We start from the raw sequence: 71,889 nt of genomic DNA on the forward strand, positions 1-71,889 counted from the left end.
ATGTACAGATAGCACTACAGCACTTTTCAATAAATAGCACTTACACAACAAATCTGTCTCTGGGTAATGTGACATATCAACTGTGCAGTAGATAACTGAAATGTGCCTACTGTCAAATTACGTAGCTTCTCAATACAACCGTCCTGATAATATGTAGTCAGAGAATTCTGCACAGTGCCCATGATTGCATCATACTCTGCCCATCCTGAGGGACAAATCTGATGAAGTGAGAAACCATACACCATCATGCTGTGTTGGACAGAAGCATGCTTCCTCAGGGGATAACTAAGTCATAAAATAGTGCCCGGAAAATGTTGTCAACATGGAAAAATAACACAAATAACATGCCACACAAATCTAAGTAAACACTACAAAAACTGCATAAATGAAGGTGTCCGAGTTAACATACAAATAGGTAATCATGCCGAACTGTGTCACAAATGATGTATGAGGGTCATGAAGACAAGAATACAAGATTGCCAATGAGAACTCATCTTATAAGGGTGTGCATGATCATCACACTGCAGTCAGACCTAAAACTGTTTCCCCAATACCAAGTCTGGAATCACTGTTTGTGACTTTGAAAACACACTTATCAACAGAAACACATTGTCATCCATATTAACTGTGATTGGTGTTTGCAACAAAGGGTTGAAACTTTGCAAGGTAGCTCTGGGCTAGCTGCCAATCGTACAGCTCAGTTGGGATTTGTTTGTAGCATAGGACACAGATGTTATAGTACAAAATTGATGTACACTGAATCCAAACCCACGATCAAGTACCATTCAACACATACTATTAAGGGTTAACCAAATATTTATTAAATGCTAATCACAAAGGAGGAAACTGAGGGAAAAATCTTACCTACCCTAATCTACCCTGACTACTCATTACCCACAACTGTCCCTAACTAACCTAAGCTACACTTACTTATCACATGTAACAAAACGTTCTAAACATCTACCCCCCACCCCCCTTATGAGACGGGACATATGGAGGACAACACATACTAACCTAAACACATACTATACTATCCTATACAAATATATGTTTTTTAGTTTTTTTTTTGTGTAATTTTGTTTTTGTTTTTTGGAATTTGTTTTTTAAACAAACAAGAACACCAACATAGCCCGTCACCCACCCACCCACACATGTAATAAGTAAAAATAGAAACAATCAGGACCCCCCCACCCACTAACACTAACTAAACTAACAGCCTATACTAACCTAACACTAAGCCCCCTAAGCACACTAACTATAAGAACAAGGAAAGAGGAGGGAGAGGAGGGAATCATGTCCATATCAAAAAGTTTAGAGGTTGGCCTTCCGGAGGGTCCTCTTAATGGACTTAACACGCCAGTTAATGTGGCGCACATCCTGGCTCAGGTGGCTCAACTTGCGCAGCACTTTGTCCATCTTACGGTCCATTTGGTTGAAGGCTGCAGGGTCAACAGATGGAGCAGTGGCAGTCTGGGTACCGGTGGAGGAGGTCTGTGTGGGTGTGGTGCCAGGCATAGTGGGCTGTCCTGCACCGGTGGCAATGCTGGGGCCTGGAAGTCCAGCAGATGTCGGACCAACAGTGGCAGCTGTGGGTGGGGCCACCTGGCTCGGATTGGTGGTTGTGCTGGCGGTGGCTGTGGTGGGCAAAGTAGGCCCACCCTGTGGGAAGGCTCTCCATGCGCTGGAGGCCCCTTCATGGCGACATCGCCGGGCCATCCTTCGGAACCCTGACTCCACCAGCAGGGTGTGCTGGTATCGCATGGCCCGGCGCTGAAATTCACGGACCTGGTCTGGAGTCATGTTAGCAGCTGTGAAGACAAATGCAGATATTCTACATTAGTAACTGCATTGTGTGAAATGGCACCGGAAGTTAATCAGACAATACATCTACTGTACTTGTAACAGCTCATATCACAATACAGATCATTGAATGTCCCTGAGGAAGTACATGGCAAGCCAGACTACAAAGGTCACATCACACATAGCACATCCATAACCTACAAGATGGGTAACAACTGGCTTTGACTTGCAATCTGAGTTCTGGCAGTTATCAGCTAAGAATCATGCTGCATATCCTCCGCCAAGACCTGGGCTACAAATGTCAGTGTAACGGAAAGCAAAACTAAAGCCACATGGTCTGCAAGTTGTAAAAGGACATGTATGGGTAACATACTGGTAGCATCAGTACTAGGTACCCCATTCACAAACCCATGCCCGTGTTTGAGGGGGGGTGGATAAACAACTGTAATTTGCCAACAACATGTACACTGAGGAGTGTATAGAAAACTCCACACATTTTTGTCTCTACAGACACACCACAGGTAAGGTCTATTAACAATTAGGAGTCAGCAAACCCTAGAGCACTCATAGGGCCACACATGTCAGGAAATGCAGAACTTGGTACACAACATATACCTCCAGGGAGGCCTGACTTACATCAGACACAGAGTTGCTAGAACACCCATGATCATGAATTGCATGCACACCTAGGCCATTGCACTCAAGTTCAACATACTTGCAGCACTCCATGTGGAAGTACATGCTGCTAGGAGGTTCTACCTACTGTTTCATAATTACGTAGGTAAATAGGGAAGCAGATGTCTATTGGAAAGCAATTTGCTATACCAATCTTAGAGAATGAGGGTCTGACAGGCTGACTTAATCGGAGCTGACTTCCAGTGCGACTCTTGGTGATACAAGTGTCATCCACATGACTAACCCCTGTACTCACAGTGGGGCCTACAGGAATGGCCTACAATCCCTACATGATACCACTGGAGACGCATTGGCCAACTCAAAACATGTGAGAAACTGAATTCCCACTCATGGAACAAGAGAAAAGCTTGCCCAACGCATCACACCTTGCTATGAGTCCAACTCACACAAGTCCATAACCAGCAAACACAACACATAACAGAACTATCAACACTTACTGGAGTGGTCGGGGTCCTCAAATGTTGCCACCTCTCCCACAGTGTAGGGTGCCGGTCCACCTGTAATGTATGGAAGGAAGAAATGTGCTCAAAATCTGTGCACAGTGCAACAATTTCATAAACATACACAATGTGTAGGCTGAATAAGGAACTGGCAGCCATTCAGACATGACGGTACTGCATCTGATATATCACGGCCAACATGTACACAGCATGGGTCTCCTGTGACAGTTACACACATATCTGCACACATACATTGGCCCTAACTATCATGTGGTTGAAAACATGCCCCGTAATTGGTGAGCAGAAAAAAATATGGAGTGTAATCGTCTCTTCATGTGCATCCAAGAGAGACATCCAAAGTCTGATTACTTGAGGACTGCATTACCAGTCAAACATGCCTTGTGGCCATGACACACTAATGACACATAGGTCCAATGTACAGAGGGAGGGGCAGGGACTTTTGTAAGCCATCCTGTTACAGTTTATTCAATTGATGTGGCCCAGCTATGGTGATTTGCACCAACCATGGAGATGTGAAGCCATGTGCATACACTTGGACTGCCATCCATATTTGGAATGTGGCACAACTAACTCCAGCAAACATTCTAAGATGTTAGCTGAGGGCACCTTACACCTTTTCACAATGTTTTCAAATCCGGATCTGACATGTATCCAAAAAGATCAAGGAACACAATAATCCCACACATTCATAGTACTTCCATGAACGCTTTCCTTCCACACTCACCAGACTCACATGAGACATACGTCTGAGCCACTTTGCTATTATCAATTGACGTGAAGGCAGCACTCATTTTCTGCATCATGTAGTGATTCTAAAGTCAGTCTAGCAATTGCGTCAACAAAGTTGGCCTAAATGTTGGTACATCTGTACTTCTCTGTCAATAGTACCCTATATAGACATCATTGGCTCCTATTTTGTTTGCTTTTCTGACAAAAAGGCTGCACCAATTTCCTTCATGGAAAAGTAACCCGTAAGTTTGCTGAGCACGTGCTACCTGACAGCTAGCAATTGTGATCCTTGCCATAGTGCATCAATTTTCCCTTTATATTTCCCCAGCATTACACACAGTCAGCAAGTTAGCTGGCAGACATTGTACTAATCCCCTTATGTCACTACAGAGCATTTAATCGTGCACATTAACATGATCGTACTCACCAACAGTGCCACCAATCATGATTCCCAGGTGGTCCAAGAGATCCTGCTCCCTGGTGATGAGGTCAGCCCACCGGTGCTTCAGCTGGTGGTCACTCCTCTGGCTGGCACACACACGCTGCAGGTAATGCAGCACCTTTCCCCATCGGATTCTGCGCGCCTCTGTTGGATACCCCTGTATCACCCTGCCTGGATCATGAGCGGCAAGAAATGCAACACAAGCCAGATAAACCCCCCCCCCCAACCCCTCTCCCCCCATCCTGCCAAGCCGTGGCCTAGCAGACATACTTGGAAGTGAAAGGGAATAGGGGTAAAAGAAATAGAAAGGGGAAAAGGGGGAAAGTAGGGGTACAAAGACAGATGGAAAGTAAACTTAACCACTAAAAGAGCCCAACTATCCCCAAACTAACACCACCCACAACAGACTCCCACAAACAACAAAAACACAAGATAAATGGACAAATGTAGACAAAACACAGTAGTACGGTATACAGCAACAATATGTATTTCACAAATTGACAATACAGATAGCACACAGGACAAAAAAGCACAAAATCTCAGGACAACACTCTCTACATAGTCACACAGTCTAGAAGAATCACAGCCTGCAAAGTGAAAGTGAAAGTACACCCACTGTACATGATCTGTAAACAGGATATCCTATTACATCACTTCCTGAATAAAATGTCCACCCTTTTTCGCGTTAAGCGTCAGATTTTTTTCATGTATACAGTTTGTGCGTCATTTTTTTTAATGCACAGGAGTGAAAATTAGCCCGCATCCACATATTAGTATATGGCCTGTACAAATATCTGGATGCGGGCTAAGTTTCACTCCTGTGCGTAAAAAAAAATGACGTAAATACAGTTTTGGTAGACAAAAAATGACGCATAACGCTACAAACGTCAAAATTACAGTGCATTAACTGGTTTTGGGCAATTTTTCTTGTTTTTGGGTTATGTTACATTTGGGACACATCAGAGATAGGCTGATTGAAGACAGTATGGTGTTGATGGTGTATGTTCACATGTGTGACATCATACTGCAGCGGACCATGATCCGCTACTCCCTTCACAGTATTTTTACGGTTGGCTGACGCAATAGTTGGTCATAAGTGTGGCCTACATATATGTGTTGCAGAAATTGTGCATGTTTGGCATAAAGAGAGGATAGCAATGTGACACACATATGTACAATACCTAAATGCCTTTGGCTCAAAGTGTGTGCTTTGGCAACTAATGTATTTGTTGACCAAGTGTGTGTGTATCACATGAAGCATATTTGTACATATGCTTGTATGAATGTGACATCCATGTGTCCAATCCTTAGATGCAAGTCATTGTGGAAATGAGCGAGGGCATGTGTTAGTCATACATGTAACAACACCCGTAAAGTGGACTTCCAAGATTTAGGGTCAAGTAGACACTACATGTGACATAGCATGCACCAGATGGCTGGCAGAAGCTTGTTCATGTGAATGGTCCACATTTTCTACATCCTATGTCCTAGAGTATTAGTAAGAGCTTCCTAGGCACTAGTTGGTGAATCCCACAGTGAGTCATACACATGCATTGAGGAAGTGGGTACCATGTTGTTTGCACAAACAGACAAGGGTGAATCTCAAATGTATGATGACACCACAGTTGAGGCCATAGAAGTGAGCCCCAACTATCATGTGGCTGTGGTGGACCAGCATACAAGACAGCACGTGTCCATATATTTCCAGTGATCAATTGCACATAGGTGTCTTGTTCATGTGTGTGGTCCAATGATGATCCTGTATATTGTTTGGGGTGTAATTTGTTACAGTTCGGTCCAGGACTCATCATGAGTCAGTGGCAGCTATTCCTGTATCTACTGAGTATCCTTGGTTGATCAATGTGAGTAAAGTGGATGTGGACATATGAACCAACATTTGGATGGTCCCACCCTGTCACTAAAGACGTGTAATGAGACAGTCAACAGGGCAACCTTGGTGTGCTGAGTGAGATAATTTCTCAGGTGTCATGTTCCGGCAGGTGTCATTACAACATTTGTACACAGGTTGGCTTCTGCACTTCCCACTGCATCTGGGAACATCATAGCCTGTGCTGATTATTCTCTCAGCTATTCACCACACACGGCCCATAACTATGTTGTGAGCACTGTGATTTTGTGTGTGAACTATCATGGTCCTGATATTTGTGTATTTTTCATGGACATTATCAGAGGTTGCTGGTTGTGCTGAAAGCCCTGTACCCAATCCCTGCCTACGGCCCTAGGACACTGTCACACTTTGTCATTCATGCATAAATGCAACCCAGACAAGGGCTGGGCCATGAATTTTGCTTTCCCAGAGGATTTAACTCAAATGGTACAGTTAAAAGGCAGATGATGCTATACAATGTATGTGCGTATGCATTGAAAAAGCCCATGCTCAATACCCCCTGATGAATGAGAGGTTTGCTAACGCAAGTGTGGTACATATGTAGACACAGGGATACTTTAGTGTGACGCACAGACAGTTGCTAGTCAGGCTGACAGAATGCAAGGTAATTCAGGATCCAGCTACTTGACAAGTTACATAATCATTGGTCTGACTAAGACTGTTTGGAGGACAAACTAGAGATCTGACATGTCAAACTGTGTATGTCCTGTGTTTTTGAAGGTGACAAATGAACCCAATGGCTGTGTTACACGGCTTAATTAGTATCAATGCTTAACGGTGTATTTGACATAATGGCAACTCCTATGCTGTTCCAGGCATCTGCAGGGGCAGTGCTTTTTGAAATGGGTGGTGTGCATGGAGGTGATCACAGGTGTGGGCTGCATCTGTTTCTCATCCAGTCCTGTAGGTGAGACTTGCATTCTAAGGGCCAAAAGACATTTTCACAAGGGGAAGCAATCTACAAGTGCTAACAGGGCTTTGAAACTAGAAGACAGTGTATAAATTAACCTGATGTCCATGCAGTCAGATATTCTATGACAATGGCATACCATAGGAAAGGGGGTAGCACACTGGTTTGCTAATGTTGGTCTGTGTGTGTAGAGGAGGGAATATCAGGGTACACATTTTAGTATTCCAGGGACCTCTTCCGACAGGTGGGTTGTGACCAGGTGCATGGGTGTGTCAGGAGTTAGGAAATGGGCTGACATGTACATGGAATGTCATGTGTGCAATGCTGCTCACATGTGTGGCACTTGTGTTGTCTATGTTCTGCTTCTATGGGACTCTGGTCACAGATATTCCTTGCAAATATTGGATGCAGTTGGACTTACTGCTGTCAAGGGTCTGGTCAGGCATTCCTGTTACTGATGCCAAAGCACATTGACTGCCTCATGTATGAGGCTTGTTTTCCCCTTATTGAGTGATGGTGTCTTAGTTGTGTGCCATATGCTGCGTTGGATCTTGATTTCAACATGTATGTGTGAAATAGTTGTGGTCCTCTGCTATTGGCCTTCAAAGGAGAAATGTACATGATATATGCCATTAACCCCTTCGCTGCCAGGCCTTTTCCCCCTCCTGTGCCAAGCCTTTTTTTGGCTATCTGGGGCAGTTCGCGCTTAGGCCCTCATAACTTTGTTCACATAAGCTACCCACACCAAATTTGCGTCCTTTTCTTCCAACATCCTAGGGATTCTAGAGGTACCCAGACTTTGTGGGTTGCCCAGAAGGAGGCCAAGATGTTAGCCAAAATACAGTGAAAATTTTCTTTTTTCAAACAAATGGGAAAAAGGGGCTGCAGAAGAAGGCTTGTGGTTTTTTCCCTGAAAAGGGCATCAACCAAAGGTTTGCGGTGCTAAAATCACCAGCTTCCCAGCTTTCAGGAACAGGCAGACTTGAATCAGAAAACCCAATTTTTCAACACAATATTGGCATTTTACTGGGACATACCCCATTTTTACAATTTTTTGTGCTTTCAGCCACCTTCCAGTCAGTGACAGAAATGGGCATGAAACCAATGCTGGATCCCAGAACCGCAACATTTCTGAAAAGTAGACAACATTTTGAATTCAGCAAGGGGTAATTTGTGTAGAAACAGAAAATAACAACTGAAAAAGAAAAATATTGAAATTGAGGTGAAAAAAACATCAATTTTTCTCTACGTTTTACTCTAACTTTTTCCTGCAATGTCAGATTTTCAAAAGCAATATACCGTTACGTCTGCTGGACTCTTCTGGTTGCGGGGATATATAGTGCTTCTAGGTTCATCAAGAACCCTAGGTACCCAGAGCCAATAAATGAGCTGCACCCTGCAGTGCGTTTTCATTCTATACCGGGTATACAGCAATTAATTTGCTGAAATATAAAGAGTGAAAAATAGCTATCAAGAAAACCTTTGTATTTCCAAAAAGGGCACAAGATAAGGTGTTGAGGAGCAGTGGTTATTTGCACATCTCTGAATTCCGGGGTGACCATACTAGCATGTGAATTACAGGGCATTTCTCAAATAGATGTCTTTTTTACACACTCTCTTATATTTGGAAGAAAAAAATGTAGAGAAAGACAAGGGGCAATAACACTTGTTTTGCTAATCTATGTTCCCCCAAGTCTCTTGATAAAAATGATACCTCACTTGTGTGGGTAGGCCTGGCGCCCACGACAGGAAATGCCACAAAATGCAACGTGGACACATCACTTTTTTTTTATTTTTTTAAAAGGTGTTTTTTGCAAAGTGCCTACCTGTAGATTTTGGCCTCTAGCTCAGCCGGCAACTAGGGAAACCTACCAAACCTGTGCATTTCTGAAAACTAGACACCTAGGGGAATCCAAGATGGGGTGACTTGTGGGGCTCTGACCAGGTTATGTTACCTAGAATCCTTTGCAAACCTTAAAATTTGGCTAAAAAAAAAAACACATTTTCCTCACATTTCAGTGACAGAAAGTTCTGGAATCTGAGAGGAGCCACACATTTCCTTCCACCCAGCGTTCCCCCAAGTCTGCCGATAAAAAAGATACCTCACTTGTGTGGGTAGTCCTAGTGCCGGCGACAGGAAATGTCCCAAAACTTGTAGAGATAGAGGGGATAGCACAGCGAGTTTATAAGGACATATTCTTCTTTTATACATCTTTAGACTGACTCTGCTTTGGGGACCCACATAAGTGAGGTGTCATTTTACTTGGGAGACTGAGGGGAACACGGAGGAGTAAGAATTTTGTGCTGGAGCGGTGATCCTACTAAGAAAAGTCAGGAAAATATGCTTTTTTAAGCAAATTTTGAGGTTTACAGAGGAGTCTGGGTAAGAAAATGTTGGGGGATCCACGCAAGCCACACCTCCCTGGACTCCTTGGGGTGTCTAGTTTTAAAAAATGTCTGGGTTTGGTAGGTTTCCCTAGATGAAGGCCGCACCCAGGACCAAAAACATACGTGCCCCCTCCCCCCCAAACACAGGTAGTTTTGTAATATATCATTTTGATGTGTCCACATACGTCTGTGATGTGCCAAACACTAAAATTGTGAAAAGAAACACACTTAGGTTATGTGAAAAAGACCCCTCACCAACCAACCAAGTTGGTGGCATGCTTCATCATCGGGGTCCCACCCGAGGCACCTAGCGTGTCACAGGTGTGCTGCGACGCCTGATTACAGCGGAGCAGGTTTTGTCATTTTTACCACACATACTGGTTGGATTTGGCACGAGGGTGAGTGATGGTTCAGTGGATCAAATTTTATTAACAAGAGATTTCACAAAAATTAAATGCACTGTTAACTGAAAGGCAAAAAACGGAACCAAAGACTCACAGCTCGTGAGCTGTAAAGCCGCGACAAGGCACCAACCGCTTTACAGTCCATTCACACACCTTTCATACATGACACACACAAGACCATTCACACCGCCAGCCACGGGCCCAGCACATTACAACACTCACATCGACAGACAGCGCCAGTCAAGGGCCCATCACTTACATACGCCCACATGCCTGATACAACAATCACACCAGCTGATGGGAGTGTGTGGACTGGTGTTTGGCTGGCAGTGTGTTGCAGTAGACAACAGCAAGTCAATATGTACACTCTCAGCCAAGACCCACTCCACACACAATGGCATTTTGTTTTGTTTTTTAAACAGAGGAGCCCCTAACTAAGTAGAAAGAATTACAAAACTACAAACACAAAAGCTCTAACTAAGTACATGACAGAAATGCTAACCATGAAACTGAACACATGAAAATACAAAATAGACATGAGTTTACACTCATGGTTGTTCCCAGAAATTCTTCTGGGTGTGGTAATTCTTAAAACAACCACCCACACACAGCCCAGGCTTTGAAGGACAATCTGGGCAGTACATTCGAGTCTCCCTCCGGATACCTCACTCTACATTTCTTAGCTGGAAAGTCTTTTTTGGGTGTGGGAGGAATGTGCTCAGCAAAGAGGCGATCTTTCAATCTAGCCACATCCTCCACCACTGCTTCTCTAGGAACTCTGGCCTGTTCCACCACAATAAGGCTCCCTATCACTGACTCCTGAAATTTCACAAATGTCATCTTTGACTCTGGAGACCTATCCCTAAACACAATAAAAGCATTAAAGGTTGCTAAGTGGAAGAGGTGAATTGCTAACTTCTTATACCAAACGTAAGACTTACAAATAGCAGTATAAGGTTCCAACCTCTGATCAACTCTATCTACACCTCCCATGTGCTTATTATAATCTAAAATGCACACAGGTTTGCGCACTTCAGCAACCTGGCCCCAAACAGTCACGGGGGAAGTACTCTCATCATGGATGGTACTTAGCATGTAGACATCTCTCTTGTCTGAAAATTTCAAAGCTAACAGCTCATCATTCCGCAAGGCACAGCACTGTCCCCTCTCAAGTTTTTTTTTTACAAACAAGCTCCCTTGGATAGCCTTTCCGGTTACAACGAATTGTGCCACAAGCAACAGTGTCCACTTTAAACAATTCCTTGAACAACTGCACTCCAGTGTAGAAGTTATCTACATACAAATGGTGACCTTTGTTGAACAGTCGTCTACCAAGATCCCACACAATTTTCTCAGTAACTCCAAAAGTGCGAGGACAACCAGGGGGGTCAATATTGGAATCCCTAACAGTGTAGACACGGAAACTATACACATATCCTGTACTACTTTCAGACAGCATATACAATTTAATTCCATATCGTGCCCTTTTGCTAGGAATGTACTGCCTAAAAACCAAACGACCCTTGAAGAGGACCAAAGACTCGTCCACACTTATCTCTTTGCCTGGAACATAGACCTCCGAAAACCGATCTACAAAATGATCAAGGACAGGCCTAATCTTAAAAAGATGGTCAGAATCTGGGTGAACTCGTGGCAAGGCTAATGCATTGTCAACAAAATGCAGCATCCTAAGAAGAAGCAAATACCGATTATGACTCATGGTCGCAGGAAATATAGCTGTTGCCATCAAGGGACTAGTAGACCAATAAAAAGCCAGTGACGGCTTCCTTATCAACCCCATCAAAAAAGTCAAACCCAAAAACTTTTTAATCTCCTCCAAATTTGTGGGAATCCACTGGGCAGCTCTAGAGTGTGGCCTAAGTCTAGCAGCGTTGTCCCTCAAATGCTGCTCCGCATACAAATTAGTCTGCTCAACAATCTCTTCCAAAAACACATCATCCATGAATAACTCAAAGAAATTGACAGGCAAAAAGTTCTCTATATTGGCGCTACACCCCGGGAGACCAGTAAAGGCAGGCAACTCTGGCTGCTCCATGTTTGGGGCAACCCAGAGATCAGGTCTTATAGCGGGAAACCTTTCAGCCCCAGGTTGCTGCACTAATGGCACATCAGTGTCCTCTAAAACAGGCCCTTCATCTGCACTGAGTGTGGCTTCCTCATCAAAAGATTCCCCTCCAACAGAAACATCACTGCCAGAATCTCTCACTTCCTCCTCTGCCTCAGATGCAGAGGCCGTCTCATAATCATGATCAGACAATGACTCAAAAAGCATACCAACCACCTTCTGACCGGTCATCCTGCGGCTAGCCATGATCTTTTCTACTAAAATTAACTGGACAAATTCACCACCAACAACCAGCACTGTGTAAGATAAGTAACAAAATGTAGCTTTGTTAATAAGAGTTATAAACTCAAAAACTAAACCGCTCACTTGCCTTAAAAAGCTTGATTCACCAGCAACTACTCTGCACAGACACAGCAATCACCAATGATATCCCACTAAAAAGAAAGAAAGAAAGGCAAATTAGAAATAAGACAAAGTAAATATAATTGTGCACAAATCTACGGACAATTTCACACACAATCCTGCATTTAGTACACCCCCTACAAACATGTCATTCATGCATGGCAATAAAACTCCTTTGGAGTGATTTGTTTTTACTTACCTAAAACATGCAACTGTGCAAACCGCAGGTCAACCACCGCCAAAACCGCAAGGAGCCAAAGCAAATAAGCAAAAGCTTTGCACTAGAACAAAAAGGAGGAAAACATTTTTTATCACAAATGCAAATACTTCATCAGTTGACAAACACCCCACCATCAAACATTTAGAAATTGGTGCCAAAGTGGATTCTGTCATAGGGGCCGATGGGCCTACAAACAAAATAGGCCTATCTGCCCCAAGGAGGGCAGAAAATACCTTTAGTAGTGTGTCTCCATGGAGAGCGACCCTTGCCCAAGGGGACAGCCCCCAAACAAAAAAAACAAAACACACACAACACTATCCCTGGTGCCTAAGTGGCTTCTGCTCCCCTTGGGGGCAGATGGACCTATAAAAAAATAGGCCGATCTTCCCCCAAGGGGGGGCAGAAAAGGCCAACAGTTCTATGCCCCCTTGGGGGGGGCGCCCCTTGCCCAAGGGGGCACCCCCCATATAAATACACAAAAATAAAAACATCCCTGGCATTCCAGTGGTTTTTACCCCCCTTGGGGGCAGATCAGCCTAAAACCCTTTCCATTCCCCTGGTGCCTCTTTTTGCAAACCCCCCCACCCATCGGGAAGAGAAACTCACCTCTTCCTCCCTCGCCGCACAGGAAGCAAATGACTTCCTGTGCGACGGGCACCCTGTAATGAAGTCAGCGCGTGACTGCGCGCTGACGTCATTATGGGGTGTGGGGGGGTTGGGGGTGGAAGGGGAAGGGCTTCCCCTTCCATCCCTGCCTTTGGGGGCGTGGGGGGAAGCACACAGAGGGAGCGAGAGGGCTCCCTCTGGGCTGTGTGCCGAGGACGTAATGGTTACGTCCTCTGCACAGCAACACTGTGCCACAGGATGTAACCATTACGTCCGCGGCACAGAACCGGTTAAGAGTGTGTGTGTATGTGACCATTGTATGTTAGGCATCACATTAGCTCTGTGATGTTCTGTGTCCCTCTCAGTATATCAGCAATGCTCCATGAGGCAACACTCTTATTCTGATAAGTAGAGATGAAGGTGTGCAAAAAGGAATAGCCAGACCATTATATGGTGATTAGAATAGGTATTTATTTAAATTTGTTAACTAAAGTGGTGAAGGTGATCATAATCAAAAGAAATTGTTGACGATCTGTTGCCACCTGCGTATACCAGCGGCCGTGTTCTGTAGTTCCCCCCTCATGTTGCAGGCCAGCATCCTCTTCTTCCTCCTCTTCAGGCATGTGTGGCTCTGGTTCCAGGAGGGGAATGTTCCTTTTGATGCAAATGTTATGCAATATTGCACATGTTAGGATGATCTTACAGACCATCTCCGGGGAATATAGGAGGCTACCACCAGTGATGTCGAGGCACCGGAACCTTGACTTGAGGATGCCAAAGGTCCTCTCGACAATGCTGCGTGTCCTATGTGCATCGTTGTAGGCACGCTCTGCAGCAGTACTTGGGTTGCCAAATGGTGTCATAATCCATGGCTGGATGCCATACCCCTGATCAGCTGCAAGATATAATGATTGGGATCATGTTGCTGTAGCTGGCACTATTGAAATGACCTTTCATGGCAGTAGTTGTCTTGTGTTGTCTGTGACTCTTTTGTGTAATAATGTAGCATCCTATGCCTGTAGGATGTACCATCTGCATTGTATTGTTTCCTTGGCTGAACGAGTGTGTCTGCTAACCGTTTGTCAGCAGTATGTTTTGGGATTTGCAGTACAGTGTGCCCTCCCTAGCATTGTGACTTGTGATACAGGTGTCCGTGTGTCTTCACTGGGAGTGAGATGATAGTTCCATACACAGTTATAATTGACAGTGTTGTTAACACGTTCATATCAATGTACCCTGGACATCCCATACCTTTACACTTAGGCAATGGATTAATGTAAAGGTCATTGGGACACTTACATTTTGCAAGGTGACATTTGGGCAACCCACTCCACACGTTGTGATCTTTGACGTCTTAACATTAGGCTGTACAGTAATTTCCGATGTGTGACAGGTTCAATGGTGACCTAAGAAACATGGCTAGCGATGTCACGACCTCAGTATGTTCCTGTTCACATGTTGCTGTTGTGGTGTATGTCCTAGAGGGTTGCTGTGCAGTGTGTATATAAATAGGTTCTTGTACTTACCAACAAGTAGTCCATTGCCATACGATCCATCCTGGAAGTGTTCATTGATGGTGCAGTGACGGAAGATGAATGAGTCATGTACACTCCCAGGATATTTAGCCACGATGTTGGTGATAAATCCCTGGTGATCGACTATGGCCTGCACGTTGATGGAATGTGTGTGCTTCCTTTTGCGGTAGAGGTGTTCAGTTGCAGCAGGTGGCACAAGGCGTACATGTGTGCAGTCGATTGCACCAAGGACGTGTGAGAAGCCCCTGATGAGGTAGAACCCCTGTTTTGTTTCCTGCTGCTTCTGCAGTGTGGTAGGGAAGCAGATGTGGCAGGGTGTCAGTCCAATGATGGCATCCAGTACTTTGGGCAAAAAGGCGGAGAATGATGGTTGTGATATTCCGGCAACCAGGGCAACAGTTGTTTGGAAAGAGCCACTTGCCAGCATATGAAGTACGGAAAGCAGATTGGTTTCTGTTGGAATGGTGCGGGTTGTCACCAAAGTGGGGGCCAGCAGCGGTTCAATGTAGCGCAGCAGCTGCTGAATGGCCTGCCAGTTCAACCGGTACCTCTGGATGATGTCGTGTTCCCTGAGGCCCTAAAGGGTGGTTCTCGGGCGGAATATCCTCTCCTGCCTTCTGTGCTACCTTTGGGGTCCCTGCTGGTGTTGTTGTAGCTGCTGTTGTTGCTGCTGAGCTCTGCGTCTGCGTGCACGCTGGATTAGAATCACCTCCATGGCTCCCTGTTGCTGCTCTGCTGCTTGTTCTGTGTGTTCTGATTAAATACAGGTGTGTTTGCCCCATTTTAATGCCTGCCCTGACCCAGGCTATCATTTTGACGCAAATCGGGCTGTGCGTCATTTTCTAGCTCCGCCTCCCGGCCGTGCGTCATTTTTGCCCGAAAGCATAAATACGACGCACAGCCGTTTAAGCCATTTTTTGGACGGGAACGCCTACCTGGCATATAATTAAGGCAAGGCGGGTTGCCGCATCCAAAAAATAATGCACACGGCGGGATTTTGTCGTCCGCGGGCTCGGGCAAAGTTTAAATACAGGGCAACGTTTGCACGTAAAAAATGTTGATGCACAATCGGCGCAGACGGAGTATAAATATGCCCCATAGGGTCTATTGGGAAGATGGACTCGTCTACACTGAGGCAAGAGATTCCAAACCTGGTGGCACTAGGAGAGTGGTAGTGCCTCAGGAGTTTAGGAAGTTCATTCTGACCTTAGCCCATGACATTCCACTTGCTGGGCATTTGGGACAAACCAAGACTTGGGAGAGGTTAGTCAACCATTTCTATTGGCCTAACATGTCCCAGAAAGTAAAGGGGTTTTGTGTCTCCTGTGCCACCTGTCAAGCCAGTGGTAAGACAGGTGGACACCCAAAGGCCCCACTCATTCCACTTCCAGTGGTGGGGGGGGTCCCCTTTGAAAGAGTGGGTGTGGACATAGTGGGTCCACTTAAACCTCCCACAGCCTTAGGGAACCATTATATCCTAGTGGTAGTGGATCATGCCACTAGGTACCCTGAAGCAATTCCCCTTAGGTCCACTACTGCCCCTGCAGTAGCTAGAGCACTCATAGGTATTTTTACCTGAGTGGGATTTCCTAAGGAGGTGGTGTCTGACAGGGGCACCGACTTCATGTCAGCATACCTGAAAAACATATGTGGAATGAGTGTGGGGTGACTTACAAAATCACCACACCATACCATCCACAAACCAATGGTCTTGTAGAAAAATTTAACAAGACATTGAAAGGCATGATCATGGGGCTCCCTGAAAAGCTCAAAAGGAGATGGGATGTCGTCTTGCCATATCTGCTTTTCGCCTACAGAGAGGTGCCGCAGAAGGGAGTAGGGTTTTCCCCCTTCGAACCTCTGTTTGGCCATCCTGTCAGGGGACCACTAGTTCTTGTAAAGTAAGGCTGGGAGAGACCTCTTCATGAGCCTAAGCAAGATATTGTGGAGTATGTACTAGGCCTACGTTCCAGGATGGCAGAGTACACGGAAAAGGCAAATAAAAACCTTGAGGCCAGCCAACAACTCAAGAAGATGTGGTATGACCAAAAGGCTGCTATGGTTGAATTTCAGCCATGGCAGAAAGTCTGGGTTCTGGAGCCTGTGGCTCCCAGGGCACTTCAGGACGGATGGAGTGGCCCTTACCCAGTGCTAGAGAGAAAGAGTCAGGTCACCTACCTGGTAGACCTAGGCACTAGCAGGACCACCAAAAGGGTGATCCATGTGAACCGCCTCAAACTCTTTCATGACAGGGCAGATGTGAATCTGTTGATGGTGACAGATGAGGACCAGGAAGCTGAGAGTGAATCTCTCCCTGATCTCCTCTCCACTGACCCTAAAGATGGCTCAGTAGATGGAGTGATCTATTCAGACACCCTCTCTGGCCAACAGCAAGCTGACTGTAGGAAAGTCCTACAACAGTTTGCTGAGCTCTTTTCCCTAACCCCTGGTCAGACACACCTGTGTACCCATGATGTAGACACAGGAGACAGCATGCCTGTCAAAAACAAAATTTTCAGACAGTCTGACCAAGTTAAGGAAAGCATCAAAGTGGAAGTCCACAAATGCTATCAGGGACTAACACAAGGCCCTAGCAGGACTTTTAAAAATTTAGAAAAATAGCTCAAATTTCATAAATCAGTTTCTAATGACAACTTTTAGAATTTTAGTCGTGTGATCAGGTATTGGCTGAGTAGTCCAGCAAATGCAAAGTCTTGTACCCCATCGCTGATCCACAAATGTAGGAAGTTGGCTCTGTATGTACTATTTCAAAGTAAGAAATAGCATGCACAGAGTCCAAGGGTTCCCCTTAGACGTAAGATAGTGGCAAAAAGAGATAATTCTAATGCTCTATTTTGTTGTAGTGTGGTCAAGCAGTAGGCTTATCAGAGGTTAGTGTTAAGCATTTGTTGTACACACACAGGCAATAAATGAGGAACACACACTCAAAGACAATTCCAGGCCAATAGGTTTTTATATAGAAAAATATATTTTATTAGTTTATTTTAAGAACCACAGGTTCAAGATTTACAAACAATACTTTAAATGAAAGGTATTTCCCTCAGGTATCTTATGGACTTTGAATTATCACAATAGCATGTACGGTTTTGGAAACAATGGCAATAAGCTATATTAAAAATGGACACTGCAAAAATTAGCAGTTCCTGGGGGAGGTAAGTATTTGTTAGTTTCACAGGTAAGTAAAGCACTTACAGGGTTCAAAGTTGGGTCCAAGGTAGCCCACCGTTGGGGGTTCAAGGCAACCCCAAAGTTACCACACCAGCAGCTCAAGGCTGGTGAGGTGCAGAGGTCAAAGTGGTGCCCAAAACACATAGGCTTCAATGGAAATAGGGGTGCCCCGGTTCCAGTCTGCCAGCAGGTAAGAACCTGCGACTTCGGAGGGCAGACCAGGGGGGTTTTGTAGGGCACCAGGGGGGACACAAGCAGGCACAGAAAGTACACCCTCAGCGGCACAGGGGCGGCCGGGTGCAGAGTGCAAACAGGCATTGGGTTTCCAATAGGATTCAATGGGGAGACCCGGGGGTCTCTTCAGCGATGCAGGAAGGCAAGGGGGGGGGCTCCTCAGATAGCCATCACATGGGCTACGAAGAGGGCTACCTTGGGGTCGCTCCTGCACTGGAGTTCGGTTCCTTCAGGTCCTAGGGGCTGCGGGTGCAGTGTGTTTTCCAGGCGTCAGGTTCCTTGAAGCAGGCAGTCACGGTCAGGGGGAGCCTACGGATTCCCTCTGCAGGCGTCGCTGTGGGGCTCAGGGGGGTCAACTCTGGCTACTCACGGGCTCGCAGTCGCCGGGGAGTCCTCCCTGTAGAGTTACTTTTCCGCAGGTCGAGCCGGGGTGTCGGGTGCAGAGTGGAAAGTCTCACGCTTCCGGCGGGAAACATGTGGTCTTTAAAGGTTGCTTCTTTGTTGCAAAGTTGCGGTTTCTGGTGAACAAAGCCGCTGTCCTCGGGATCTTCTTGGTCCTTTTAGACGCAGGGTAGTCCTTAGGTTTCAGAGGTTGCTGGACCCTGGGGGACGCGTCGCTGTTGCAGTTTTTCTTGAAGTGGGGAGACAGGCCGGTAGGGCTGGGGCCAAAGCAGTGGGGGTCTCGGTCGTCTCTGCAGGGCTTCAGGTCAGCAGTACTTCATCATCTGTAGGTTGCAGGAATCTATCTTCCTAGGTTCTGGGGCCCCCTAAATACTCAATTTAGGGGTGTGTTTAGATCCGGGGAGATATTAGCAAATGGCTACCAGCCCTGAGGGTGGCTACACCCTCTTTGTGCCTCCTCCCAGTGGGGAGGGGGTCACATCCCTAATCCTATTGGGGGAATCCTCCATCTTCAAGATGGAGGATTTCTATAAGCCAGAGTCACCTCAGCTCAGAACACCTTAGGGGCTGTCCTGACTGGGGAGTGACTCCTCCTTGTTTTTCTCATTATCTCCTAAAGCCTTGCTGCCAAAAGTGGGGGCAGTGGCCGGAGGGGCGGGCATCTCCACCAGCTGGGATGCCCTGTGGCGCTGTAACAAAGGGGGTGAGCCTTTGAGGCTCACCACCAGGTGTTACAGTTCCTTCAGGGGGAGGTGAGAAGCACCTCCACCCAGTACAGGTTTTGTTCCTGGCCACAGAGTGACAAAGGCACTCTCCCCATGTGGCCAGCAACATGTCTGGTGTGTGGCAGGCTGGCAAAATTAGTTAGCCCACACTGGACGTCGTGTATGTTTTCAGGGGGCATCTCTAAGATGCCGTCTGGGTGTATTTTTACAGTAAAGTGCACACTGGCATCAGTGTGCATTTATTGTGCTGAAAAGTTTGATACCAAACTTCACAGTTTTCAGTGTAGCCATTATGGTGCTGTGGAGTTCGTGTATGACAGACTCCCAGACCATATACTCTTATGGCTACCCTGCACTTACAATGTCTAAGGTTTTGCTTATACACCGTAGGGGCATAGTGCTCATGCACTTATGCCATTACCTATGGTATAGTGCACCCTGCCTTAGGGCTGTAAGCCCTACTAGAGGGGTGACTTATCTATGCCATAGGCAGTGTGAGGTTGGCATGGCACCCTGAGGGGAGTGCCATGTCGACTTAGTCATCTTGTCCCCACCAGCACACACAAGCTGGCAAGCAGTGTGTCTGTGCTGAGTGAGATGTCTCCAGGGTGGCATAAGATATGCTGCAGCCCTTAGAGACCTTCCCTGGCATCAGGGCCCTTAGGGGCTTACCTGGATGCCAGGGTGTGCCAATTGTGGAAACAAAGGTACAGGTTAGGGAAAGAAAACTGGTGCTGGGGCCTGGTTAGCAGGCCTCAGCACACTTTCAAATCATAACTTGGCATCAGCAAAGGCAAAAAGTCAGGGGGTAACCATGCCAAGGAGGCATTTCCTTACACAACCCCCTCCCCCCCAAACGAAAGAGGATGAGACTAACCTTTCCCAAGAGAGTCTTCATGTTCTTAGTAGAAGAACCTGGAAAGGCCAACTGCATTGGCATGGGCAGTCCCAGGTCTGTGTTCCACTATAAAGTCGATTCCCTGTAGGGAGAATGACCACCTCAACAGTTTTGGATTTTCACCTTTCATTTGCACTAGCCATCTGAGAGGTCTGTGGTCAGTCTGAACTACAAAGTGAGTACCAAAGAGGTATGGTCTCAGCTTCTTCAGGGACCAAACCACAGCAAAGGCCTCCCTCTCAATGGCACTCCAACGCTGCTCCCTGGGGAGTAACCTCCTGCTAATGAAAGCAACAGGCTGGTCAAGGCCATAATCATTTGTTTGGGACAAAACTGCCCCTATCCCATGTTCAGAGGCATCAGTCAGCACAATGAACTGCTTGGAGTAATCTGGAGCTTTGAGAACTGGTACTGTGGCTTGTTTCAGGGTGTCGAAGGCCTGTTGGCATTCTACAGTCCAGTTTACCTTCTTGGGCATTTTCTTGGAGGTAAGTTCTGTGAGGGCTGTCACTATAGATCCATATCCCTTCACAAACCTCCTGTAGTACCCAGTCAAGCCAAGGAATGGCCTGAATTGAGTCTGGGTTTTTGGAGCTGCCCAGTCCAGAATAGTCTGGATCTTGGGCTGGAGTGGCTGAACTTGGCCTCCACCTACAAGGTGTCCCAAGTAAACCACAGTTCCCTGCCCTATCTGACATTTGGATGCCTTGATAGAGAGGCCTGCTGCTTGCAGGGCCTTCAAAACCTTCTTCAGGTGGACCAGGTTATCCTGCCAGCTGGAGCTAAAGACAGCAATATCGTCAAGATAAGCTGCACTAAAGGACTCCAAGCCAGCGAGTACTTGATTCACCAACCTTTGGAAGGTGGCAGGGGCATTCTTTAAACCGAAGGGCATCACAGTGAACTGATAGTGCCCATTAGGTGTAGAGAATGCTGTCTTTTCTTTTGCTCCTGGTGCCATTTTGATTTGTCAGTACCCTGCTGTCAAGTCAAAGGTAATTAAGTATTTGTCAGCACCTAGTTTGTCAATCAATTCATCTGCCCTTGGAATATGGATGGGCATCTGTCTTGGTGACAGAATTACGTCCTCTGTAGTCCACACAAAACCTCATCTCTCTCTTACCATCTTTGGTGTGAGGTTTGGGGACTAAGACCACTGGGCTTGCCCAGGGTCTGTGAGAGTGCTCAATGACTACAAATTCCAGCATCTTGTGGACTTCCACTTTGATGCTTTCCTTAACTTGGTCAGACTGTCTGAAAATGTTGTTCTTGATAGGCATGCTGTCTCCTGTGTTCACATCATGGGTACACAGGTGTGTCTGACCAGGGGTTAGGGTAAAGAGCTCAGCAAACTGTTGTAAGAGTTTCCCACAGTCAGCTTGCTGTTAGCCAGAGAGGGTGTCTGAATAGATCACTCCATCAACTGAGCCATCTTTAGGGTCTGTGGAGAGGAGATCAGGGAGAGGTTCACTCTCAGCTTCCCGATCCTCATCTGTTACCATCAACAGATTCACATCTGCCCTGTCATGGAAGAGTTTGAGGCGGTTCACATGGATCACCCTTTTGGGGGTCCTGCTAGTGCCTAGGTCTACCAGGTAGGTGACCTGACTCTTCTTCTCTAGCACTGGGTAAGGGCCACTCCATCTGTCCTGAAGTTCCCTGGGAGCCACAGGTTCCAGAACCCAGACTTTCTGCCCTGGCTGAAACTCAACCATAGCAGCCTTTTGGTCATACCACATCTTCTGGAGTTGTTGGCTGGCCTCAAGGTTTTTACTTGCCTGTTCCATATACTCTGCCACCCTTGAACGTAGGCCTAGTACATAGTCCACTATATTTTCTTTAGGCGCATGAAGAGGTCTCTGCCAGCCTTCTTTTACAAGAGTTAGTGGTCCCCTTACAGGATGGCCAAACAGAAGTTCCAAGGGGGAAAACCCTACTCCCTTCTGAGGCACCTCTCTGTAGGCGAAAAGCAGACATGGCAAGAGGACATCCCATTTCCTTTTGAGTTTTTCAGGGAGCCCCATGATCATGCCTTTAAATGTCTTGTTAAATCTTTCTACAAGACCATTGGTTTGTGGATGGTATGGTGTGGTGAATATGTAAGTCACCCCACACTCATTCCACATATGTTTCAGGTATGCTGACATGAAGTTGGTACCTCTGTCAGACACCACCTCCTTAGGAAATCCCACTCTGGTAAAAATACCAATGAGTGCTTTGACTACTGCAGGGGCAGTAGTCGACCTAAGGGGAATTGCTTCAGGGTATCTAGTAGCATGATCCACTACTACTAGTATGTATTGGTTCCCTGAGGCTGTGAGAGGTTCAAGTGGACTCACTATGTCCACACCCACTCTTTCAAAGGGGACCCCCACCACTGGAAGTGGAATGAGGGGGCCTTTGGGTGTCCACCTGTCTTACCACTGGCTTGACAGGTGGCACAGGAGACACAAAACTACTTGACCTTCTGGGCCATGTTGGGCCAATAGAAGTGGTTGACTAATCTCTCCCACATCTTGGTCTGTCCCAAATGCCCAGCAAGAGGAATATCATAAGGTCAGAATGAACTCCCTAAACTGCTGAGGCACTACCACTCCCCTAGTGGCACCAGGTTTGGGATCAGTGTAAAGGAGTCCTTCTTCCCAATAGACTAGGGGGGTGATTCCAAGTTTGGCTGGCGGCGGGCGGGGTCAAAAGACCGCCGCGGTTATTCTGAGTTTCCCGCTGGGCGGGCGGGTGACCGCCAGAAGGCCGCCCGCCCGCCCAGCGGGAAACCACTTCCCACGAGGATGCCGGCTCCGAATGGAGCCGGCAGAGTGGGAAGGGTGCGACGGGTGCAGTTGCACCCATCGCGATTTACAGTGTCTGCTATGCAGACACTGAAAATCTTAGTGGGGCCCTGTTAGGGGGCCCCTGCAGTGCCCATGCCATTGGCAAGGGCACTGCAGGGGCCCCCAGGGGCCCCACGACACCCGTTACCGCCTGCCAGGTTCTGGCGGTCAAAACCGCCAGAACCAGGCTGGCGGTAAGTGGGTCTGAATCCCCATGGCGGCGCTGCCTGCAGTGCCGCCATGGAGGATTCCTCAGGGCAGCGGGAAACCGGCGGGACACCGCCGGTTTTCCGTTTCTGACCGCGGCTGTACCGCCGCGTTCAGAATGCCCTGGGATGCACCGCCAGCCTGTTGGCGGTGCATCCGCGGTCCCCTACCCTGGCGGTCTCGGACCGCCAGGGTAGGAATGACCCCCTATGTGTTCCTGTTATTTTTCCTTTGGACTCTTCAGCAGCTTGCTGCCTAAGGCCTTCAAGAGAGGGACAGGTTTCTTGCCCCTTACACAACCGTTCCCTTGAGGGTCCCCCTGGGCCTAGGAGCTCAACCTGATCAGGTTCTAACTCCATGGGCTCATTTTCCTCAGAGGGCAGAACTTCTTCCTGGGAAGAGAGGTTCTCTTTCTCTTGTTGTGTTGAAGCTGGTTCCCCAGTCTTCTTTCTTTTTCTCTTGGAGGGTTGGGCCCTTTTTCCAGGCTCCAACACCACTTTTTCACCCTGAGCTTTGCACTGTGCCCTTGTCTTGACACACACCAGTTCAGGGATACCCAGCATGGCTGCATGGGTTTTGAGTTCTACCTCAGCCCATGCAGAGGACTCCAGGTCATTTCCAAGCAAACAGTCTACAGGGATATTTGAGGAGACCACCACCTGTTTCAGGCCATTGACCCCTCCCCACTCTAAAGTTACCATAGTCATGGGATGTACTTTAGTCTGATTTTCAGCGTTGGTGACTGGATAAGTTTGTCCAGCCAGGTATTGACCAGGGGAAACCAGTTTCTCTGTTATCATGGTGACACTGGCACCTGTATCCCTCAGGACTTCTACACTTGTCCCATTAATTAAGAGTTGCTGCCTGTATTTTTGCATATTAGGGGGCCAGGCAGTCAGTGTGGCTAAATCCACCCCACCCTCAGAGACTAATATACCTTCAGTGTGATCCCTGATTTGATCTGGGCGTACCGTTGATCTCACTTGGAGACTGGCCCTTCCAGTGTGAGCTGGAGTAGAGTTAGAAGTGGAACCTTTCTTGGGACAGGCCTTGTCTCCAGTTTGGTGTCCTTGCTGATTACAGCTACGACACCAGCCATTTTTGGGATCAAAGGTTTTACCCTTGTACCCAAAATTGGATTGTGAAGAGGCTCTGGACCCTCCCTCCTGAGCATGTTTTTGGGGCCCTGTAGAAGACTCTTTACTTTTTTCCTTGGATGTCTCAACACTCTTCCCCTGGGGAGAATTTGTGACCCCTTTCTTTTGGTCACCCCCTGTGGAAGTCTTGGTCACCCTAGTCTTGACCCAATGGTCCACCTTCTTTCCCAATTCTTGGGGAGAAATTGGTCCTAGGTCTACCAGATGCTGATGCAGTTTATCATTGAAACAATTACTTAACAGGTGTTCTTTCACAAATAAAGTGTACAGCCCATCATAATCATTTACACCACTGCCTTGAATCCAACCATCCAGTGTTTTTACTGAGTAGTCAACAAAATCAACCCAGGTCTGGCTCGAGGATTTTTGAGCCCCCCTAAACCTAATTCTATACTCCTCAGTGGAGAATCCAAAGCCCTCAATCAGGGTAGCCTTCATGAGATCATAGGATTCTGCATCTTTTCCAGAGAGTGTGAGGAGTCTATCCCTACACTTTCCAGTGAACATTTCCCAAAGGAGAGCACCCCAGTGAGATCTCTTTACTTTTCTGGTTCCACAAGCCCTCTCAAAAGCTGTGAACTATTTGGTGATGTCATCACCATCTTCATATTTAGTTACAATCCCTTTGGGGATTTTCAACATTTCAGGAGAATCTCTGACCCTATTTATGTTGCTGCCACCATTGATGGGACCTAGGCCCATCTCTTGTATTTCCCTTTCTATGGCTAGGATCTGCCTTTCTAAAGCCAATCTTTTGACGATCCTGGCTAACTGGAGGTCATCTTCATTGAGGCTGCCCTCAATGCTTCCAGAGTTGCTGGACTCTCCTGTGAGAGAAGCAGCATCTCTGACTATCACTTGTGGAGACAGGGTTTGAGGGACCCTGTTCTCCCTAACTAGGAGTGGGGGTGGGAAATCCTCCACGTCACTAGCTTCCCCCTCTGGGAAGGTATCCTCAGAGGGGTTGTTCTTAGCAAACTCTACCAAAAGCTCCTGGAGCTGTACTTTGGTAGGGTTTGAACCAGTTTTAATCTTTTTGATTTTGCAGAGAGACCTTAACTCTGACATCCTAAGATGCAGGTAAGGGGTAAGGTTGAGTTCCACCACAATCTCTTCTGCAGCAGACATTATGTTTCTAAAAGTTGGAATACTTTTTAAGAATCTAAAACTATCTCTAGAACTTAATTCAAACTTTCACAAAACGTTTAAACTCTAAAAGAAATGCTAACAGGGACTAACACAAGGCCCTAGCAGGACTATTACAAATTTAGAAAAATAGCTCCAATTTTCTAAAATCAGTTTCTAATGACAATTTTTGGAATTTAGTCGTGTGATCAGGTATTGGCTGAGTAGTCCAGCAAATGCAAAGTCTTGTACCCCACCGCTGATCCACCAATGTAGGAAGTTGGCTCTGTATGTACTATTTCAAAGTAAGAAACAGTATGCACAGAGTCCAAGGGTTCCCCTTAGAGGTAAGATAGTGGCAGAAAGAGATAATTCTAATGCTCTATTTTGTGGTAGTGTAGTCGAGCAGTAGGCTTATCAGAGGGTAGTGTTAAGCATTTGTTGTACACACACAAGCAAAAATGAGGAACACACACTCAAAGACAATTCCAGGCCAATAGGTTTTTATATAGAAAAATATATTTTCTTAGTTTATTTTAAGAACCACAGGTTCAAGATTTACAAACAATACTTTAAATGAAAGGTATTTCACTTAGGAACTTTAGGAACTTTGAATTAGCAAAATAGCATATACAGTCTTCACACACATGGCAATAAGCTATTTTAAAACTATACACCGCAATTTTCAACTGTTCCTGGGGGAGGTAAGTGTTTGTTAGTTTTGCAGGTAAGTGAACCACCTACAGGGCTCAAAGTTGAGTCCAAGGTAGCCCACCATTGGGGGTTCAGGGCAACCCCAAAGTTACCACACCAGCAGCTCAGGGCCGGTCAGGTGCAGAGGTCAAAGTTGTGCCCAAAAGTAATAGGCTTCAATGGCGAAGGGGGTGCCCCGGTTCCAGCCTGCCAGCAGGTAAGTACCTGAATCTTCGGAGAGCAGACCAGGGGGTTTTTGTAGGGCACTGGGGGGGGACACAAGTCAGCACAAAAAGTACACCCTCAACGGCACGGGGCGGTCAGGTGCAGTGTGCAAACAGGCGTAGGGTTTGCAATGGAGTTCAAAGGGAGACCTAGGGGTCTCTTCAGCGATGCAGGCAGGCAAGGGGGGGGCTCCTCGGGGTAGCCACCACCTGGGCAAGGTAAAGGGCCACCTGGGGGGTCGCTCCTGCACTGGAGGTTGGATCCTTCAGGTCCTGGGGGCTGCGGGTGTAGTGTCCTTACCAGGCGTTCCGGTTCTTGGTAGCAGGCAGTCGTGGTCAGGGGGAGCCTCTGGATTCCCTCTGCAGGTGTCGCTGTGGGGGATCAGGGGGGTCAACTCAGGCTACTCACTGGCTCGCAGTCGCTGGGGAGTCCTCCCTGTAGTGTTGGTTCTCCACAAGTCGAGCCGGGGGCTTCGGGTGCAGAGTGCAAAGTCTCACGCTTTCGGCGGGAAACATGTGTTCTTTAAAAGTTGCTTCTTTGTTGTATAGATGTTTCTTCTTTGGAGCAGAGCCGCTGTCCTCTGGAGTTCTTGGTCCTTATAGATGCAAGGTAGTCCTGAGGCTTCAGAGGTCGTTGGACCCTGTGGAACGCGTTGCTGTTGCAGTTTTTCTTGAAGTGGGGAGATTGGCCGGTAGGGCTGGGGCCAATGCAGTTGATGTCTCCGTCTTCTCTGCAGGATTTTCAGCTCAGCAGTCCTTCTTCGTCTTAGGTTTCAGGAATCTAGTTACCTAGGTTCTGGGAGCCCCTAAATACTCGATTTAGGGGTGTGTTTAGGTCTGGAGAGTTAGTAGCCAATGGCTACTAGCCCTGAGGGTGGCTACACCCTCTTTGTGCCTCCTCCCGATGGGGAGGGGGTCACATCCCTAATCCTATTGGGGGGAATCCTCCATCTGCAAGATGGAAGATTTCTAAAAGTCAGAGTCACCTCAGTTCAGGACACCTTAGGGGCTGTCCTGACTCTGGAGTGACTACTCCTTGTTTTTCTCATTATCTCCTCCGGCCTTGCCGCCAAAATTGGGGCCGTGGTCGGAGGGGGCGGGCATCCCCACTAGCTGGGATGCCATGTGGCGCTGTAACAAAGGGGGTGAGAGTTGACCCCCCTTAGCTCCCCCAGCGATGCCTGCAGAGGGAATCTAGAGGCTCCCCCTGACCGCGACTGCCTGCTTCTAAGAACCCAACGCCTGGGAAACACACTGCACCCGCAGCCCCGAGGACCTGAAGGATCCGACCGGCAGTGCAGGAGCGACCCCAAGGTGGCCCTCTCCCTTGCCCAGGTGGTGGCTACCCCGAGGAGGCCCTCCCTCTTTTGCCTGCCTGCTTCGCTGGAGAGACCCCTGGGTGTCCCATTGAAACCTACGCAAACCTGATGCGTGTTTGCACTCTGCACCCAGCCCCCCCTGTGCCGCTGAGGGTGTACTTTTTGTGCTGACTTGTGTCCCCCCGGTGCCCTACAAAACGCTCCTGGTCTGCCCTCCGAAGTAGCGGGTACTTACCTGCAGGCAGACTGGAACTGGGACACCCCCTTCTCCATTGATGCCTATGCGTTTTGTGCTCCACTTTGACCTCTGCACCTGACCAGCCCTGAGCTGCTGGTGTGGTAACTTTGGGGTTGCCCTGAACCCCTACCGGTGGGCTACCTTGGACCCAACTTTGAACCCTGTAAGTGCTTTACTTACCTGAAAACTAACAAATATTTACCTCCCCCAGGAACTGTTGAATGTTGCACTGTGTCCAATTTTAAAATAGCTTATTGCCGTTTTTGCCAAAACTGTACATGCTATTGTGATGATTCAAAGTTCCTAAGATACCTGAGTAAAATACCTTTCATTTGAAGTATTGTTTGTAAATCTTGAACCTGTGGTTCTTAAAATAAACTAAGAAAATATATTTTTCTATATAAAAACCTATTGGCCTGGAATTGTCTTTGAGTGTGTGTTCCTCATTTATTGCCTGTGTGTGTACAACAAATGCTTAACACTACCCTCTGACAAGCCTACTGCTCGACCACACTACCACAAAATAGAGCATTAGAATTATTTTTTTTGCCACTATCTTACCTCTAAGGGGAACCCTTGGACTCTGTGCATGCTATTTCTTACTTTGAAATAGTACATACAGAGCCAACTTCCTACATTGGTGGATCAGCGGTGGGGTACAAGACTTTGCATTTGCTGGACTACTCAACCAATACCTGATCACACAACTAAATTCCAAAAATTGCCATTAAAAACTGATTTTTGAAATTTTAGCTATTTTACTATATTTTTAATAGTCCTGCTAGGGCCTTTGGTTAGTCCCTATTAGCATGTCTTTTAGAGTTCAAGCTTTTTGTAAGAGTTTGAATTAAGTTCTAGAGATAGTTTTAGATTCTTAAAAAGTATTCCAACTTTTAGAAACAAAATGTCTACTACAGAAGAGATAGTGATGGAACTCAACCTCACCCCTTACCTGCATCTTAGGATGTCAGAGTTAAGGTCTCCCTGCAAAATCAAAAAGATAAAGACTGGTTCAAACCCTACCAAAGTACAGCTCCAGGAGCTCTTGGCAGAGTTTGCTAAAAACAACCCCTCTGATGATGCCCTCACAGAGGGGGACACTAGTGACTTGGTGGAACTCCCACCTCCAGTCCTAGATAGGGAGACCAGGGATTCTCCAACCCTGACTCCACAAGTGATAGTCAGAGATGCTCCTTATCTCACAGGAGAGTCCAGCAACTCTGGAAGCATTGAGTGCAGTCTCAATGAAGATGACCTCCTGCTAGCCAGGATGGCCAAAAGATTGGCTTTGGACAGACAGATCCTAGCCATAGAAAGGGAAAGACAAGAGATGGGCTTAGGTCCCATCAATGGTGGCAGCAATTATAATAGTGTCAGAGATTCTCCTGACATGCTAAAAATCCCCAAAGGGATTGTAACTAAATATGAAGACGGTGATGACATCACCAAATGGTTCACAGCTTTTGAGAGGGCTTGTGCAACCAGAAAAGTAAACAGATCTCACTGGGGTGCTCTCCTTTGGGAAATGTTCACTGGAAAGTGTAGGAATAGACTCCTCACACTCTCTGGAAAAGATGCAGAATCCTATTACCTCATGAAGGCTACCATGATTGAGGGCTGAGGAGAACTGAGGAGTACAGGATTAGGTTTAGGGGGGCTCAAAAATCCTCGAGCCAGATCTGGGTTGATTTTGTTGACTTCTCAGTCAAAACACTGGATGGTTGGATTAATGGCAGTGGTGTAAATGATTATGATGGGCTGTACAATCTGTTTATGAAAGAACACCTTTTAAGTAATTGTTTCTTTGATAAACTGCATCAGCATCTAGTAGACCTAGGTCCAATTTCTCCCCAAGAATTGGGAAAGAAGGCGGACCATTGGGTCAAGACTAGGGTGACCAAGACTTCCACAGGGAGTGACCAAAGGAAAGGGGTCACAAAGACTCCCCAGAGGAAGAGTGTTGAGACATCCAAGGGTAAAAGTAAAGAGTCTTCTACAGGGTCCCAAAAATCTGCTCAGGAGGGAGGGTCCAAAGCCTCTTCACAATCCAATTTTGGGTACAAGGGTAAAGACTTTGATCCCAAAAAGGCCTGGTGTTGTAGCTGTAATCAGCAGACACCAAACTGGACACAAGGCCTGTCCCAAGAAAGGTTCCACTTCTACTACTACTCCAGTTAGCACTGGAATAGCCAATCTCCAGGTGGGATCAACAGTGTGCCCAGAGCAAATTCAGGGTTCACACTGAAGCTACATTAGTTTCTGAGGGTGGGGTGGACTTAGCCACACTGGCTGCCTGGCCGCCTAATATGCAAAAATATAGGCAGCAGCTCTTATTTAATGGGATTAGTTGCCAGGGAGTTCTCCCTGTAGTGTTGTTTCTCTGCAGGTCGAGCCGGGGGTGTCGGGTGCAGAGTGGAAAGTCTGACGCTTCCGGTGGAAAACGTAGAGTCCTTTTAAAGTTCTTGCTTTGTTGCAAGTTGTAGTTTCTTTGGAACAGGGCCGCTGTCCTCAGGAGTTCTTGGTCCTTTTAGATGCAGTGTAGTCCTCTGAGGCATCAGAGGTCGCTGGACCCTGGGGGACGCGTCGTTGTTGCAGTTTTTCTTGAAGTGGGGAGACAGGCTGGTAGGGCTGGGGCCGAAGCAGTTGGTGTCTCCGTCTTCTCTGCAGGGCTTTCAGATCAGCAGTCCTTCTTCGTCTTAGGTTGCAGGAATCTATCTTACTAGGTTCTGGGGAGCCCCTAAATACTCAATTTAGGGATGTGTTTAGGTCTGGGGGGTGAGTAGCCAATGGCTACTAGCCCTGATGGTGGCTATACCCTCTTTGTGCCTCCTCCCTGAGGGGAGGGGGGCACATCCCTAATCCTATTGGAGGAATCCTCCATCTGCAAGATGGAGGATTTCTAAAACTCAGAGTCATCTCAGCTCAGGACACCTTAGGGGTTGTCCTGACTGGCCAATGACTCCTCCTTGTTTTTCTCATTATCTCCTCCGGTCTTGCCGCAAAAAAAGTGGGGCCGTGGCCGGAGGGGGCGGGCATCTCCACTAGCTGGAATGTCCTGTGGCGCTGTAACAAAGGGGGTGAGCCTTTGAGGTCACCGCCAGGTGTTACAGTTCCTGCTGGGGGAGGTGAGAAACACCTCCACCCAATACAGGCTTTGTTACTAGCCACAGAGTGACAAAGGCACGCTCCCCATGTGGCCAGCAACATGTCTGGTGTGTGACAGGCTGGCAAAACTAGTCAGCCCACCCTGGAAGTCGGGTATGTTTTCAGGGGGCATCTCTAAGACGCCCTCTGGGTGTATTTCACAATAAAATGTACACTGGCATCAGTGTGTATTTATTGTGCTGAGAAGTTTGATACCAAACTTCCCAGTTTTCAGTGTAGCCATTATGGTGCTGTGGAGTTCGTGTATGACAGACTCCCAGACCATATACTCTTATGGCTACTCTGCACTTACAATGTCTAAGTTTTTGCTTAGACACTGTAGGAGCATAGTGCTCATTCACCTATGTCCTCACCTGTGGCATAGTGCACCCTGCCTTAGGGCTGTAAGGCCTGCTAGAGGGGTGACTTACCTATGCCATAGGCAGTGTGAGGTTGGCAAGGCACCCTGAGGGGAGTGCCATGTCGACTTAGTCATTTTCTCCCCACCAGCACACACAAGCTGGCAAGCAGTGTGTCTGTGCTGAGTGAGGGGTCCCCAGGGTGGCATAAGACATGCTGCAGCCCTTAGAGACCTTCCCTGGCACCAGGGCCCTTGGTACCAGGGGTACATGTTACAAGGGACTTACCTGGAAGTCAGGGTGTGCCAATTGTGGAGACAATGGTACAGTTTAGGGAAAGAACACTGGTGCTGGGGCCTGGTCAGCAGGCCTCAGCACACTTTCAAATCATAACTTGGCATCAGCAAAGGCAAAAAGTCAGGGGGTAACCATGCCAAGGAGGCATTTCCTTACAGTTGAGATGAGTCAAGATGAGATGAGTCAAGATGAGATGAGTCTAGATGAGATGAGTCTAGATGAGATGAGTCTAGATGAGATGAGTCTAGATGAGATGAGATGAGATAATATGAGATTCTTACCTGTTGAGTAGAGTCAAAATGAGATGAGTCGAGATGAGAGGAGTCGAGATGAGAGGAGTCGAGATGAGTCGAGATCAACCATTGGATTTGTAAAGAGCGCTACGTACCGGTGAGGGTTTCAAGGCGCAGAGGGGTGAGCTGATGGTACTGATCGAAGAGCCAGGTCTAGAGGAGTCTTCTGAAGGTGAGTAGGTCTTGGGTCTGTCGCAGGTTGGTAGGGAGCGTGTTCCAGGTTTTGGGGGCGAGGTATGAGAAGGATCTGCCGCCGGAGGTTTTCAGTTGGATGCGGGGGGACGACGGCGAGGGCGAGGTTTGTGGAGTGGAACTGACAGTTGGGGGTGTAGAAGCTGTGTCTGTTGTTCAGGTAGGTTGGTCCGGTGTCGTGGAGTGCTTTGTGAGCGTGGGTAAGAAGCTTGAAAGTTATCCTCTTGTCCACGGGGAGCCAGTGAAGGTTTCTCAGGTGGTGGGAGATGTGGCTGCAGTGGGGTACGTCAAGGATCAGCCGAGCGGAGGTGTTTTGGATGCGTTGGAGGTGTAGTAGGTCTTTTGCTGGGATGCCTGTGTAGAGTGCGTTGCGGTAGTCTAGCCTGCTGCTGACTAGGGCCTGTGTCACCGTTCTTGTTTCTGTCTGGATCCACGTGAAGATCCTACGGAGCATGCGGAGTGTGTTGTAGCAAGAGGAGGAGACTGCGTTGACCTGTTTAGACATGGTGAGGGAGGAGTCAAGGATGAAGCCCAGGTTGCGTGCGTGGTTGGTTGGTGTCAGTGGGGTTCCTAGTGCGGTAGGCCACCAGGAGTCGTCCCAGGCAGAGGGGGTGGGTACTAGGATGAGGACCTCCGTCTTGTCCGAATTGAGTTTCAGACGGCTGCTATTCAGCCATTCGGCAATGGATTCCATTCCCTCGTGGAGGTTGGTTTTGGCTGTGCGTGGGTGTAAGGAAATGCCTCCTTGGCATGGTTACCCCCTGACTTTTTGCCTTTGCTGATGCCAAGTTATGATTTGAAAGTGTGCTGAGGCCTGCTAACCAGGCCCCAGCACCAGTGTTCTTTCCCTAACCTGTACCTTTGTTTCCACAATTGGCACACCCTGGCATCCAATTAAGACCCTTATAACTGGCACCCCTGGTACCAAGGGCCCTGATGCCAGGGAAGGTCTCTTAGGGCTGCAGCATGTCTTATGCCACCCTGGAGACCCCTCACTCAGCACAGACACACTGCTTACCAGCTTGGGTGTGCTGGTGGGGATAAAATGACTAAGTCGACATGGCACTCCCCTCAGGGTGCCATGCCAACCTCACACTGCCTATAGGTATAGTTAAGTCACCCCTCTAGAAGGCCTTACAGCCCTAAGGCAGGGTGCACCATACCATAGGTGAGGGCATAGGTGCATGAGCACTATGCCCCTGCAGTGTCTAAGCAAAACCTTAGACATTGTGAGTGCAGGGTAGCCATAAGAGTATATGGTCTGGGAGTCTGTCATACACGAACCCCACAGCACCATAATGGCTACACTGAAAAATGGGAAGTTTGGTATCAAACTTCTCAGCACAATAAATGCACACTGATGCCAGTGTACATTTTATTGTAAAATACACCCCAGAGGACATCTTAGAGATGCCCCCTGAAACCATACCCGACTACCAGTGTGGGCTGACTAGTTTTAGCAGCCTGCCACACACCAGACATGTTGCTGGCCACATGCAGAGAGTGCCTTGGTCACTCTGTGACTAGTAACAAAGCCTGTACTGGGTGGAGGTGCTTCTCACCTCCTCCTGCAGGAACTGCAACACCTGGCAGTGAGCCTCAAAGGCTCACCCCCTTTGTTACAGCACCCCAGGGCACTCCAGCTAGTGGAGTTGCCCGCCCCCTCCGGCCACGGCCCCACTTTTGGCGGCAAGGCCGGAGGAGATAATGAGAAAAGCAAGGAGGAGTCACTGGCCAGTCAGGACATCCCCTAAGGTGTCCTGAGCTGAGGTGACTGACTTTTAGAAATCCTCCATCTTGCAGATGGAGGATTCCCCCAATAGGATTAGGGATGTACCCCCCTCCCCTCAGGGAGGAGGCACAAAGAGGGTGTAGCCACCCTCAGGGCTAGTAGCCATTGGCTACTAACCCCCAGACCTAAACACACCCCTAAATAGAGTATTTAGTGACTCCCAGAACCTAGGTAACTAGATTCCTGCAACCTGAAGACGAAGGACTGCTGGCCTGAAGCCCTGCAGAGAAGATGGAGACACCAACTGCTTTGGCCCCAGCTCTACCGGCCTGTCTCCCCACTTCACAAAAAGTGCTCCGGCGATGCGTTTCACAGGGTCCAGCGACCTCTGAAGCCTCAGAGGACTACCCTGCATCTAAAAGGACCAAGAACTCCTGAGGACAGTGGCTCTCTGCAAAGAAGAAACATCTTTGCAACAAAGAAGCAACTTTGAAAGAACACACCTTTCCTGCCAGAAGCGTGAGAATTTGCACTCTGCCCCCGACGCCCCTGGCTCGACTTATGGAGAACCAACGCTACAGGTAGGACACCCCAGCGACTGCGAGCACGTGAGTAGCCAGAGTTGACCCCCCTGAGCCCCCACAGCGACGCCTGCAGAGGGAATCCAGAGGCTCCCCCTGACCGCGACTGCCTCCTTCAAAGACCCGACGCCTGGTAAGGACACTGCTTCCGCAGCCCCCAGGACCTGAAGGATCCGCCCTCCAGTGCAGGAGCGACCCCCAGGTGGCCCTCTCCCTTGCCCAGTTGGTGGCTACCCCGAGGAGCCCCCTACTTGCCTGCATCGCTGAAGAGACCCCTAGGTCTCCGATTGGACTACATTGCTACCCGACGCCTGTTTGCATACTGCACCCGGCCGCCCCCGTGCCGCTGAGGGTGTACTTTTTGTGCTGACTTGTGTCCCCCCCCCCCAGTGCCCTACAAAACCCCCCTGGTCTACTCTCCGAAGACGCGGGTACTTACCTGCTGGCAGACTGGAACCGGGGCACCCCATTCTCCATTAAAGCCTATGCGTTTTGGGCACCACTTTGACCTCTGCACCTGACCGGCCCTGAGCTGCTGGTGTGGTAACTTTGGGGTTGCCCTGAACCCCCAATGGTGGGCTACCTTGGTCCCAACTTTGAACCCTGTAGGTGGTTTACTTACCTGCAAAACTAACAAACACTTACCTACCCCAGAAACAGTTGAAAATTGCACTGGGCCCAGTTTTAAAATAGCTTATTGCAATTTGTGTGACAACTGTATATGCTATTTTGCTAATTCAAAGTTCCTAAAGTTCCTAAGTGAAATACCTTTCATTTAAAGTATTGTTTGTAAATCTTGAACCTGTGGTTCTTAAAATAAACTAAGAAAAGATATTTTTCTATATAAAAACCTATTGGCCTGGAATTGTCTTTGAGTGTGTGTTCCTCATTTATTGCCTGTGTGTGTACAACAAATGCTTAACACTACCCTCTGATAAGCCTACTGCTCGACCACACTACCACAAAATAGAGCATTAGAATTATCTCTTTTTGCCACTATCTTACCTCTAAGGGGAACCCTTGGACTCTGTGCATGCTATTTCTTACTTTGAAATTGTACATACAGAGCCAACTTCCTACAGTGGGTCTTTGGTGAGCGAGAGGATGAGCTGGGTGTCGTCGGCGTAGGTAAGAATGTTGAGGTTGTGTTGATGGGCTACTTGTGCGAGGGGGGCCATGTAGATGTTGAACAGAGTCGGGCTGAGGGATGAGCCTTGGGGGACGCTGCACATGATGTCGGTGCCTTCCGAGCGGAAGGGGGGGGGTGGACTCTCTGGGTTCTGCCGGAGAGGAATGAGATGATCCAGTTGAGGGCTTTTCCTTGGATTCCGATTTCGTGGAGGCGTGTTTTTAGGGTGCGGTGGCAGACTGTCGAAGGCGGAAGATAGGTCCAGGAGGATGAGGGCTGATGTTTCGCCGTTGTCCATTTGACGTCTGATGTCATCTGTGGCTGCGAGAAGGGCGATTTCAGTGCTGTGGTTTCGCCTGAAGCCAGATTGGGAGGGAGCCAGGATGTTGTTGTCTTCGAGGTGGCTGGTTAGTTGTGTGCTGACTATTTCTTCAATCACCTTCGCTGGGAAGGGGAGTAGGGAGATCGGTCAGAAGTTTTTGAGGTCGTTGGGGTCTGTTTTGGGCTTCCTGAGGAGGGCTCGGATTTCAGCGTGCTTCCAACTTTACGGGAAGGTCGCTGTTTCGAAGGAGATGTGGATGACCTTCCGTAGTTGGGGGGGGGGCGCGATGGTGGAATCGGCCTTGTATACGTGGTGGGGGCAGGGGTCTGACTGAGATCCTGAGTGGATGGAGTTCATGATCTTGCGTGTCTGTGTCGTTGACGTTGGTCCAGGAGGTCAGGCGGTTTGCACAGGTGGAGCTTTCAGGGGTGGGGTCTGGCGTCAGAGTGGCGTTGAAGCTGTCTTGGATGTCGGTGATCTTTTGGTGGAAGAAGGTGGACAGTGCGTTGCAGAGATCTTGGGATGGAGGGATGTCGTTGACGTTGGCGCTGGGGTTGGAGAGTTCTTTTAAAATGCTGAAGAGCTCTTTGCTGTCATGTGCGTTGTCCAGGCGGTCTTTGAAGTGGGATCGTTTGGCTTGTCTGATGAGTTGGTGGTGTCTGCGGGTGGGGTCCTTGTGGGCTGTGAGGCTGTCAGGTGTGCGTTTGAGGAGCCATTCCTTTTTTAGTTTGACAGTCGCGCTTGGAGTTTAGGAGCTCGTCAGTGAACCAGGCGGTTTTTTTTCTGGCTTGGTTGTTGGTGGGTTTCTTGAGTGGCGCGAGGATGTTGGCGCAATCGTTGATCCACAGAGTGAGGTTGTGGGCAGCGGTGTCTGGGTCAGAGGATGGGTTCTGGGCAAGGGTGTTGGTAAGCTGGTCTTCTGTAATTTTGCTCCAGCATCAGCGGGGTGGTTGTTGGGTGCGATGGTGCTCGGTGTGTTTCTTGTAGGTGAAGTGTATGTGGTGGTGGTCGGTCAATTGGAGTACGGTGGTGTGGTTGAAGGTGACGTGGGCGCTTGAGGAGAAGATGGGAGCAAGCGTGTGGCCGGCGATGTGGGTTGGTGTGTTTACGAGTTGTCTGAGTCCGTGGTTTGTGAGGTTGTCGATCAGAGTAGTAGAGTTGGTGTCGTCGTTCTCCAGCTGGAAATTTAGGTCCCCGCAGAGGATGTAATCTGTTGATTTGAGTGTGTGGGCGCTGGTGAGGTCGGCGATGGATTCGCTGAAGGGTGCTCGTGGTCCGGGAGGTGTGTAGATGAGCGTTCCTCTGAGAGTGGTGTTGGGGTCGGTGTGGATGCGGAAGTGTAGGTGTTCGCCGGTCTTGAGGGTGTCGTCAGTGTGGCTGTGGACCTTGAGGGTGGATTTGTGGGCGATGGCTATTCCTCCTCCGATTCAGTTGGTGCGGTCCTTTTGGATGATCTTGTAGCCATTTGGGATGGCTATTGCGATGTCGGGTGCCGAGAAGTCGTTCCACCAGGTCTCGGTCAGGAAGGCTACGTCTGGGGCGGTGGAGTCGAGTAGGTCCCAGAGCTTGATGGCGTGCTTCCGTGCGGAGTGGGTGTTGAGGAGTATGCAGTGGAGGTGGTTTGTTCCGGTCTTTGTAGGTTTCCTTGTTCTGTCGCAGGTGAATTTGCAGGCGCAGCAGGAGAAGGGTCCGTTGGTGTTCATCAGTGAGGACTGGAAGCATGCTGTGATGTGGCCGATGTGGAGATGAGATGAGTCTAGATGAGATGAGTTGAGATAAAATAAGATGAGATTCTCACCCGTTGAGTCGAGATGAGATGAGTCGAGACGATATTTCTACCTGTCCACTAGATTCGAGATGAGAAAAGATTCCTACCTGTCGAGTAGATTCGAGATGAGATGAGTCGAGATGAGATGAGTCGAGATGAGATAAGATGAGATTCTTACCTATTGAGTACAGTCGAGATGAGTTGAGATGAGTTGAGATGAGTCGAAATGAGATGAGTCGAGAATCCGACCTGTTGAGAAGTCAAGAGGAGTTGAGATTCCTACCTGTCGAGTAGAGTTGAGATGAGTCAAGATGAGATGAGTCGAGATGAGATTCTTACCTGTTGAGTAGAGTCGAGTCGAGGTGAGATGAGTCGAGTCGAGATTCCTACCTGTCGAATAGTAGAGATGAGATCAGTCGAGTAGAGTCAAGATAAGTTGAGTTGAGATTCTTACCTGTTGAGTAGAGTCGAGACGAGTCGAGGTGAGATGAGTCGAGATGAGATGAGATTCTTACCTGTTGAGTAGAGTCGAGACGAGTCGAGGTGAGATGAGTAGAGTCGAGACGAGTCAAGGTGAGATGAGTCGAGGTGAGATGAGTCGAGGTGAGATGAGTCGAGGTGAGATGAGTCGAGATTCCTACCTGTCGAATAGTAGAGATGAGATCAGTCGAGTAGAGTCAAGATAAGTTGAGTTGAGATTCTGACCTGTTGAGTAGAGTCGAGACGAGTTGAGGTGAGATGAGTCGAGGTGAGATGAGTCGAGTCGAGTCGAGATGAGATTCCTACCTGTCGAATAGTAGAGATGAGATCAGTCGAGTAGAGACAAGATAAGTTGAGTTGAGATTCTTACTTGTTGAGTAGAGTCGAGACGAGTCGAGGTGAGATGAGTCGAGGTGAGATGAGTCGAGTCGAGATGAGATTCCTACCTGTCGAATAGTAGAGATGAGATCAGTCGAGTAGAGACAAGATAAGTTGAGATGAGATTCTCACCTGTTGAGTAGAGTTGAGATGAGATGAGATTCCAACCTGTCCAGTAGAATCAAGATGAGTTGCAATTCCCACCTGTCGAGTAGATTCGAGTTAAGTTGAGATGAGATTCTTACCTGTTGAGTAGAGTTGAGCTGAGTCAAGATGAGCTGAGTCGAGTTGAGATGAGATTCTTACCTGTCGGGTAGAGTCAAGATGAGTCGAAATGAGATTATTATCTGTTGAGTAGTTGAGATGAGTCGAGATGAGAAGAAATTCCTACCTGTCGAGTAGAGTCGAGATGAGTTGAGATGAGTCGAAATGAGATGAGTCGAGATTCCGACCTGTTGAGTAGTCAAGAGGAGTTTAGATTCCTACCTGTCGAGTTGAGATGAGTCAAGATGAGATGAGTCGAGATGAGATTCTTACCTGTTGAGTCGAGTCGAGGTGAGATGAGTCGAGTCAAGTCGAGATTCCTACCTGTCGAATAGTAGAGATGAGATCAGTCGAGTAGAGTCAAGATAAGTTGAGTTGAGATTCTTACCTGTTGAGTAGAGTCGAGTCGAGGTGAGATGAGTCGAGTCGAGATGAGTCGAGATGAGATTCCTTCCTGTCGAGTAGCGTTGAGATGAGATTCCTACCTGTCCAGTAGAGTCGAGATGAGATGAGTCTAGATGAGGAGTCTAGATGAGATGAGATTCTTACCTGTTGAGTAGAGTTGAGATGAGATGAGTCTAGATGAGATGAGATTCTTACCTGTTGAGTAGAGTCGAGACGAGTCGAGGTGAGATGAGTCGAGATGAGATGAGATTCTTACCTGTTGAGTAGAGTCGAGACGAGTCGAGGTGAGATGAGTAGAGTCGAGACGAGTCAAGGTGAGATGAGTCGAGGTGAGATGAGTCGAGGTGAGATGAGTCGAGGTGAGATGAGTCGAGATTCCTACCTGTCGAATAGTAGAGATGAGATCAGTCGAGTAGAGTCAAGATAAGTTGAGTTGAGACGAGACGAGTTGAGGTGAGATGAGTCGAGGAGAGATGAGTCGAGTCGAGTCGAGATGAGATTCCTACCTGTCGAATAGTAGAGATGAGATCAGTCGAGAAGAGACAAGATAAGTTGAGATGAGATTCTCACCTGTTGAGTAGAGTTGAGATGAGATGAGATTCCAACCTGTCCAGTAGAATCAAGATGAGTTGCAATTCCCACCTGTCGAGTAGATTCGAGTTAATTTGAGATGAGATTCTTACCTGTTGAGTAGAGTTGAGCTGAGTCAAGATGAGCTGAGTCGAGTTGAGATGAGATTCTTACCTGTCGGGTAGAGTCAAGATGAGTCGAAATGAGATTATTACCTGTTGAGTAGTTGAGATGAGTCGAGATGAGAAGAAATTCCTACCTGTCGAGTAGAGTCGAGATGAGTTGAGATGAGTCGAAATGAGATGAGTCGAGATTCCGACCCGTTGAGTAGTCAAGAGGAGTTTAGATTCCTACCGGTCGAGTAGAGTTGAGATGAGTCAAGATGAGATGAGTCGAGATGAGATTCTTACCTGTTGAGTAGAGTCGAGACGAGTCGAGGTGAGATGAGTCGAGTCAAGTCGAGATTCCTACCTGTTGAATAGTAGAGAGGAGATCAGTCGAGTAGAGTCAAGATAAGTTGAGTTGAGATTCTTACCTGTTGAGTAGAGTCGAGTCGAGATGAGTCGAGATGAGATTCCTTCCTGTTGAGTAGCGTTGAGATGAGATTCCTACCTGTCCAGTAGAGTCGAGATGAGATGAGTCTAGATGAGGATTCTAGATGAGATGAGTTTCTTACCTGTTGAGTAGAGTCGAGATGAGATGAGATGAGATGAGTCTAGAGGAGATGAGATTCTTACTTGTTGAGTAGAGTCGAGATGAGATGAGATGAGTCGAGATGAGATGAGATTCCTACCTGTCAAGTTGAGATGAGTCGAGATGAGGTTCCTATCTGTCCAGTAGAGTCGAGATGAGATGAGATGAGTCGAGATGAGATGAAATTCCTACCTGTCGAGTAGAGTCGAGATGAGTCGAGATGAGTCGAAATGAGATGACTCGAGATTCCGACCTGTTGAGTAGTCAAGAGGAGTTGAGATTCCTACCTGTCGGGTAGAGTTGAGATGAGTCAATATGAGATGAGTCGAGATGAGATGAGTCGAGATGAGATGGGATTCTTACCTGTTGAGTAGAGTCGAGATGAGTCGAGGTGAGATGAGTAGAGTCGAGACGAGTCAAGGTGAGATGAGTCGAGGTGAGATGAGTCGAGGTGAGATGAGTCGAGGTGAGATGAGTCGAGATTCCTACCTGTCGAATAGTAGAGATGAGATCAGTCGAGTAGAGTCAAGATAAGTTGAGTTGAGATTCTTACCTGTTGAGTAGAGTCGAGACGAGTTGAGGTGAGATGAGTCGAGGTGAGATGAGTAGAGTCGAGTTGAGTCGAGATGAGATTCCTACCTGTCGAATAGTAGAGATGAGATCAGTCGAGTAGAGACAAGATAAGTTGAGATGAGATTCTCACCTGTTGAGTAGAGTTGAGATGAGATGAGATTCCAACCTGTCCAGTAGAATCAAGATGAGTTGCAATTCCCACCTGTCGAGTAGATTCGAGTTAATTTGAGATGAGATTCTTACCTGTTGAGTAGAGTTGAGCTGAGTCAAGATGAGCTGAGTCGAGTTGAGATGAGATTCTTACCTGTCGGGTAGAGTCAAGATGAGTCGAAATGAGATTATTACCTGTTGAGTAGTTGAGATGAGTCGAGATGAGAAGAAATTCCTACCTGTCGAGTAGAGTCGAGATGAGTTGAGATGAGTCGAAATGAGATGAGTCGAGATTCCGACCTGTTGAGTAGTCAAGAGGAGTTTAGATTCCTACCTGTCGAGTAGAGTTGAGATGAGTCAAGATGAGATGAGTCGAGATGAGATTCTTACCTGTTGAGTAGAGTCGAGACGAGTCGAGGTGAGATGAGTCGAGTCAAGTCGAGATTCCTACCTGTCGAATAGTAGAGAGGAGATCAGTCGAGTAGAGTCAAGATAAGTTGAGTTGAGATTCTTACCTGTTGAGTAGAGTCGAGTCGAGGTGAGATGAGTCGAGTCGAGATGAGTCGAGATGAGATTCCTTCCTGTTGAGTAGCGTTGAGATGAGATTCCTACCTGTCCAGTAGAGTCGAGATGAGATGAGTCTAGATGAGGAGTCTAGATGAGATGAGATTCTTACCTGTTGAGTAGAGTCGAGATGAGATGAGATGAGATGAGTCTAGAGGAGATGAGATTCTTACTTGTTGAGTAGAGTTGAGATGAGATGAGATGAGTCGAGATGAGATGAGATTCCTACCTGTCAAGTTGAGATGAGTCGAGATGAGGTTCCTATCTGTCCAGTAGAGTCGAGATGAGATGAGATGACTCGAGATGAGTCGAGATGAGATGAAATTCCTACCTGTCGAGTAGATTCGAGATGAGTCGAGATGAGTCGAAATGAGATGACTCGAGATTCCGACCTGTTGAGTAGTCAAGAGGAGTTGAGATTCCTACCTGTCGGGTAGAGTTGAGATGAGTCAATATGAGATGAGTCGAGATGAGATGAGTCGAGATGAGATGGGATTCTTACCTGTTGAGTAGAGTCGAGACGAGTCGAGGTGAGATGAGTAGAGTCGAGACGAGTCAAGGTGAGATGAGTCGAGGTGAGATGAGTCAAGGTGAGATGAGTCGAGATTCCTACCTGTCGAATAGTAGAGATGAGATCAGTCGAGTAGAGTCAAGATAAGTTGAGTTGAAATTCTTACCTGTTGAGTAGAGTCGAGACGAGTTGAGGTGAGATGAGTCGAGGTGAGATGAGTCGAGGTGAGATGAGTCGAGTCGAGTCGAGATGAGATTCCTACCTGTCGAATAGTAGAGATGAGATCAGTCGAGTAGAGACAAGATAAGTTGAGATGAGATTCTCACCTGTTGAGTAGAGTTGAGATGAGATGAGATTCCAACCTGTCCAGTAGAATCAAGATGAGTTGCAATTCCCACCTGTCGAGTAGATTCGAGTTAATTTGAGATGAGATTCTTACCTGTTGAGTAGAGTTGAGCTGAGTCAAGATGAGCTGAGTCGAGTTGAGATGAGATTCTTACCTGTCCGGTAGAGTCAAGATGAGTCGAAATGAGATTATTACCTGTTGAGTAGTTGAGATGAGTCGAGATAAGAAGAAATTCCTACCTGTCGAGTAGAGTCGAGATGAGTTGAGATGAGTCGAAATGAGATGAGTCGAGATTCCGACCTGTTGAGTAGTCAAGAGGAGTTTAGATTCCTACATGTCGAGTAGAGTTGAGATGAGTCAAGATGAGATGAGTCGAGATGAGATTCTTACCTGTTGAGTAGAGTCGAGACGAGTCGAGGTGAGATGAGTCGAGTCAAGTCGAGATTCCTACCTGTCGAATAGTAGAGATGAGATCAGTCGAGTAGAATCAAGATAAGTTGAGTTGAGATTCTTACCTGTTGAGTAGAGTCGAGTCGAGGTGAGATGAGTCGAGTCGAGATGAGTCGAGATGAGACTCCTTCCTGTTGAGTAGCGTTGAGATGAGATTCCTACCTGTCCAGTAGAGTCGAGATGAGATGAGTCTAGATGAGGAGTCTAGATGAGATGAGATTCTTACCTGTTGAGTAGAGTCGAGATGAGATGAGATGAGATGAGTCTAGAGGAGATGAGATTCTTACTTGTTGAGTAGAGATGAGTCGAGATGAGATGAGATTCCTACCTGTCAAGTTGAGATGAGTCGAGATGAGGTTCCTATCTGTCCAGTAGAGTCGAGATGAGATGAGATGACTCGAGATGAGTCGAGATGAGATGAAATTCCTACCTGTCGAGATGAGTCGAGATGAGTCGAAATGAGATGACTCGAGATTCCGACCTGTTGAGTAGTCAAGAGGAGTTGAGATTCCTACCTGTCGAGTAGAGTTGAGATGAGTCAAGATGAGATGAGTCGAGATGAGATTCTTACCTGTTGAGTAGAGTCGAGTCGAGGTGAGATGAGTTGAGTCGAGACGAGTCAAAGTGAGATGAGTCGAGGTGAGATGAGTCGAGATGAGATGAGTCGAGATTCCTACCTGTCGAATAGTAGAGATGAGATCAGTCGAGTAGAGTCAAGATAAGTTGAGTTGAGATTCTTACCTGTTGAGTAGAGTAGAGACGAGTCGAGGTGAGATGAGTCGAGTCGAGATGAGATTCCTACCTGTCGAATAGTAGAGATGAGATCAGTCGAGTAGAGACAAGATAAGTTGAGATGAGATTCTCACCTGTTGAGTAGAGTTGAGATGAGATGAGATTCCAACCTGTCCAGTAGAATCAAGATGAGTTGCAATTCCCACCTGTCGAGTAGATTCGAGTTAAGTTGAGATGAGATTCTTACCTGTTGAGTTGAGAGGAGTCGAGGTGAGATGAGTCGAGGTGAGATGAGTCGAGGTGAGATGAGTCGAGGTGAGATGAGTCGAGTCGAGATTCCTACCTGTCGAATAGTAGAGATGAGATCAGTCGAGAAGAGTCAAGATGAGTCGAGGTGAGATTCTCACCTGTTGAGTAGAGTCGAGTTGAGATGAGATGAGATGAGATGAGTCGAGATGAGATTCTCACCTGTTGAGTAGAGTCGAGTCGAGGTGAGATGAGTCGAGGTGAGATGAGTCGAGTCGAGATTCCTACCTGTCGAATAGTAGAGATGAGATCAGTCGAGTAGAGTCAAGATAAGTTGAGTTGAGATTCTTACCTGTTGAGTTGAGTTGAGGTGAGATGAGATGAGTCGAGATAAGATGAGTCAAGATGAGCTGAGTCGAGTTGAGATGAGATTCTTACCTGTCGGGTAAAGTCAAGATGAGTCGAAATGAGATTATTACCTGTTGAGTAGTTGAGATGAGTCGAGATGAGAAGAAATTCCTACCTGTCGAGTAGAGTCGAGATGAGTTGAGATGAGTCGAAATGAGATGAGTCGAGATTCCGACCTGTTGAGTAGTCAAGAGGAGTTTAGATTCCTACCTGTCGAGTAGAGTTGAGATGAGTCAAGATGAGATGAGTCGAGATGAGATTCTTACCTGTTGAGTCGAGTCGAGGTGAGATGAGTCGAGTCAAGTCGAGATTCCTACCTGTCGAATAGTAGAGATGAGATCAGTCGAGTAGAGTCAAGATAAGTTGAGTTGAGATTCTTACCTGTTGAGTAGAGTCGAGTCGAGGTGAGATGAGTCGAGTCGAGATGAGTCGAGATGAGATTCCTTCCTGTCGAGTAGCGTTGAGATGAGATTCCTACCTGTCCAGTAGAGTCGAGATGAGATGAGTCTAGATGAGGAGTCTAGATGAGATGAGATTCTTACCTGTTGAGTAGAGTTGAGATGAGATGAGTCTAGATGAGATGAGATTCTTACTTGTTGAGTAGAGTCGAGATGAGATGAGTCGAGATGAGATGAGATTCCTACCTGTCAAGTTGAGATGAATCGAGATGAGGTTCCTATCTGTCCAGTAGAGTCGAGATGAGATGAGATGAGTCGAGATGAGATGAAATTCCTACCTGTCGAGTAGAGTCGAGATGAGTCGAAATGAGATGAGTCGAGATTCCGACCTGTTGAGTAGTCAAGAGGAGTTGAGATTCCTACCTGTCGGGTAGAGGTGAGATGAGTCAAGATGAGATGAGTTGAGATGAGATTCTTACCTGTTGAGTAGAGTCGAGGTGAGATGAGTCGAAGTGAGATGAGTCGAGTCGAGATTCCTACCTGTCGGATAGTAGAGATGAGATCAGTCGAGTAGAGTCAAGATGAGTTGAGTTGAGATTCTTACCTGTTGAGTAGAGTCGAGACGAGTCGAGGTGAGATGAGTCGAGATGAGATGAGATTCTTACCTGTTGAGTAGAGTCGAGTCGAGGAGAGATGAGTCGAGTCGAGATCCCTACCAGTCGAATAGTAGAGATGAGATCAGTCGAGTGGAGTCAAGATAAGTTGAGTTGAGATTCTTACCTGTTGAGTAGAGTCGAGACGAGTCGAGGTGAGATGAGTCGAGATGAGATGAGATTCTTACCTGTTGAGTAGAGTCGAGACGAGACGAGATGAGATGAGTAGAGTCGAGACGAGTCAAGGTGAGATGAGTCGAGGTGAGATGAGTCGAGGTGAGATGAGTCGAGGTGAGATGAGTCGAGATTCCTACCTGTCGAATAGTAGAGATGAGATCAGTCGAGTAGAGTCAAGATAAGTTGAGTTGAGATTCTTACCTGTTGAGTAGAGTCGAGACGAGTCGAGGTGAGATGAGTCGAGGTGAGATGAGTCGAGATGAGATTACTACCTGTCGAATAGTAGAGATGAGATCAGTCGGGTAGAGTCAAGATAAGTTGAGATAAGATTCTCACCTGTTGAGTAGAGTTGAGATGAAATGAGATTCCAACCTGTCCAGTAGAATCAAGATGAGTTGCAATTCCCACCTGTCGAGTAGATTCGAGTTAAGTTGAGATGAGATTCTTACCTGTTGAGTAGATTTGAGCTGAGTCAAGATGAGCTGAGTCGAGTTGAGATGAGATTCTTACCTGTCGAATAGTAGAGATGAGATCAGTCGAGTAGAGTCAAGATAAGTTGAGTTGAGATTCTTACCTGTTGAGTAGAGTTGAGACGAGTCGAGGTGAGATGAGTCAAGGGGAGATGAGTCGAGTCGAGATGAGATTCCTACCTGTCGAATAGTAGAGATGAGATCAGTCGAGTAGAGTCAAGATAAGTTGAGATGAGATTCTCACTTGTTGAGTAGAGTTGAGATGAAATGAGATTCCAACCTGTCCAGTAGAATCAAGATGAGTTGCAATTCCCACCTGTCGAGTAGATTCGAGTTAAGTTGAGATGAGATTCTTACCTGTTGAGTAGAGTTGAGCTGAGTCAAGATGAGCTGAGTCGAGTTGAGATGACATTCTTACCTGTCGAGTAGAGTCAAGATGAGTCAAAATGAGATTATTACCTGTTGAGTAGTTGAAATGAGTCGAGATGAGAAGAAATTCCTACCTGTCGAGTAGAGTCGAGATGAGTTGAGATGAGTCGAAATGAGATGAGTCGAGATTCCGACCTGTTGAGTAGTCAAGAGGAGTTTATATTCCTACCTGTCGAGTAGAGTTGAGATGAGTCAAGATGAGATGAGTCGAGATGAGATTCTTACCTGTTGAGTAGAGTCGAGACGAGTCGAGGTGAGATGAGGTGAGATGAGTCGAGTCAAGTCGAGATTCCTACCTGTCGAATAGTAGAGATGAGATGAGATTCCTACCTGTCCAGTAGAGTCTCGATGAGATGAGTCTAGATGAGGAGTCTAGATGAGATGAGATTCTTACCTGTTGAGTAGAGTCGAGATGAGATGAGTCGAGATGAGATGAGTCTAGATGAGATGAGATTCTTACTTGTTGAGTAGAGTCGAGATGAGATGAGTCGAGATAAGATGAGTCGAGATGAGATGAGATTCCTACCTGTCAAGTTGAGATGAGTCGAGATGAGGTTCCTATCTGTCCAGTAGAGTCGAGATGAGATGAGATGAGTCGAGATGAGATGAAATTCCTACCTGTCGAGTAGAGTCGAGATGAGTCGAAATGAGATGAGTCGAGATTCTGACCTGTTGAGTAGTCAAGAGGAGTTGAGATTCCTACCTGTCGGGAAGAGTTGGGATGAGTCAAGATGAGATGAGTCGTGATGAGATGAGTCGAGATGAGATGAGTCGAGATGAGATTCTTACCTGTTGAGTAGTAGAGTCGAGGTGAGATGAGTAGAGGTGAGATGAGTCGAGGTGAGATTCTCACCTGCTGAGTAGAGTCGAGTTGAGATGAGATGAGTCGAGATTAGATTCTTACCTGTTGAGTAGAGTCGAGTCGAGGTGAGATGAGTCGAGGTGAGTCGAGTCGAGATTCCTAACTGTCGAATAGTAGAGATGAGATCAGTCGAGTAGAGTCAAGATAAGTTGAGTTGAGATTCTTACCTGTTGAGTTGAGTTGAGGTGAGATGAGATGAGTCGAGATGAGATGAGTCGAGGTGAGATGAGGTGAGATGAGTCGAGGTGAGATGAGTCGAGTTGAGATTCCTACCTGTCGAATAGTAGAGATGAGATCAGTCGAGTAGAGTCAAGATAAGTTGAGTTGAGATTCTTACCTGTTGAGTAGAGTCGAGGTGAGATGAGTCGAGGTGAGATGAGTCGAGATTCCTACCTGTCGAATAGTAGAGATGAAATCAGTCGAGTAGAGTCAAGATAAGCTGAGTTGAGATTCTTACCTGTTGAGCAGAGTTGAGACGAGTTGAGGTGAGAGGAGTCGAGGTGAGATGAGTCGAGGTGAGATGAGTCGAGATGAGATGAGTCGAGATGAGATGAGTCGAGATGAGATTCCTACCTGTCGAATAGTAGAGATGAGATCAGTCGAGTAGAGTCAAGATAAGCTGAGTTGAGATTCTTACCTGTTGAGCAGAGTTGAGACGAGTCGAGGTGAGATGAGTCGAGGTGAGATGAGTCGAGGTGAGATGAGTCGAGATGAGATGAGTCGAGATGAGATTCCTACCTGTCGAATTATAGAAATGAGATCAGTCGAGTAGAGTCAAGATAAGTTGAGATGAGATTCTTACCTGTCGAGTAGAGTTGAGTCGAGGTGAGATGAGTCGAGGTGAGATGAGGTGAGATGAGTCGAGGTGAGATGAGTCGAGATGAGATTCCTACCTGTCGAATAGTAGAGATGAGATCAGTCGAGTAGAGTCAAGATAAGTTGAGTTGAGATTCTTACCTGTTGAGTATAGTCGAGGTGAGATGAGTCGAGGTGAGATGAGTCGAGGTGAGATGAGTCGAGGTGAGATGAGTCGAGGTGAGATGAGTCGAGATGAGATTCCTACCTGTTGAATAGTAGAAATGAGATCAGTCGAGTAGAGTCAAGATAAGTTGAGATCAGATTCTTAGTCGGTGAGTAGAGTTGAGTCGAGGTGAGATGAGTCGAGGTGAGATGAGTCGAGATGAGATTCCTACCTGTCGAATAGTAGAGATGAGATCAGTCGAGTAGAGTCAAGATAAGTTGAGTTGAGATTCTTACCTGTTGAGTTGAGTTGAGGTGAGATGAGATGAGTCGAGGTGAGATGAGTCGAGGTGAGATGAGTCGAGGTGAGATGAAATTCCTACCTGTTGAGTAGAGTCGAGATGAGTCAAAATGAGATGAGTCGAGATTCCGAACTGTTGAGGAGTCAAGAGGAGTTGAGATTCCTACCTGTCGGGTAGAGTTGAGATGAGTCAAGATGAGATGAGTCGAGATGAGATGAGTCGAGATGAGATTCTTACCTGTTGAGTAGAGTCGAATCGAGGTGAGATGAGTCGAGGTGAGATGAGTCGAGGTGAGATGAGTCGTGTCGAGATTTCTACCTGTCGAATAGTAGAGATGAGATCAGTCGAGAAGAGTCAAGATGAGTCGAGGTGAGATTCTCACCTGTTGAGTAGAGTCGAGTTGAGATGAGATGAGATGAGTCGAGATGAGATTCTTACCTGTTGAGTAGAGTTGAGAGGAGTCGAGGTGAGATGAGTTGAGGTGAGATGAGTCGAGGTGAGATGAGTCGAGGTGAGATGAGTCGAGTCGAGATTCCTACCTGTCGAATAGTAGAGATGAGATCAGTCGAGTAGAGTCAAGATAAGCTGAGTTGAGATTCTTACCTGTTGAGCAGAGTTGAGAGGAGTCGAGTTGAGAGGAGTCGAGGTGAGATGAGTCGAGGTGAGATGAGTCGAGGTGAGATGAGTCGAGTCGAGATTCCTACCTGTCGAATAGAAGAGATGAGATCAGTCGAGAAGAGTCAAGATAAGTTGAGTTGAGATTCTTACCTGTTGAGTTGAGTTGAGGTGAGATGAGATGAGTCGAGATGAGATGAGTCACGGTGAGATGAGGTGAGATGAGTCGAGGTGAGATTCCTACCTGTCGAATAGTAGAGATGAGATCAGTCGAGTAGAGTCAAGATAAGTTGAGTTGAGATTCTTACCTGTTCAGTAGAGTCGAGGTGAGATGAGTCGAGGTGAGATGAGTCGAGGTGAGATGAGTCGAGGTGAGGTGAGATGAGTCGAGATTCCTACCTGTCGAATAGTAGAGATGAGATCAGTCGAGTAGAGTCAAGATAAGCTGAGTTGAGATTCTTACCTGTTTAGCAGAGTTGAGACGAGTCGAGGTGAGAGGAGTCGAGGTGAGATGAGTCTAGGTGAGATGAGTCGAGGTGAGATGAGTCGAGGTGAGATTCCTACCTGTCGAATAGTAGAGATGAGATCAGTCGTGTAGAATCAATATAAGTTGAGTTGAGATTCTTACCTGTTGAGTAGAGTTGTGTCGAGGTGAGATGAGATGAGTCGAGGTGAGATGAGTCGAGGTGAGATGAGTCGAGGTGAGATGAGTCGAGCTGAGATGAGTCGAGATGAGATTCCTACCTGTCGGATAGTAGAGATGAGATCAGTCGAGTAGAGTCAAGATAAGTTGAGTTGAGATTCTTACCTGTTGAGTAGAGTCGAGGTGAGATGAGTCGAGGTGAGATCAGTCGAGGTGAGATGAGTCGAGATTCCTACCTGTCGAATAGTAGAGATGAGATCAATCGAGTAGAGTCAAGATAAGCTGAGTTGAGATTCTGACCTGTTGAGTAGAGTTGAGAGGAGTCGAGGTGAGATGAGTCGAGGTGAGATTCCTACCTGTCGAATAGTAGAGATGAGATCAGTCGAGTATAGTCAAGATAAGTTGAGTTGAGATTCTTACCTGTTGAGTAGAGTTGAGTCGAGGTGAGATGAGATGAGTCGAGATGAGATTCCTACCTGTCGAATAGTAGAGATGAGATGAGTAGAGTAGAGTCAAGATAAGTTGAGTTGAGATTCTTACCTGTTGAGTTGAGTTGAGGTGAGATGAGATGAGTCGAGGTGAGATGAGATGAGTCGAGGTGAGATGAGTCGAGGTGAGATGAAATTCCTACCTGTCGAGTAGAGTCGAGATGAGTTGAGGTGAGTCGAAATGAGATGAGTCGAGATTCCGACCTGTTGAGTAGTCAAGAGGAGTTGAGATTCCTACCTGTCGGGTAGAGTTGAGATGAGTCAAGATGAGATGAGTCGAGATGAGATGAGTCGAGATGAGATTCTTACCTGTTGAATAGAGTGGAATCGAGGTGAGATGAGTCGAGGTGAGATGAGTCGAGGTGAGATGAGTCGAGGTGAGATTCCTACCTGTCGAATAGTAGAGATGAGATCAGTCGAGTAGAATCAAGATAAGTTGAGTTGAGATTCTTACCTGTTGAGTAGAGTTGTGTCGAGGTGAGATGAGATGAGTCGAGGTGAGATGAGTCGAGGTGAGATGAGTCGAGGTGAGATGAGTCGAGGTGAGATGAGTCGAGATGAGATGAGTCGAGATGAGATGAGTCGAGATGAGATTCCTACCTGTCGAATAGTAGAAATGAGATCAGTCGAGTAGAGTCAAGATAAGTTGAGATGAGATTCTTACCTGTTGAGTAGAGTTGAGTCGAGATGAGATGAGTCGAGGTGAGATGAGTCGAGGTGAGATGAGGTGAGATGAGTCGAGGTGAGATGAGTCGAGATGAGATTCCTACCTGTAAATAGTAGAGATGAGATCAGTCGAGTAGAGTCAAGATAAGTTGAGTTGAGATTCTTACCTGTTGAGTAGAGTCGAGGTGATATGAGTCGAGGTGAGATGAGTCGAGGTGAGATGAGTCGAGATTCCTACCTGTCGAATAGTAGAGATGAGATCAATCGAGTAGAGTCAAGATAAGCTGAGTTGAGATTCTGACCTGTTGAGTAGAGTTGAGAGGAGTCGAGGTGAGATGAGTCGAGGTGAGATGAGTCGAGGTGAGATGAGTCGAGGTGAGATGAGTCGAGGTGAGATTCCTACCTGTCGAATAGTAGAGATGAGATCAGTCGAGTAGAGTCAAGATAAGTTGAGTTGAGATTCTTACCTGTTGAGTAGAGTTGAGTCGAGGTGAGATGAGATGAGTCGAGAGGAGATTCCTACCTGTCGAATAGTAGAGATGAGATCAGTCGAGTAGAGTCAAGATAAGTTGAGTTGAGATTCTTACCTGTTGAGTTGAGTTGAGGTGAGATGAGATGAGTCGAGGTGAGATGAGTCGAGGTGAGATGAGTCGAGGTGAGATGAAATTCCTACCTGTCGAGTAGAGTCGAGATGAGTCGAAATGAGATGAGTCGAGATTCCAACCTGTTGAGTAGTCAAGAGGAGTTGAGATTCCTACCTTTCGGGTAGAGTTGAGATGAGTCAAGACGAGATGAGTCGAGATGAGATGAGAAGAGATGAGATTCTTACCTGTTGAGTAGAGTCGAATCGAGGTGAGATGAGTCGAGGTGAGATGAGTCGAGGTGAGATGAGTCGAGATTCCTACCTGTCGAATAGTAGAGATGAGATCAGTCGAGTAGAGTCAAGATGAGTCGAGGTGAGATTCTCACCTGTTGAGTAGAGTCGAGTTGAGATGAGATGCGATGAGTCGAGATGAGATTCTTACCTGTTGAGTAGAGTCAAGGTGAGATGAGGTGAGATGAGTCGAGGTGAGATGAGTCGAGTCGAGATTCCTACCTGTCGAATAGTAGAGATGAGATCAGTCGAGTAGAGTCAAGATAAGTTGAGTTGAGATTCTTACCTGTTGAGTTGAGTTGAGGTGAGATGAGATGAGTCGAGATGAGATGAGTCGAGATGAGATGAGATGAGTCGAGATGAGATGAGTCGAGATGAGATGAGTCGAGATGAGATGAGTCGAGGTTAGATGAGTCGAGGTGAGATGAGTCGAGGTGAGATGAGTCGAGGTGAGATGAGTCGAGGTGAGATTCGAACCTGTCGAATAGTAGAGATGAGATCAGTCGAGTAGAGTCAAGATAAGTTGAGTTGAGATTCTTACCTGTTGAGTAGAGTTGAGTCGAGGTGAGATGAGATGAGTCGAGATGAGATTCCTACCTGTCGAATAGTAGAGATGAGATCAGTCGAGTAGAGTCAAGATAAGTTGAGTTGAGATTCTTACCTGTTGAGTTGAGTTGAGGTGAGATGAGATGAGTCGAGGTGAGATGAGTCGAGGTGAGATGAGTCGAGGTGAGATGAAATTCCTACCTGTTGAGTAGAGTCGAGATGAGTCGAAATGAGATGAGTCGAGATTCCGACCTGTTGAGTAGTCAAGAGGAGTTGAGATTCCTACCTGTCGGGTAGAGTTGAGATGAGTCAAGATGAGATGAGTCGAGATGAGATGAGTCGAGATGAGATTCTTACCTGTTGAGTAGAGTCGAATCGAGGTGAGATGAGTAGAGGTGAGATGAGTAGAGGTGAGATGAGTCGAGGTGAGATGAGTCGTGTCGAGATTCCTACCTGTCGAATAGTAGAGATGAGATCAGTCGAGAAGAGTCAAGATGAGTCGAGGTGAGATTCTCACCTGTTGAGTAGAGTCGAGTTGAGATGAGATGAGATGAGATGAGTCGAGATGAGATTCTCACCTGTTGAGTAGAGTCGAGTCGAGGTGAGATGAGTCGAGGTGAGATGAGTCGAGTCGAGATTCCTACCTGTCGAATAGTAGAGATGAGATCAGTCGAGTAGAGTCAAGATAAGTTGAGTTGAGATTCTTACCTGTTGAGTTGAGTTGAGGTGAGATGAGATGAGTCGAGATGAGATGAGTCACGGTGAGATGAGGTGAGATGAGTCGAGGTGAGATTCCTACCTGTCGAATAGTAGAGATGAGATCAGTCGAGTAGAGTCAAGATAAGTTGAGTTGAGATTCTTACCTGTTCAGTAGAGTCGAGGTGAGATGAGTCGAGGTGAGATGAGTCGAGGTGAGGTGAGTCGAGGTGAGGTGAGATGAGTCGAGATTCCTACCTGTCGAATAGTAGAGATGAGATCAGTCGAGTAGAGTCAAGATAAGCTGAGTTGAGATTCTTACCTGTTTAGCAGAGTTGAGACGAGTCGAGGTGAGAGGAGTCGAGGTGAGATGAGTCTAGGTGAGATGAGTCAAGGTGATATGAGTCGAGGTGAGATTCCTACCTGTCGAATAGTAGAGATGAGATCAGTCGTGTAGAATCAAGATAAGTTGAGTTGAGATTCTTACCTGTTGAGTAGAGTTGTGTCGAGGTGAGATGAGTCGAGGTGAGATGAGTCGAGATGAGATGAGTCGAGATGAGATTCCTACCTGTCGAATAGTAGAAATGAGATCAGTCGAGTAGAGTCAAGATAAGTTGAGATGAGATTCTTACCTGTTAAGTAGAGTTGTGTCGAGGTGAGATGAGATGAGTCGAGGTGAGATGAGTCGAGGTGAGATGAGTCGAGATGAGATGGGTCGAGATGAGATTCTTACCTGTCGAATAGTAGAAATGAGATCAGTCGATTAGAGTCAAGATAAGTTGAGATGAGATTCTTACCTGTTGAGTAGAGTTGAGTCGAGATGAGATGAGTCGAGGTGAGATGAGTCGAGGTGAGATGAGTCGAGGTGAGATGAGTCGAGGTGAGATGAGTCGAGATGAGATTCCTACCTGTCGAATAGTAGAGATGAGATCAGTCGAGTAGAGTCAAGATAAGTTGAGTTGAGATTCTTACCTGTTGAGTAGAGTCGAGGTGAGATGAGTCGAGGTGAGATGAGTCGAGATTCCTTCCTGTCGAATAGTAGAGATGAGATCAATCGAGAAGAGTCAAGATAAGCTGAGTTGAGATTCTGACCTGTTGAGTAGAGTTGAGAGGAGTCGAGGTGAGATGAGTCGAGGTGAGATTCCTACCTGTCGAATAGTAGAGATGAGATCAGTCGAGTAGAGTCAAGATAAGTTGAGTTGAGATTCTTACCTGTTGAGTAGAGTTGAGTCGAGGTGAGATGAGATGAGTCGAGGTGAGATGAGTCGAGGTGAGATGAGTCGAGGTGAGTCGAGTCGAGGTGAGATGAAATTCCTACCTGTCGAGTAGAGTCGAGATGAGTTGAGATGAGTCGAAATGAGATGAGTCGAGATTCCGACCTGTTGAGTAGTCAAGAGGAGTTGAGATTCCTACCTGTCGGGTAGAGTTGAGATGAGTCGAGATGAGATGAGTCGAGATGAGATTCTTACCTGTTGAGTAGAGTGGAATCGAGGTGAGATGAGTCGAGGTGAGATGAGTCGAGGTGAGATTCCTACCTGTCGAATAGTAGAGATGAGATCAGTCGAGTAGAATCAAGATAAGTTGAGTTGAGATTCTTACCTGTTGAGTAGAGTTGTGTCGAGGTGAGATGAGATGAGTCGAGGTGAGATGAGTCGAGGTGAGATGAGTCGAGGTGAGATGAGTCGAGGTGAGATGAGTCGAGGTGAGATGAGTCGAGGTGAGATGAAATTCCTACCTGTCGAGTAGAGTCGAGATGAGTCGAAATGAGATGAGTCGAGATTCCAACCTGTTGAGTAGTCAAGAGGAGTTGAGATTCCTACCTGTCGGGTAGAGTTGAGATGAGTCAAGACGAGATGAGTCGAGATGAGATGAGAAGAGATGAGATTCTTACCTGTTGAGTAGAGTCGAATCGAGGTGAGATGAGTCGAGGTGAGATGAGTCGAGGTGAGATGAGTCGAGATTCCTACCTGTCGAATAGTAGAGATGAGATCAGTCGAGTAGAGTCAAGATGAGTCGAGGTGAGATTCTCACCTGTTGAGTAGAGTCGAGTTGAGATGAGATGCGATGAGTCGAGATGAGATTCTTACCTGTTGAGTAGAGTCAAGGTGAGATGAGGTGAGATGAGTCGAGGTGAGATGAGTCGAGTCGAGATTCCTACCTGTCGAATAGTAGAGATGAGATCAGTCGAGTAGAGTCAAGATAAGTTGAGTTGAGATTCTTACCTGTTGAGTTGAGTTGAGGTGAGATGAGATGAGTCGAGATGAGATGAGTCGAGATGAGATGAGTCGAGATGAGATGAGTCGAGATGAGATGAGTCGAGATGAGATGAGTCGAGGTGAGATGAGTCGAGGTGAGATGAGTCGAGGTTTGATGAGTCGAGGTGAGATGAGTCGAGGTGAGATTCCTACCTGTCGAATAGTAGAGATGAGATCAGTCGAGTAGAGTCAAGATAAGTTGAGTTGAGATTCTTACCTGTTGAGTAGAGTTGAGTCGAGGTGAGATGAGATGAGTCGAGATGAGATTCCTACCTGTCGAATAGTAGAGATGAGATCAGTCGAGTAGAGTCAAGATAAGTTGAGTTGAGATTCTTACCTGTTGAGTTGAGTTGAGGTGAGATGAGATGAGTCGAGGTGAGATGAGTCGAGGTGAGATGAGTCGAGGTGAGATGAAATTCCTACCTGTTGAGTAGAGTCGAGATGAGTCGAAATGAGATGAGTCGAGATTCCGACCTGTTGAGTAGTCAAGAGGAGTTGAGATTCCTACCTGTCGGGTAGAGTTGAGATGAGTCAAGATGAGATGAGTCGAGATGAGATGAGTCGAGATGAGATTCTTACCTGTTGAGAAGAGTCGAATCGAGGTGAGATGAGTAGAGGTGAGATGAGTCGAGGTGAGATGAGTCGTGTCGAGATTCCTACCTGTCGAATAGTAGAGATGAGATCAGTCGAGAAGAGTCAAGATGAGTCGAGGTGAGATTCTCACCTGTTGAGTAGAGTCCAGTTGAGATGAGATGAGATGAGATGAGTCGAGATGAGATTCTCACCTGTTGAGTAGAGTCGAGTCGAGGTGAGATGAGTCGAGGTGAGATGAGTCGAGTCGAGATTCCTACCTGTCGAATAGTAGAGATGAGATCAGTCGAGTAGAGTCAAGATAAGTTGAGTTGAGATTCTTACCTGTTGAGTTGAGTTGAGGTGAGATGAGATGAGTCGAGATGAGATGAGTCACGGTGAGATGAGGTGAGATGAGTCGAGGTGAGATTCCTACCTGTCGAATAGTAGAGATGAGATCAGTCGAGTAGAATCAAGATAAGTTGAGTTGAGATTCTTACCTGTTGAGTAGAGTTGTGTCGAGGTGAGATGAGATGAGTCGAGGTGAGATGAGTCGAGGTGAGATGAGTCGAGGTGAGATGAGTCGAGGTGAGATGAGTCGAGGTGAGATGAAATTCCTACCTGTCGAGTAGAGTCGAGATGAGTCGAAATGAGATGAGTCGAGATTCCAACCTGTTGAGTAGTCAAGAGGAGTTGAGATTCCTACCTGTCGGGTAGAGTTGAGATGAGTCAAGACGAGATGAGTCGAGATGAGATGAGAAGAGATGAGATTCTTACCTGTTGAGTAGAGTCGAATCGAGGTGAGATGAGTCGAGGTGAGATGAGTCGAGGTGAGATGAGTCGAGATTCCTACCTGTCGAATAGTAGAGATGAGATCAGTCGAGTAGAGTCAAGATGAGTCGAGGTGAGATTCTCACCTGTTGAGTAGAGTCGAGTTGAGATGAGATGCGATGAGTCGAGATGAGATTCTTACCTGTTGAGTAGAGTCAAGGTGAGATGAGGTGAGATGAGTCGAGGTGAGATGAGTCGAGTCGAGATTCCTACCTGTCGAATAGTAGAGATGAGATCAGTCGAGTAGAGTCAAGATAAGTTGAGTTGAGATTCTTACCTGTTGAGTTGAGTTGAGGTGAGATGAGATGAGTCGAGATGAGATGAGTCGAGATGAGATGAGTCGAGATGAGATGAGTCGAGATGAGATGAGTCGAGATGAGATGAGTCGAGGTGAGATGAGTCGAGGTGAGATGAGTCGAGGTTTGATGAGTCGAGGTGAGATGAGTCGAGGTGAGATTCCTACCTGTCGAATAGTAGAGATGAGATCAGTCGAGTAGAGTCAAGATAAGTTGAGTTGAGATTCTTACCTGTTGAGTTGAGTTGAGGTGAGATGAGATGAGTCGAGATGAGATGAGTCGAGATGAGATGAGTCGAGATGAGATGAGTCGAGATGAGATGAGTCGAGGTGAGATGAGTCGAGGTGAGATGAGTCGAGGTTTGATGAGTCGAGGTGAGATGAGTCGAGGTGAGATTCCTACCTGTCGAATAGTAGAGATGAGATCAGTCGAGTAGAGTCAAGATAAGTTGAGTTGAGATTCTTACCTGTTGAGTAGAGTTGACTCGAGGTGAGATGAGATGAGTTGAGATGAGATTCCTACCTGTCGAATAGTAGAGATGAGATCAGTCGAGTAGAGTCAAGATAAGTTGAGTTGAGATTCTTACCTGTTGAGTTGAGTTGAGGTGAGATGAGATGAGTCGAGGTGAGATGAGTCGAGGTGAGATGAGTCGAGGTGAGATGAAATTCCTACCTGTTGAGTAGAGTCGAGATGAGTCGAAATGAGATGAGTCGAGATTCCGACCTGTTGAGTAGTCAAGAGGAGTTGAGATTCCTACCTGTCGGGTAGAGTTGAGATGAGTCAAGATGAGATGAGTCGAGATGAGATGAGTCGAGATGAGATTCTTACCTGTTGAGAAGAGTCGAATCGAGGTGAGATGAGTAGAGGTGAGATGAGTCGAGGTGAGATGAGTCGTGTCGAGATTCCTACCTGTCGAATAGTAGAGATGAGATCAGTCGAGAAGAGTCAAGATGAGTCGAGGTGAGATTCTCACCTGTTGAGTAGAGTCGAGTTGAGATGAGATGAGATGAGATGAGTCGAGATGAGATTCTCACCTGTTGAGTAGAGTCGAGTCGAGGTGAGATGAGTCGAGGTGAGATGAGTCGAGTCGAGATTCCTACCTGTCGAATAGTAGAGATGAGATCAGTCGAGTAGAGTCAAGATAAGTTGAGTTGAGATTCTTACCTGTTGAGTTGAGTTGAGGTGAGATGAGATGAGTCGAGATGAGATGAGTCACGGTGAGATGAGGTGAGATGAGTCGAGGTGAGATTCCTACCTGTCGAATAGTAGAGATGAGATCAGTCGAGTAGAATCAAGATAAGTTGAGTTGAGATTCTTACCTGTTGAGTAGAGTTGTGTCGAGGTGAGATGAGATGAGTCGAGGTGAGATGAGTCGAGGTGAGATGAGTCGAGGTGAGATGAGTCGAGGTGAGATGAGTCGAGGTGAGATGAGTCGAGGTGAGATGAAATTCCTACCTGTCGAGTAGAGTCGAGATGAGTCGAAATGAGATGAGTCGAGATTCCAACCTGTTGAGTAGTCAAGAGGAGTTGAGATTCCTACCTGTCGGGTAGAGTTGAGATGAGTCAAGACGAGATGAGTCGAGATGAGATGAGAAGAGATGAGATTCTTACCTGTTGAGTAGAGTCGAATCGAGGTGAGATGAGTCGAGGTGAGATGAGTCGAGGTGAGATGAGTCGAGATTCCTACCTGTCGAATAGTAGAGATGAGATCAGTCGAGTAGAGTCAAGATGAGTCGAGGTGAGATTCTCACCTGTTGAGTAGAGTCGAGTTGAGATGAGATGCGATGAGTCGAGATGAGATTCTTACCTGTTGAGTAGAGTCAAGGTGAGATGAGGTGAGATGAGTCGAGGTGAGATGAGTCGAGTCGAGATTCCTACCTGTCGAATAGTAGAGATGAGATCAGTCGAGTAGAGTCAAGATAAGTTGAGTTGAGATTCTTACCTGTTGAGTTGAGTTGAGGTGAGATGAGATGAGTCGAGATGAGATGAGTCGAGATGAGATGAGTCGAGATGAGATGAGTCGAGATGAGATGAGTCGAGGTGAGATGAGTCGAGGTGAGATGAGTCGAGGTTTGATGAGTCGAGGTGAGATGAGTCGAGGTGAGATTCCTACCTGTCGAATAGTAGAGATGAGATCAGTCGAGTAGAGTCAAGATAAGTTGAGTTGAGATTCTTACCTGTTGAGTAGAGTTGAGTCGAGGTGAGATGAGATGAGTCGAGATGAGATTCCTACCTGTCGAATAGTAGAGATGAGATCAGTCGAGTAGAGTCAAGATAAGTTGAGTTGAGATTCTTACCTGTTGAGTTGAGTTGAGGTGAGATGAGATGAGTCGAGGTGAGATGAGTCGAGGTGAGATGAGTCGAGGTGAGATGAAATTCCTACCTGTTGAGTAGAGTCGAGATGAGTCGAAATGAGATGAGTCGAGATTCCGACCTGTTGAGTAGTCAAGAGGAGTTGAGATTCCTACCTGTCGAGTAGAGTTGAGATGAGTCAAGATGAGATGAGTCGAGATGAGATGAGTCGAGGTGAGGTGAGTCGAGGTGAGGTGAGATGAGTCGAGATTCCTACCTGTCGAATAGTAGAGATGAGATCAGTCGAGTAGAGTCAAGATAAGCTGAGTTGAGATTCTTAGCTGTTTAGCAGAGTTGAGACGAGTCGAGGTGAGAGGAGTCGAGGTGAGATGAGTCTAGGTGAGATGAGTCGAGGTGATATGAGTCGAGGTGAGATTCCTACCTGTCGAATAGTAGTGATGAGATCAGTCGTGTAGAATCAAGATAAGTTGAGTTGAGATTCTTACCTGTTGAGTAGAGTTGTGTCGAGGTGAGATGAGTCGAGGTGAGATGAGTCGAGATGAGATGAGTCGAGATGAGATTCCTACCTGTCGAATAGTAGAAATGAGATCAGTCGAGTAGAGTCAAGATAAGTTGAGATGAGATTCTTACCTGTTAAGTAGAGTTGTGTCGAGGTGAGATGAGATGAGTCGAGGTGAGATGAGTCGAGGTGAGATGAGTCGAGATGAGATGGGTCGAGATGAGATTCTTACCTGTCGAATAGTAGAAATGAGATCAGTCGATTAGAGTCAAGATAAGTTGAGATGAGATTCTTACCTGTTGAGTAGAGTTGAGTCGAGATGAGATGAGTCGAGGTGAGATGAGTCGAGGTGAGATGAGTCGAGGTGAGATGAGTCGAGGTGAGATGAGTCGAGATGAGATTCCTACCTGTCGAATAGTAGAGATGAGATCAGTCGAGTAGAGTCAAGATAAGTTGAGTTGAGATTCTTACCTGTTGAGTAGAGTCGAGGTGAGATGAGTCGAGGTGAGATGAGTCGAGATTCCTTCCTGTCGAATAGTAGAGATGAGATCAATCGAGAAGAGTCAAGATAAGCTGAGTTGAGATTCTGACCTGTTGAGTAGAGTTGAGAGGAGTCGAGGTGAGATGAGTCGAGGTGAGATTCCTACCTGTCGAATAGTAGAGATGAGATCAGTCGAGTAGAGTCAAGATAAGTTGAGTTGAGATTCTTACCTGTTGAGTAGAGTTGAGTCGAGGTGAGATGAGATGAGTCGAGGTGAGATGAGTCGAGGTGAGATGAAATTCCTACCTGTCGAGTAGAGTCGAGATGAGTTGAGATGAGTCGAAATGAGATGAGTCGAGATTCCGACCTGTTGAGTAGTCAAGAGGAGTTGAGATTCCTACCTGTCGGGTAGAGTTGAGATGAGTCAAGATGAGATGAGTCGAGATGAGATGAGTCGAGATGAGATTCTTACCTGTTGAGTAGAGTGGAATCGAGGTGAGATGAGTCGAGGTGAGATGAGTCGAGGTGAGATGAGTCGAGGTGAGATTCCTACCTGTCGAATAGTAGAGATGAGATCAGTCGAGTAGAATCAAGATAAGTTGAGTTGAGATTCTTACCTGTTGAGTAGAGTTGTGTCGAGGTGAGATGAGATGAGTCGAGGTGAGATGAGTCGAGGTGAGATGAGTCGAGGTGAGATGAGTCGAGGTGAGATGAGTCGAGATGAGATGAGTCGAGATGAGATTCCTACCTGTCGAATAGTAGAAATGAGATCAGTCGAGTAGAGTCAAGATAAGTTGAGATGAGATTCTTACCTGTTGAGTAGAGATGAGTCGAGATGAGATGAGTCGATGTGAGATGAGTCGAGGTGAGATGAGTCGAGGTGAGATGAGTCGAGGTGAGATGAGTCGAGATGAGATTCCTACCTGTCGAATAGTAGAGATGAGATCAGTCGAATAGAGTCAAGATAAGTTGAGTTGAGATTCTTACCTGTTGAGTAGAGTCGAGGTGAGATGAGTCGAGGTGAGATGAGTCGAGATTCCTACCTGTCGAATAGTAGAGATGAGATCAATCGAGTAGAGTCAAGATAAGCTGAGTTGAGATTCTGACCTGTTGAGTAGAGTTGAGAGGAGTTGAGGTGAGATGAGTCGAGGTGAGATGAGTCGAGGTGAGATGAGTCGAGGTGAGATTCCTACCTGTCGAATAGTAGAGATGAGATCAGTCGAGTAGAGTCAAGATAAGTTGAGTTGAGATTCTTACCTGTTGAGTTGAGTTGAGGTGAGATGAGATGAGTCGAGGTGAGATGAGTCGAGGTGAGATGAGTCGAGGTGAGATGAAATTCCTACCTGTCGAGTAGAGTCGATATGAGTCGAGATGAGTCGAAATGAGATGAGTCGAGATTCCGACCTGTTGAGTAGTCAAGAGGAGTTGAGATTCCTACCTGTCGGGTAGAGTTGAGATGAGTCAAGATGGGATGAGTCGAGATGAGATGAGTCGAGATGAGATTCTTACCTGTTGAGTAGAGTCGAATCGAGGTGAGATGAGTTGAGGTGAGATGAGTCGAGGTGAGATGAGTCGAGTCGAGATTCCTACCTGTCGAATAGTAGAGATGAGATCAGTCGAGTAGAGTCAAGATGAGTCGAGGTGAGATTCTCACCTGTTGAGTAGTGTCGAGTTGAGATGAGATGAGATGAGATGAGTCGAGATGTGATTCTTACCTGTTGAGTAGAGTCGAGTCAAGGTGAGATGAGTCTAGGTGAGATGACTCGAAGTGAGATGAGTCGAGTCGAGATTCCTATCTGTCGAATAGTAGAGATGAGATCAGTCGAGTAGAGTCAAGATAAGTTGAGTTGAGATTCTTACCTGTTGAGTTGAGGTGAGATGAGATGAGTCGAGATGAGATGAGTCGAGGTGAGATGAGGTGAGATGAGTCGAGGAGAGATGAGTCGAGGTGAGATTCCTACCTGTTGAATAGTAGAGATGAGATCAGTCGAGTAGAGTCAAGATAAGTTGAGTTGAGATTCTTACCTGTTGAGTAGAGTCGAGGTGAGATGAGTCGAGGTGAGATGAGTCGAGGTGAGATGAGTCGAGATTCCTACCTGTCGAATAGTAGAGATGAGATCAGTCGAGTAGAGTCAAGATAAGCTGAGTTGAGATTCTTACCTGTTGAGCAGAGTTGAGAGGAGTCAAGGTGAGATGAGTCGAGGTGAGATGAGTCGAGGTGAGATGAGTCGAGGTGAGATGAGTCGAGGTGAGATGAGTCGAGATGAGATGAGTCGAGGTGAGATTCCTACCTGTTGAATAGTAGAGATGAGATCAGTCGAGTAGAATCAAGATAAGTTGAGTTGAGATTCTTACCTGTTGAGTAGAGTTGTGTCGAGGTGAGATGAGATGAGTCGAGGTGAGATGAGTCGAGGTGAGATGAGTCGAGGTGAGATGAGTCGAGATGAGATGAATCGAGATGAGATTCCTACCTGTCGAATAGTAGAAATGAGATCAGTCGAGTAGAGTCAAGATAATTTGAGATGAGATTCTTACCTGTTGAGTAGAGTTGAGTCGAGGTGAGATGAGATGAGTCGAGGTGAGATGAGGTGAGATGAGTCGAGGTGAGATGAGTCGAGGTGAGATGAGTCGAGATGAGATTCCTACCTTTCGAATAGAAGAGATGAGATCAGTCGAGTAGAGTCAAGATAAGTTGAGTTGAGATTCTTACCTGTTGAGTAGAGTCGAGGTGAGATGAGTCGAGGTGAGATGAGTCGAGATTCCTACCTGTCGAATAGCAGAGATGAGATCAATCGAGTAGAGTCAAGATAAGCTGAGTTGAGATTCTGACCTGTTGAGTAGAGTTGAGAGGAGTCGAGGTGAGATGAGTCGAGGTGAGATGAGTCGAGGTGAGATTCCTACCTGTCGAATAGTAGAGATGAGATCAGTCGAGTAGAGTCAAGATAAGTTGAGTTGAGATTCTAACCTGTTGAGTCGAGGTGAGATGAGATGAGTCGAGATGAGATTCCTACCTGTCGAATAGTAGAGATGAGATCAGTAGAGTAGAGTCAAGATAAGTTGAGTTGAGATTCTTACCTGTTGAGTTGAGTTGAGGTGAGATGAGATGAATCGAGGTGAGATGAGTCGAGATGAGTCGAGGTGCGATGAAATTCCTACTTGTCGAGTAGAGTCGAGATGAGTCCAAATGAGATGAGTCTAGATTCCGACCTGTTGAGTAGTCAAGAGGAGTTGAGATTCCTACCTGTCGGGTAGAGTTGAGATGAGTCAAGATGAGATCAGTCGAGATGAGATGAGTCGAGATGAGATTCTTACCTGTTGAGTAGAGTCGAATCGAGGTGAGATGAGTCGAGGTGAGATGAGTCGAGGTGAGATGAGTCAAGGTGAGATGAGTCAAGGTGAGATTCCTACCTGTCGAATAGTAGAGATGAGATCAGTCGAGTAGAATCAAGATAAGTTGAGTTGAGATTCTTACCTGTTGATTAGAGTTGTGTCGAGGTGAGGTGAGATGAGCCGAGGTGAGATGAGTCGAGGTGAGATGAGTCGAGGCGAGATGAGTCGAGGTGAGATGAGTCGAGGTGAGATGAGTCGAGGTGAGATTCCTACCTGTCGAATAGTAGAAATGAGATCAGTCGAGTAGAGTCAAGATAAGTTGAGATGAGATTCTTACCTGTTGAGTAGAGTTGAGTCGAGATGAGATGAGTCGAGGTGAGATGAGTCGAGGTGAGATGAGTCGAGGTGAGATGAGTCGAGATGAGATTCCTACCTGTCGAATAGTAGAGATGAGATCAGTCGAGTAGAGTCAAGATAAGTTGAGTTGAGATTCTTACCTGTTGAGTAGAGTCGAGGTGAGATGAGTCGAGGTGAGATGAGTCGAGATTCCTACCTGTCGAATAGTAGAGATGAGATCAATCGAGTAGAGTCAAGATAAGCTGAGTTGAGATTCTGACCTGTTGAGTAGAGTTGAGAGGAGTCGAGGTGAGATGAGTCGAGGTGAGATGAGTCGAGGTGAGATGAGTCGAGGTGAGATTCCTACCTGTCGAATAGTAGAGATGAGATCAGTCGAGTAGAGTCAAGATAAGTTGAGTTGAGATTCTTACCTGTTGAGTAGAGTTGAGTTGAGGTGAGATGAGATGAGTCGAGATGAGATTCCTACCTGTCGAATAGTAGAGATGAGATCAGTCGAGTAGAGTCAAGATATGTTGAGTTGAGATTCTTACCAGTTGAGTTGAGGTGAGATGAGATGAGTCGAGGTTAGATGAGTCGAGGTGAGATGAGTCGAGGTGAGATGAGTCGAGGTGAGATTAATTCCTACCTGTCGAGTATAGTCGAGATGAGTCGAAATGAGATGAGTCGAGATTCCAACCTGTTGAGTAATCAAGAGGAGTTGAGATTCCTACCTGTCGGGTAGAGTTAAGATGAGTCAAGATGAGATGAGTCGAGATGAGATGAGTCGAGATGAGATTCTTACCTGTTGAGTAGAGTCGAATCGAGGTGAGATGAGTCGAGGTGAGATGAGTCGAGTCGAGATTCCTACCTGTCGAATAGTAGAGATGAGATCAGTCGAGTAGAGTCAAGATGAGTCGAGGTGAGATTCTCACCTGTTGAGTAGAGTCGAGATGAGATGAGATGAGATGAGATGAGATGAGATGAGATGAGTCGAAATGAGATTCTTACCTGTTGAGTAGAGTCGAGTCAAGGTGAGATGAGTCGAGGTGAGATGAGTCGAGGTGAGATGAGTCGAGTCGAGATTCCTACCTGTCGAATAGTAGAGATGAGATCAGTCGAGTAGAGTCAAGATAAGTTGAGTTGAGATTCTTACCTGTTGAGTTGAGTTGAGGTGAGATGAAATGAGTCGAGATGAGATGAGTCGAGGTGAGCTGAGGTGCGATGAGTCGAGGTGAGATGAGTTGAGATTCCTACCTGTCAAATAGTAGAGATGAGATCAGTCGAGTAGAGTCAAGATAAGCTGAGTTGAGATTCTTAACTGTTGAGCAGAGTTGAGACGAGTGGAGGTGAGAGGAGTCGAGGTGAGATGAGTCGAGGTGAGATGAGTCGAGGTGAGATGAATCGAGGTGAGATTCCTACCTGTCGAATAGTAGAGATGAGATCAGTCGAGTAGAATCAAGATAAGTTGAGTTGAGATTCTTACCTGTTGAGTAGAGTTGTGTCGAGGTGAGATGAGATGAGTCGAGGTGAGATGAGTCGAGAAGACATGAGTCGAGATGAGATTCCTACCTGTCGAATAGTAGAAATGAGATCAGTCGAGTAGAGTCAAGATAAGTTGAGATGAGATTCTTACCTGTTGAGTCGAGGTGAGATGAGATGAGTCGAGGTAAAATGAGTCGAGGTGAGATGAGGTGAATCGAGGTGAGATGAGTCGAGATGAGATTCCTACCTGTCGAATAGTAGAGATGAGATCAGTCGAGTAGAGTCAAGATAAGTTGAGTTGAGATTCTTACCTGTTGAGTAGAGTCGAGGTGAGATGAGTCAAGGTGAGATGAGTCGAGGTGAGATGAGTCGAGATTCCTACCTGTCGAATAGTAGAGATGAGATCAGTCGAGTACAGTCAAGATAAGCTGAATTGAGATTCTGACCTGCTGAGTAGAGTTGAGAGGAGTCGAGGTGAGATGAGTCGAGGTGAGATGAGTCGAGGTGAGATGAGTCGAGGTGAGATTCCTACCTGTCGAATAGTAGAGATGAGATCAGTCGAGTAGAGTCAAGATAAGTTGAGTTGAGATTCTTACCTGTTGAGTAGAGTTGAGTCGAGGTGAGATGAGATGAGTCGAGATGAGATTCCTACCTGTCGAATAGTAGAGATGAGATCAGTCGAGTAGAGTCAAGATAAGTTGAGTTGAGATTCTTACCTGTTGAGTAGTGTTCAGATGAGTCGAGATGAGATGAGTCGAGGTGAGATGAGGTGAGATGAGTCGAGGTGAGATGAGTCGAGGTGAGATGAGTCGAGGTGAGATGAGTCGAGGTGAGATTCCTACCTGTCGAATAGTAGAGATGAGATCAGTCGAGTAGAGTCAAGATAAGTTGAGATTCTTACCTGTTGAGTAGAGTTGAGATGAGATGAGATTCCAACCTGTCCAGTAGAATCTAGATGAGTTGCAATTCCCACCTGTCGAGTAGATTCGAGTTAAGTTGAGATGAGATTCTTACCTGTTGCGTAGAGTTGAGCTAAGTCAAGATGAGCTGAGTTGAGTCGAGTTGAGATGAGATTCTTACCTGTTGAGTAGAGTCAAGATGAGTCGAAATGAGATTCTTACCTGTTGAGCAGAGTTGAGATGAGTCGAGATGAGAAGAAATTCCTACCTGTCGAGTTGAGAAGAGTCGAAATGAGATGAGTCGAGATTCCGACCTGTTGAGTAGTCAAGAGGAGTTGAGATTCCTACCTGTCGAGTAGACTTGAGATGAGTCAAGATGAGATGAGTCGAGATGAGATGAGTCGAGATGAGATTCTTACCTGTTGAGTAGCGTCGAGACGAGTTGAGGTGAGCTGAGTTGAGGTGAGCTGAGTCGAGGTGAGCTGAGTCGAGGTGAGCTGAGTCAAGTCGAGATTCCTACCTGTCGAATAGTAGAGATGAGATCAGTCGAGTAGAGTCAAGATAAGTTGAGTTGAGATTCTTACCTGTTGAGTAGAGTCGAGACGAGTCGAGGTGAGACGAGTCGAGGTGAAATGAGTAGAGTCGAGATGAGTCGAGATGAGATTCCTACCTGTCGAATAGTAGAGATGAGATCAGTCGAGTAGAGTCAAGATAAGTTGAGTTGAGATTCTTACCTGTTGAGTAGAGTTGAGATGAGTTGAGATTCCAACCTGTCCAGTAGAATCAAGATGAGTTGCAATTCCCACCTGTCGAGTAGATTCAAGTTAAGTTGAGATGAGATTCTTACCTGTTAAGTAGAGTTGAGATGAGTCGAGTCGAGTCGAGATGACATGAGATTCTTACCTGTCGAGTAGAGTCAAGATGAGTCGAAATTAGACTCTTACCTGTTGAGTAGAGTTTAGATGAGATGAGTCGAGATGAGTCGAGATGAGATAAGATTCCTACCTGTCCAGTAGACTCGAAATGAGATGAGTCGAGATGAGTCAAGATGAATCGAGATGAGATTCCTACCTGTCCAGTAGAGTTGAGATGAGTCTAGATGAAATAAGATGAGATTCTTACCAGTTGAGTAGTCGAGATGAGATGAGTCGAGATGAGACGAGTCGAGATGAGATGAGATTCCTACCTGTCAAGTAGTGTAGAGATGAGATGAGTCGAGATGACATGAGTCGAGATGAGTGCAGGAAGTTGGCTCTGTATGTACTATTTCAAAGTAAGAAATAGCATGCACAGAGTCCAAGCGTTCCCCTTAGAGGTAAGATAGTGTCAAAAAGAGATAATTTTAATGCTCTATTTTGTGGTAGGGTGGTTGAGCAGTAGGCTTATCAGAAGGTAGTCTTAAACATTTGTTGTACACACACAGGCAATAAATGAGGAACACACACTCAAAGACAATTCCAGGCCAATAGGTTTTTATATAGAAAAATATATTTTCTTATTTTAGGAACCTCAGGTTCAAGATTTAAAATCAATACTTCAAATGAAAGGCACTTCACTTAGGTACCATATGAACTTTGAATCAGCAAAATAGCATTTACAGTTTTTACAAAAATGGCAATAAGCTGTTTTAAAACTAGACAGTGCAAATTTCAACAGTTCCTGGGGGAGGTAAGTATTTGTTAGTTTTGCAGGTAAGTAAACCACCTACAGGGTTCAAAGTTGGGTCCAAGGTATCCCACCGTTGGGGGTTCAGGGCAACCCCAAAGTTACCACACCAGCAGCTCAGGGCCGGTCAGGTGCAGAGGTCAAAGTGGTGCCCCAAACGCATAGGGTTCAATGGAGAACGGGGTGCCCCGGTTCCGGTCTGCCAGCAGGTAAGTACCCGTAACTTCGGAGGGCAGACCAGGGGGGTTTTGTAGGGCACAGGGGGGGACACAAGTCAGCACAAAAAGTACACCCTCAGCGGCACGGGGGCGGCCGGGTGCAGAGTGCAAACAGGCGTCGGGTTTGCAATAGAGTTCAATGGGAGACCCAGGGGTCTCTTCAGCGAAGCAGGCAGGCAGGCAGGCAAGGGGGGGGCTCCTCGGGGTAGCCACCACCTGGGCAAGGGAGAGGGCCACCTGGGGGTCACTCCTGCACTGGAGGTCGGATCCTTCAGGTCCTGGGGGCTGCGGGTGCAGTGTCTTTACCAGGCATCGGGTCTTTGAAGCAGGCAGTTGCGGTCAGGGGGAGCCTCAGGATTCCCTCTGCAGACATCGCTGTGGGGGCTCAGGGGGGTCAACTCTGGCTACTCAAGGGCTCGCAGTTGCCGGGGAGTCCTCCCTGTAGCGTTGGTTCTCCACTAGTCGAGTTGGGGGCGTCGGATGCAGAGTGCAAAGTCTCACGCTTCCAGCGGGAAACGTGTGTTCTTTCAAAGTTGCTTCTTTGTTGCAAAGATGCTTCTTTCTTGGAGCAGAGCCGCTGTCCTCAGCAGTTCTTGGTCCTTTTAGATGCAGGGTAGTCCTCTGAGGCTTCAGAGGTCACTGGACACTGTGGAATGCGTTGCTGTTTCAGTTTTTCTTTAAGTGGGGAGACAGGCCGGTAGAGCTGGGGACAAAGCAGTTAGTGTCTCCGTCTTCTCTGCAGGTTTTTCAGCTCAGCAGTCCTTCTTTGTCTTAGGTTGCAGGAATCTAGTTTCCTAGGTTGTGGGGAGCCCCTAAATACTGAATTTAGGGGTGTGTTTAGGTCTGGGAGGGCAATCGTAAATGGCTACTGTCCTTGAGGGTGGCTACACCCTCTTTGTGCCTCCTCCCTGAGGGGAGGGGGGCACATTCCTATTCCTATTGGGGGAAACCTCCAAAATCAAGATGGAGGATTTCTAAAGGCAGGGGTCACCTCAGCTCAGGACACCTTAGGGGCTGTCCTGACTGGTGGGTGACTCCTACTTGTTTTTCTCATTATCTCCCCTGGACTTGCCGGCAAAAGTGGGGGCTGTGTCCAGGGGCAGGCATCTCCACTAGCTGGAGTGCCCTGGGGCATTGTAACACGAAGCCTGAGCCTTTGAGGCTCAGTGCTAGGTGTTACAGTTCCTGCAGGGGGGAGGTGTGAAGCACCTCCACCCAGAGCAGGCTTTTGTTTCTGTCCTCAGAGCACAAAGGCCCTCACCACATGGGGTCAGAAACTCGTCTCTCAGCAGAGACTAGTCAGTCCTGTACTGAACAATTGGGTAAAATACAGGGGGCATCTCTAAGATGCCCTCTGTGTGCATTTTTTTATAAATCCAACACTGGCATCAGCGTGGGTTTATTTTTCTGAGAAGTTTGATACCAGACTTCCCAGTATTCAGTGTAGCCATTATGGAGCTGTGGAGTTCGTTTGTGACAGACTCTCAGACCATATACTCTTATGGCTACACTGCACTTACAATGCCTAAGGTTTTGGTCAGACACTGTAGGGGCATAGTGCTCATGCACTTATGCCCTCACCTGTGGTATAGTGCACCCTGTCTTAGGGCTGTAAGGCCTGCTTCAGGGGTGACTTACCTATGCCATAGGCAGAAAGTTGGCATGGTACTCTGAGGAGAGTGCCATATCGATTTAGTCATTTTCTCCCCACCAGCACACACAAGCTGGCAAGCAGTGTGCATGTGCTGAGTGAGGGGTCCCTAGGGTGGCATAAGACAGGCTGCAGCCCTTTGGGACCTTTCCTGGCATCAGGGCCCTTGGTACCAGGGGTACCAGTTACATGGGACTTACCTGGATGCCAGGGTGTGCCACTTGTGGAGATAAAGGTACAGTTTAGGGAAAGAACACTGGTGCTGGGGCCTGGTTAGCAGGCCTCCGCACACTTTCAAATCATAACTTGGCATCAGCAAAGGCAAAAAGTCAGGTGGTAACCATGCCAAGGAGGCATTTCCTTACACAAGTCCCCCCCGCCCCCACAAACGAAAGAGGATGAGACTAACCTTTCCCAAGAGAGCCTTCGTTTTCTAAGTGGAAGAACCTGGAAAGGCCATCTGCTTTGGCATGGGCAGTCCTAGGTCTGTAGGGAGATGGACCACCTCAACAGTTTTGGATTTTCACCTTTTATTTGCATTAGCCATCTGAGAGGTCTGTGGTCAGTTTGAACTGCAAAGTGAGTACCAAAGAGGTATGGTCTCAGCTTCTTCAGGGACCAAACCACAGCAAAGGCCTCCCTCTCAATGGCACTCCAACGCTAGAACTGGTGCTGTGTACATAGCTTGTTTCAGGGTGTCAAAGGCCTGTTGGCATTCTATAGTCCAGTTTACCTTCTTAAGAATTTTCTTGGTGGTAAGTTCTGTGAGGGATATCACTATGGATCCCTATCCCTTCACAAACCTCCTGTAGTAGCCAGTGAAGCCAAGGAATGCCCTGACTTGAGTCTGGGTTTTTGGAGCAACCTTGCTAGCCACTTTGGGTTGGAGTGGCTGAACTTGGCCTCCACCTACAAGGTGTCGTAAGTAAACCACAGTTCCCTGCCCTATCTGACATTTGGATGCCTTGATAGAGAGGCCTGCTGCTTGCAGGGCCTGCAAAACCTTCTTCAGGGGGACCAGGTGATCCTTCCAGCTGGAGCTAAAGACAGCAATATCGTCAAGATAAGCTGCACTAAAGGACTCCAAGCCAGCAAGGACTTGATTCACCAACCTTTGGAAGCTGGCAGGGGCATTCTTTAAGCCAAAGGGCATTACAGTGAACTGATAATGCCCATCAGGTGTGGAAAATGCTGTCTTTTCTTTCGCTCCTGGTACCATTTTGATTTGCCAGTACCCTGCTGTCAAGTCACAGGTACTCAAGTATCTGGCAGCACCTAGTTTGTCATTTAACTCATCTGCCCTTGGAATGGGATGGGCATCTGTCTTGGTGACAGAATTAAGTCCTCTGTAGTCCATACAAAACCTCATCTCTCTTACCATCTTTGGTGTGAGGTTTGGGGACTAAGACCACTGGGCTAGCCCAGGGACTGTGAGAGTGCTCAATGACTCCAAATTCCAGCATCTTGTGGACTTCCACTTTGATGCTTTCCTTAACTTGGTCAGACTGTCTGAAAATGTTGTTCTTGATAGGCATGCGGTCTCCTGTGTTCACATCATGGGTACACAGGTGTGTCTGACCAGGGGTTAGGGTAAAGAGCTCAGCAAACTGTTGTAAGAGTTTCCCACAGTCAGCTTGCTGTTAGCCACAGAGGGTATCTGAATAGATCACTCCATCTACTGAGCCATCTTTAGGGTCAGTGGAGAGGAGATCAGGGAGAGGTTCACTCTCAGCTTCCTGGTCCTCATCTGTCACCATCAACAGATTCACATCTGCCCTATCATGATAGAGAATGAGGCGGTTCACATGGATCACCCTTTTGGGGGTCCTGCTAGTGCCTAGGTCTACCAGGTAGGTGACCTGACTCT

The sequence above is a fragment of the Pleurodeles waltl genome, chromosome 9, assembly GCF_031143425.1.
Source record: "Pleurodeles waltl isolate 20211129_DDA chromosome 9, aPleWal1.hap1.20221129, whole genome shotgun sequence".
In the NCBI taxonomy this organism is placed as follows: Eukaryota; Metazoa; Chordata; class Amphibia; order Caudata; family Salamandridae; genus Pleurodeles; species Pleurodeles waltl.